At 37.6% G+C, this 72089-nt stretch overlaps 1 protein-coding gene and 1 pseudogene across 1 annotated transcript; both read right to left on the bottom strand.

The window, feature by feature from the left end:
* Nucleotides 1-29974: 29974 nt before the first annotated feature.
* Nucleotides 29975-30910, bottom strand: LOC129038758 (olfactory receptor 2J3-like; annotated as a pseudogene).
* Nucleotides 30911-38766: 7856 nt separating this feature from the next.
* On the bottom strand, nt 38767-39710 carry LOC129038757 (olfactory receptor 2J2). The gene is given in 2 exon segments (XM_063665948.1): nt 38767-39698; nt 39701-39710. Coding segments are annotated over 2 exon segments (942 nt in total).
* Nucleotides 39711-72089: the final 32379 nt, after the last annotated feature.

Here is a 72089-nt window from a genome sequence, read left to right as displayed (position 1 = left end):
TTTCACTGAACCATGTAGGAAGTTCTCAATATGAGATGACAATTCATTGATGTTCTGAGCTGAGGCCAAAGGCAAGCCTTAAATCTCCTTGTTGATCAGTGTTGAATGCAGACTACATGGAAAAGGGCCATATATTTAGATGAAGCAACTCTGTTTAGCTGAGGCAACCCAGAAAGAAGGATCTCAGCTGAGGTCTATCTAACTGTAGCACATCTAGCAGCTGAAGTAATAATGCCTTCATTCTGAAAGTGGTATCTGAGTAATGCACTATAACTTCCAACACTGTCTATTCCTTTAATTTCAGATCTACTCCTTTGTATAAGATCTGGTGTGGGGTCGGGGGAGGGGGAAGGGATAGCATTAGGAGATATATCTAATGCAAATGACGAGTTAATGGGTGCAGCACACCAACGTGGCACATGTATACATACGTAACAAACCCGCACGTTGTGCCCATGTACCCTAGAACTTAAAGTATAAAAATAATTAATTAATTAATTAATTAATAAAGATCTGGGAAAAGCTCTTACAGGGCTATAGTGGGCCTCTGTATCTGGAGGAAACTTAGAAGAGGACCATCACTGCAGCTGGTCTTAAGTCCTACAAATTATAGTCACCATCTCCTTCTTACTATTCATTCTATGTTGCTCTCACCCTTATCTGGCACCTCTCCTGCTCTCAGTGGTTGACCTGGTGTCATGATCCAGAAGTGTCTGAGCCGCTGATCACTATGGCTTTTTTAGTTAATCTCATTGCCTTTGGTCATTTACCATCATAATTAAACAAAGTATACACTTCCTAGTGTACCTTTTCTACCCCCTAGTGGGAACATTTCCCTTTAGAGAGCTAGAACCTCTAAACTCACAGAGCTTATATTTGTGGAGAAAAAAGTCACAAATTTCTCAAATGAGTTACTGGTAGGGATTCTAAGAAGGGCTGCGCCTGCTTTCACCTTTTGGTTTCTAAACCATGCATTCTTCCTAGTGAGGACACAGCACCATAGAAAGATAATTGATTTAAAGTACTGGGTCTTGAAGGATGACATTTCATCTGAGCTGGAATTTCAGGTGCAGCTTCAACAGATCCCTCCATGACTCTAATAGATCACTTATGATAGTGCAATATGTGATATGGCCAATGGATTCCATGGTCATGAGTCCACTCCTACACTTTCTTTGCCATTAAGTCGGCCCTTTTTTCTGATACAATGGTATGTGGGATCTCCTGCTGCTGCGTCAAACATCCTATAAACCTTTAGACAGTCATGCTGGCTGAAGACTTATGTTCAGGAATAGAAACCCATGCCTGGAGTATGTGTATCTATTCCTACCAAAAAAACATTGCTACATTCAAAGTAGAAAAAGTCCAGTGTCATCAACTTGACATTAAGTAACTGGTTGATCTTTTGACGGGAAACTATTTTATCCAGTCATTGCATGGGACACTTGTTGATGGAAGACTGGATGTTTGACAGTGGCTATAATGCATGCTGTTAAACCCATGCATTGCTTCTATCTCTACTATCATGGCGACTTCATTCATAAGCTCATTGCACTAGCATTGCAGGTAAGATAATGAGGGCAAATGTCAGAAGCTCCTGACAATAACTGCTCGCCAAGTCACATTTTCTACCTAGTTGCTTAATTCATTTTCTATGGTGGATTCCATCTAGTGGTTTTAGCATGTAATACAAATAATGTAACACTTCATACCTTCACTCTTATATGTTTATGCATGTGCCTCTGTTCCAGACTTCTTTTTTCCAAGTGTTTCTATCTTTTTCTTTCCAGCCACCTGAAAAGCCTCCTAAGCCATTTATCACTACCTATGAGTTATACATATTCTAACTTCAAACTACTTCTCTTTCCACACAAAGTGAATGACTGGGTACCATCTGAAACTCTGTCCATTGGGAGGCATTTTCCTCATTACTATTTTTCAAGATCACTATAAGCGAGGCTATAATTTATCTTCATCCTTTTTGACTTGGAATCACACACCAAGCTGACCCATTAATGAACCAAGCTTGACATTTTTCTCCTCCATTAGAGTTGGAAGTGTTCTCTCATGCAGGCGTAAGTGTGATCTGAAGAAGAGATATTGATGCAAAAGTGGTGAATAGCGTGAAGTCCTGGGCTACTTGCTCATACTGTTTGCCTCTGCCCTCTAGTCATGCTGTGGTCAATCCTGGATGTACTAATGCCGTGTTACAATGATTGCTCTGTATCCACTCAACCTAATAACTTGATGGTTCAGACAGTCCCCAGCTCATAGGGGTAGTTTTGCCTGCATGGTTATTTGTTGTTCCATGGTCAGATGTTATTTCTCTACCCAGAATTCAGTAAAACACCAGGGCTTTATTTTTGAAATGTATACAATCCTGTGCTGTAGATAGTAGAGTTTTATCAAAACCCTAAGAATTTTGTTATGATCTTCCCATAAACTTGCCATAAATTCCACCTCATTTATGGTGAAATTTAGACTTGCTATAGAGCCCATTCTTACCCTGAAGTCCATTCAAATATAGCAACTAGTAGATGAATTAGAACAGTACTCGATAGTGTCAAATATGCTTACTACAAAGTACAGAGAGGTCTGCCAGGCACTTTGCTTCTTTTTTTATGATAGGAAATGCATACTGCAAAAATGTATCCTTTACTTTAGTGTAAAGGATAGTGCCCCAGACCAATAAACGCTTAAAACTTTTACGCTTTAGGTCCCTGAATCTTTATGGAGTGCAACACTCACTCTCTGGATCACATGTGTCTTATCAAGGCTTTTAATGTATTGACCACTTCTTGCTCATATTGTCTGATTCGCATGATGTGTTAGGTATAGTTGGCCAGTGTGACAGCCTACAGAATATACAGCTAGTCCAGTTCTCTTCAGTATTTTATGATGGAAGATGAAAAACTTAGCATTGCTCTGGGACATGGTATAGTATTGTCAGCTCCAAGTGAGTGCAAACTCCCTGATCATGTTTCCTAATAAGGATGAAAAAGAAAACATTTACCAGATCAATCTATGCATACTGTGTACTCAGTAACATGCTAATATACTCTATCAAGGATAACATATCTCTTCCAGCAGATTCAACTGGGGCTACTACTTATTTCAATTTGTGGTAATTTGCTACTGTCATCCCAATATCTGTCTGATTTATTTCAGGGGTCTGACTGGTAATGCAAATGAAGATATGACAGGAAGTACCACTACTGTATACCTTAGGATTTAAAGGGGAATAGGGAAAATAAAGGCAACTTTACAACCCTGAGGATAATTTAGGATTCAACATTAAAATTGAAAAGATATAAGGAAAATCAAAAGAGGAGGCATACATATATATATATATATATATACACACACACACACACACGTATAGCTCTTCAATGATGTTTGTGAGATTTATGCTTTTATAAGTTGTCTAAAATTGCTTTTCTGTTATAATTCAAGTCCAAACAATTCAATTCCTTTTAAAAGCAATTCGAAATATGTATTTGTTATATACTAACACTTCTAAAAAATTTTTTTCTTGAGGCAGGGTCTTGCTTTGTTGCCCCAGCTGCAGTGCACTGGCACAGTCTTGGGTCACTGTGACCTCCACCTCCCAGGCTCTAGCAATCCTCCCACCTCAGTCTTCAGAGTAGCTGACACTATAGGCACGCACCACCATGCCTGGCTAATTTTTTTTTTTTGCATTTTTAGTAGAAACAGGAGCTCACCATGTCACCCAGGCTGGTCTCAAACTCCTGAATTCAAGTAATCCTCCCACTTCAGCCTCCCAAAGTGCTAGGATTACAGCGTAAGCCACCTCACCCAGCCTATACTAATACTTTTAATTCACTGACATCATTTCTGATAAACAGTCTAAAAGAGATCACATATGGAAAGCACTTTATTCTGAATGATCTATAGTATAAGGTGACAAATTCAGAAAATATAGATATTTAATTGTAGAAGAATGAGAAAGTATATATATGTACATATATAATGTATATATGAATTATTAATTTAAAAAAGAATGTTACATAGCTTCAAAAACTGCATATCAAGAAAATTTTATAAATTAGAAAATGATTGTTTTACATATGTCAGTTTACAATTTGTAAAAATACATGATATGGCCGGGTGGTGGCTCACACCTGTAATCCCAGCACTTTGGGAGGCCGAGGCAGGCAGATCATCTGAGGTCGGGAGTTCGAGACCAGCCTGACCAAGATAGAGAAACCCCGTCTCTACTAAAAATACAAAATTAGCCAGGCATGGTGGTGGGTGCCTGTAATCCCAGCTACTCAGGAGGCTGAGGCAGGAGAATTGCTTGAACCCAGGAGGCGGAGGTTGCAGTGAGCCGAGATCATGCCATTACACTCCAGCCTGTGCGAAAAGAGCAAGACTCCGTCTCAAAACAAAAAAATGATACACAAAAGAAAAGTAAGGGAAACAAATACATTAAAATACGAGCATGTGGCCAGGTGCCATGGCTCACACCTGTAATCCCAGCACTTTCAGAGGCCAAGGCAGGTGGATGGCCTGAACCCAGGAGTTGGAGACCAGCCTGGGCAATGTGGTAAAACCCCATCTCTACAAAAGATACAAAAATTAGCTGGGCTTGGTGGCGTGCACCTGTGGTACCAGCTACTCAGGCAGCTGAGGCGGGAGGATCACCTCAGCCTGGGAAGTCGAGGCTGCAGTGACCTGTGATCGCACCACTGCACTCCAGCCTGGGCCATGGGAGTGAGATCCTGTCTTAAAATAAAACAAAACAAAACAAACAAACAATATATATCCAGGCTATATCCAGGCTGATACTAGATATTTAATTTAATTATAATTTTCTTTATTTCACTGAAAATCTTTGGTGAGCACTTATTAAGTTATAAATTGCATAAATCTTCTTATTTTCAAAAACTATTCCAGTTGCAATCTTATATTATTTCTACTTGTTCTGCTCCAGTGAATTAATGCTAACCTTAAACTTCAGTGTGTTAATTTATGTTAAATGACATCATATGCTATAAATAATATTTTAACTGCAGATCTCTGGGAGATTTAGTCCAAGCATATTCATCACAAAAAAATCAGTAAACAATAGAAATACCATTTTCCTATATACACCATCAAAGGACTCCCTATTTGACCCTGAGACCAAGTCCTACAAAACAAAATCCAAACTCCTAAGCATGGTTTGCAAAATTCCACCCAACTCCACTGCCTAGTCCTTGCCTAACTATGAATATTCTCACAATATGCTGCTAAGTGAAAAAGCAGGCTATAAAGCAATATGTACATCTTATGCTAAATGAATAAGCCAGACCTAAAAGGGCAAAAATTGCATGTTTCCAATAATATGAAATATCTGGAACATGCAAATTCATACAGACATAAGGTAGGTTGAAAGTTACTAGGGGATGGGGGAGGGGAATGGAGAGTTATCACTAAGGGTTAGAGTTTCTGTTTGGGATGATGAAAAAGTTTACAAAATAGTGACAAGATTTACACAATAGTATGAATATAATTAACACCATTAAATTAATTGTACACTTAAAAATAGTTAAAATGGCAAATTTTATGTTATATATTACCACAATGTTATAAATTAGTAATGAAATATACCAAAAATCATTGACTTGTACACTTTAAATGGGTGAACTGTATTGTAAATAAATTATATCTCAATACAGCTATAAAATTTAAAAATGAAAAAGAAATTTGCAGCTGTATGTTTATTTAGCCTTGTGCTCTTCAAATTAATACATTCCAAACCTATTTTTCATAGTTCATGTTTTATAACTCTAATCTTCACCCTAGTTTTAGAATTTGTGAACTACCTATGTGTCAGTATTATGCCACCAGTGCAATTGGGAATAGGGTTCACTTATTGCCTCTGGGGACACAATGACCAATTAAACTTGAGGGACTCAGAATCCCTAAGGTTAAAATAAAGGACACAACATTGTGAGAACAGCAGGACTTTAATAAATACTGGCTGGTTTTATTAAAAGCCACAACCTTCTCTCTGTGACAGTGCAAATGTTACTAATGTCTATAAGATCAGCTTCTTATTGTGGAAATCCATTAGGAATCTGGCAAGGACAGCCCATGTCAGTCAAAAATATCCCGGTGACTGAAGACATTATCTGTAACACACTTTTACCTCATCTCAAGATTTTTACTTATATGTTCTTAATGAAGTGCAAGATACATGATAATTTTATTCTCAATCTGTGGGCAAAAGGTAGTTGAGTCAGAATGGCAAAAGAGTTGAAAGCTCAAAACATCATTGCATGTATCAGTATTTGCACCAGACTTCCTTGAAACACAACACAAAGAAAGGCATGGATATCTCTAGGACACTTAGAATAAAGGCGAGTGGTGTCTACCACAGAGAATTATGTTACCATGATTGGGAAGGGTCTCTCAAGATCATCTAACCTACATCATTACCTCTGGGTTGCATCATGTTAAATAATCAGAATGTCCAATTTGTTTCCAGGGAACCTTGAAATAAATATCAAGTATTTTTAGTGATTCCAAAAATCCTTCTTATCCTTTGAAACTTTTGAATGAAAATTTGCTTATTATATCTCCACACATAAAAAAGTCAGTGGGAATGTTTTAATTAGAAAAAGAATCAGTGGTATTTGAGGTTTCTTTTGATATATGCAGGATGCATAAATAAGAAAAGGTTTAAGATAACAGTGGAATCACCATTCTCTTGTCAAGGGATAAGTTTATTTACTGATAATGCCAAAAAAAAAAAAGATTGATAAATGAACTGGCACCAGTGCCATATAAAAGGTGAAGAGGAGTAGAGGCTGTGAATATAATAGAATAAGAAGGAACAGCTGCTGAGTCGATTACTGTTATCACCTATGCCCTTCAGATAACCAAATATCTCCTACTATAGACTTGACTTTCACTTATGAGGAAACTATGTTCTCTGCACTATGCTAGAAACAAAGAAGAAGTGACATACACATTTAATCATTTCATATCATAATATTATAAAATTACAATAAGCACTTGGATTACCAATAATAAATTATATCTCTGCTTTTTCATACACATGACAAGCTGAAATAATGACTCAATATTATGAGTAATGATTATTACTAATGATTAATGCTAATCCTACTATTAATGATAACTGGCTTACATTCATTAGATCATTCCTATGTTTCAGGCACTGTCCAAAATCTAGATGTGTACGCACTGGCTCATTGAAGTCTCACAGTAATTCCCTTTTTTATAAAACAGGTTTTAAAAACAGCATGGTACTGGTACCAAAACAAATATATAGACCAATGGAACAGAACAGAGGCCTCAGAAATAACACCACACATCTACAACCATCTGATCTTCAACGAACCCAAAAAAAACAAGCAATGTGGAAAGGATTCCCTATTTAATAAATGGTGTTGGGAAAACTGGCTAGCCATATGCAGAAAACAAAAACTGGACCACTTCCTTACACCTTATACAAAAATTAACTCAAGGTGGATTAAAGACTTAAACATAAAACCAAAAACCATAAAAGATTTAGAAGAAAACCTAGGCAATACCATTCAGGACATAGGCATGGACAAAGACTTCATGACTAAAACACCAAAAGCAATAGCAACAAAAGCCAAAATGGACAAATGGGATCTAATTCAACTAAAGAGCTTCTGCACAGCAAAAGAAACTATCATCAGAGTGAACAGGCAACCTACAGAATGGGAGAAAATTTTTGCAATCTATCCATCTGACAAAGGGCTAATATCCAGAGTCTACAAAGAACTTAAACAAATTTACAAGAAAAAAACAACCCCATCAAAAAGTGGGCGAAGGATATGAACAGACACTTCTCAAAAGAAGACATTTATGTAGCCAACAAACAAAGGAAAAAAGCTCATCATCACTCATCATTAGAGAAATGTAAATCAAAACCACAATGAGATTCCATCATACGCCAGTTAGAATGGTGACCATTAAAAAGTCAGGAAACAACAGATGCTGGAGAGGATGTGGAGAAATAGGAATGCTTTTACATTGTTGGTAGGAGTGTAATTAATTCAACCATTGTGGAAGACAGGGTGGCAATTCCACAAGGATCTAGAACCAGATCCAGAAATATCATTTGACCCAGCAATCCCATTACTGGGTTTATACCCAAAGGATTGTAAATCATTCTACTATAAACATGCATGTACACGTATGTTTACTGTGGCATTCCACAATGGTTGAATTAATTTACACCCCCACAAGGATCTAGAACCAGAAATATCAGCAAGCATGCCTGGCTGTGTGCAGTATCCAGGCTGGTAATGTGAGCTGAGCACAGGCTGCCAGGCTGAGTGGGCCAGTGGGCCTGAGCAAAACCCCAGCATAAGTGTCACTAGCCACAGAGGTTTTCAGCTGGTGAAGTGATAACCCAAGGATCCCATAACATAACCATTAGAAAACATTGGACAAACTGTGATTGAAGTGCATTCTATAAGATACCTGAGCAGTACTCAGAATTATCAACATCATGAAAAACAAGATAACGGAGATTCAGGAAACTGAAAGACATGACAACTAAATGCAATGGAGTGTCCTGGATAGGATTCTGCAACAAAAAAAGGATGTTAAAGAAAATCTTGCTGAAATCCAAAGATAGTCTAGAGTTTTGGTAGTAGTAACATACCAATGTTAGTTTCTTAATTTTGAAAAATGTACCAGAGAAATGTAACATTAAGTGAAAGTGAAACTGGTTGAGGTGTATATGGGAATTCTTTGCCATCTTTGCAACTTTTCTGTAAAGCTAAAATGAAGTCAAAATAAAGCATGTATAAAAAATGTGTTACACAGATGGGAAGGGACAAGATGTCCAATTAGATGCAGCCAGGAAGCACTGCTTTCGCCGAGAGAGACCAAATTATTGAGTAAATCAACATAAATTGGTTGATTTAATTGTCTCAGCCCAAAATCTCCTTAAGCTGATAAGCAAATTCAGCAAAGTCTCAGGATACAAAGTCAATGTGTGATCTTAGGAGAGAAAACACTGAGTGTATGGAGAGGCAAAGCTGAAGCTGAGGCTGTAGAGGCAGAAATCTGGGAACCCTGCAAGTGGTACCTGAATGCCAGGGCTAGTTCCCAGCCCCAGATGGCTCCTGGGAAATTGGTGAGCCAGGGAACTGAGGGACAGCTCACTCTTGTCATGTACCTCTGGGATCCTAGCTACAAGAGACCCCATATCCCCCATAAATGTGTTAGCTGGCAGGGGGATCTCCCTGGGGAACAGGCAGAGACAGTACTTCAGACAGTGCAGAGCCTGGGAGCTTTTGTGTGCTGGGCAGCTTCGGTGGAGGGTAGCCATAGATACCCATCCCTGAGAGCTTCCCATCTCCCTCTGCAAGGCTCTTGACTCAGCTGACTGCCAAGCCAAAGGAGAGCAGGGCTGGCTTCCCTATGTGACTGGGACACATCTGTTCCGCAAGCCCTCCTGCCTGCAGGCTCCTCTCAGGTCCTATGCCTAGCTGCCCTGGAGGAGCAGGTGCATTGTGCAACTTGCACAGCCCAGCTGAGTGCCTTGCTTCACCTGAGTACTTTCCCAGCAACCCAGAAGCACATCAGATCCCACAGTGCAGCCAGAGCCCAACCCTGAGCTGAAGGATGTCCTGGTGCTACCTGGGTTTCTAAGCACAGCTTGGGATTATCAAGCCAAGACATGTGACCCACACTAAGTTAGGTGAGTTAGCTTAATACAAAAAAAAAAAAAAAAAAAAAAGAAAGAAAGAAAAAAATTCCATCCAATATCCCTGATGAACATAGAAGGAAAAATCCTTGAGAAAATACTAGTCAAACAAATCCAGCAGCACATCAAAAAGTTAATACACCACAATCAAGAAGGCTCTATTTCTGGCATGCAAGATTGGTTGAACATCTGCAAATCAACAAATGTGATTCACCACATAAACAGAATTAAAAGGAAAAGCCATATGATCATCTCAATAGATGCTGAAAAAGCTTTTGGTAAAATCCAACATCTCCCAACATACTGCAGTATGTTTACTGTGGCAGGGGTGTATGAGGGAGCAAGTGTGGGGTCCAGCTACTGCACACAGCCAGGCATGCTTGCTGCAGCAGGGCAGGCAGTTCCAGGCACTGACGGGTGCCAGCTCCCTGCAAGTCTGCGGCTGGACCAGGTGTACTGCAAGCAGCTTCCACACCAGGAACCACAGAACCACCCAAAAGGGTGTCACAGCCCTGGCTCAGGGAGCTCCTAGGTCTGGGATCCCCAAAGAGTTGCATCTCTTATCTCCTTTATGTCAACTGCAATGAGGTGAAGAAAGGGCATGTTTCAGCCCTGTTTGTGTGACAGCTCTTTTAGCCATGCCATTCAGTGGGTCCCAAGTTCTTGTCCCACACTCATGAGGTATGTGGATAAGTGGAGGGTGAGTAAGGTGAAGAGGAGCTTTATTGAACAATAGAACAGCTGAGAGGAAACCTGCTCCTCTCCATAGCCAGGGTGTCCTGACGAGTGTTCAGCTCTCCACAGAGAGGAGACCTGGAGTGGGTAGCTCCTCTCCTCAGACAGGTCATCCCATAGAGTGTTCAGGTCTCAGCAGAAAAGAGACCCTAGTGTAGGTAATTCCTCTCTCCAGCTGGTTGTCCTGACATCTTTTTGTGTCTGGCTGAGTCTGGGAATTTTTATGGACTTCAGAGAAGAGGAAGTGCTTGCTGATTGGTCCTTAGGCAGCCATGGGCAGGCTTGGAAAAAGCACCGTAAGTTCCCACTCCAGTCTGCGAGGCTGGCAGCCCGTCTTCCAGGCTTTGACCCTTCCCTGAGTTGAAGGTGGGGCCTCACCGGGGACTCATCCCTTTCTGCCCAGGAGCCTGTGGGCCTCCTGCCACTGTTGACGGTGCCCAGGCTGTTCCTGCCAAGAGGCACCTGCAGGCCAGCGCCAAGCTGCCCTCAGCAGCACCCCCTCCAGCCTCCCTCCCTTGCTTACTGGTGCCCAAAGCCCAGAGGGGGCTGAGGTAGCAGAAGACTGGCATGTCAGTGCTGCCCCAAGTGTGGGCACACCAGGTCAGGTTGCAACAGCACCTGGGCCTGGCCTCAACCACGCTCCGAGATCAGAGCACGCGCCAGGAGCAGGGAGAGGCCAGACACCAGGAGCAGGCACCTCCAAGACTGCGGGGGCAAAAAGGGCTTTCCCAGGCCCCCAAGAGTGCAGAGATGCCCGGGTCTGCCGCTGCAGCTTGGGCATCTGCAAGCGCGCCCAGGAGGGCAGGGCTCTTACCTACTCCTGGCACCCAAGAGCACAGGGATGCCCAGGTTTGTAGACACAGCTTGAGCAGCTGCAGCTGCACCCGGGAGGGTGGGGCTTCTGCCTGCTCCTGAACCCCAAGCGCACAGGGATGTCCTGTCCGCAGCTGCTGCTGGGCAACTGCAGCTGAGCCTGGGGAGCACAAGACTCTTGCCCTGCCAACTCATAAGGGGTTGGGGCTTCCGCCTATTGCCGGCTCCAGGGGCTCCTTGGAGCACACAGCCCCACCTGCACGTCCCCTACTACAGCCGGTGTCACAGTCCAGATGGGTTTCAGCTGCCATCAATTACACTGGGCCTTTGAATTTTTGGAGAGGAGACCACAGAGGTAAAGCGCCCTTTTTATCCCATCAGAGCAGGGGTTACATAATATCTACATGGCATCACTGATGGTGCTGACTTTAATCACTTGGTTAAGGTAGTGTTTGCACTAAATAAAGCTTAAACTTACAATTGTTACATGTCCATACTCTATGACTTGGAAGACAGTCACTGAGTTCAGCCTACACTTAATGAAGGAGATCATGAGCTCCATATCTGAAAGTGGGGACTATTAATAGACTAGTAAGGAAGATTTCTCTCTTCTTCTCATTTATGTATTTATTCAATCATTTATAAGAGTATGGACTCATACATTTTATACTTCAGGTTATAATCCAGTGAGATGTTATTTATTTTGTTGTTGAAATTGCTCCAGCTTTACCCATTGAGAGCTCTTTCAAGTTAGCTGCTGGGTCCCTTGGACAGGAATTCATCCTTTTGTTATCCTTTTCTCTTTAGGGCCCTTCCTTGATTTCTGGTATTACTGGTTCTTCTCCAGGCTTCTCTTATGTATTTCTTCACCAGCCTTAGAAATATCTTAGAATCAGACATTTCTCCAACGATCTCTGTTTCTTTTCACTGGAAAATGGCATTAGAAAACACGATCTGAGTGTGACACGTGCACATTGCTATGAGGGTAACATTGTTTCTAGGCTATTTCAGCAGAAAGGGCTAAGTAATGTGTGTCTACACAGTAAGCCCTGAATACACACATATCTGTCATTGTTTCCATATTTGTCCATCTGTGTGTGTCCACATGCATTTGGACTTGTGTTTAAACATGAGGTCATAGTGATAACTCTGACTCTAACACAGTCCCTAATGGTCAGTCTGGCCTTCCTTTCTTGCTTCTCTGTAACTTCTCACACCAACAGGGAGAAACCTGGATGCCACTGTTCATGTTTTAATATTTTTGTTCAACTGGTATGCATGTGAAGCAATTACAGAATTAGCTGAACCCGCATGAGAAACAAATTTACTATTCAGAATACCATATTTATGCAAAGTTACTTTTGTCTATAGTCTGACATTTTTTAATCAAAACATTATTTCTCAAGGTAAGTTAGGTCATTTTTTACTTCTTCTCTACCCTTTTCAGTGTTGTTAGCTTACATATTTATATAAAGTGAGGTTGATTTGTCACTGTCATACCATTCTAGGATCTTCCCACATCTTGGTGATATTTTTGCTTGTTTATTTGCATGCATTTGAGTGCAATTTTGTGATACACTACTTAGGAATTAATAAATCACAGACTTGTGTATTACTAGTGCAGCACCATACAAAACAACTCCATCATCTAAAAATTTCCCTTGTGTGTCTTCTTTGTAATAAACTAATCTCCCCTACACTAAGCCCTGGATACCACTGATGTGTTTCCATCCCAATGGGTTTTTTTTTCCAGATGTCTTATGAATGAAACCATACAATATTCAGACTTTGAAGTCTGGCTTCATTCATTTAGTAAAACACACTTAACATATATTCATGTTGTTGCATGTATCAGTAGCTCATTCCATCCCATTGATCAACAGTATTCATTGATCAATCAACTTCCACACAATCATAGATCATTGTGTGGAAATACCAAAGATTATCTTTTCCCTGTTGAAGGGCATGGGTTGCTTACAGTTTTTAGTAATTATGAATGAAACTGATATAAACATTTGCACACAGATTTTTACACGGACATAAGTTTTAATTCACTAGGGTAAATACTTAGGAATGTGATTGTTAAGTCATATGGCAAGATTATATTAAACTCTATAAAAATTGCCAAAGAGTCAAAGCGGTTGCACCACTTTGCATTTCTACCAGCAATCAAAGAGAGTTTCCCTCACTTTTCATTCTTGCTAGTATTTATTATTTTCAGTGCTTTTGTTTCAGTGACAAAAAAAATTGTGAGAATTTATTTTTAATCTTGTTATATAAGTACTTTCATAATGCTCCAGTTTTGTATCTTGGTTTACAAAGCCTTAATATTGACTACGTAGCTTTTTATAAGAAAAAATACTGGTATCTGGACTTTCATATAGATTTTCTTAAATCAATGAGATTTCCATCCGTCAACTTAACTGTAAATCAATTATTACAAGGTTTTTCAAATGTGGGAAATCATGTCTTTGATAAGAACAGGTCAGTTTTTTCATTTTTTTCTCTAAGAATTTTTGTTTTTTGTGTGCATGTATCTATCACTTAATGTGTATTTGAAAACTTTCTAATTAACTTTTTCTAATACAAATAATCTATGAAACTTTATTCCATTTTCTCAATACAGTTTAGAAATTACTTGAACGTTTGGTTAAATGTTCTGAACCTTACTTTCAAATTACATTTTCTTACTAGAAAAATGCTTAGACAGTGTGGCGATTCCTCAAGGATCTAGAACTAGAAATACCATTTGACCCAGCAATCCCATTACTGGGTATATACCCAAAGGACTATAAATCATTCTACTATAAATACACATGAACACGTATGTTTATTGTGGCACTCACAATAGCAAAGACTTGGAACCAACCCAAATGTCCATCAATAATACACTGGATAAAGAAAATGTGGCACATATACACCGTGGAATACTATGCAGCCCTAAAAAAGGATGAGTTCATGTCCTTTGCAGGGACATGGATGAAACTGGAAACCATCATTCTCAGCAAACTATCACAAGGACAGAAAACCAAACACTGCGTGTTCTCATTTATAAGTGGGAGTTGAACAATGAGAACACTTGGACACAGGGTGGGGAACATCATACACCAGGGCCTATCGGGGGGTGGGGGGTGCTGGGGGAGGGATAGCATTAGGAGAAATACCTAATGTAAATGACGAGTTGATGGGTGCAGCAAATCAACATGGCACATGTATACCTATGTAACAAACCTGCACATTGTGCACATGTACCCCAAAACTTAAAGTATAATTTTAAAAAATGCTTAATTCATGCTGCATATGTTCAGTGTGATTTTTAAAGGCTTCAAGATTCAATGTTATTCATATAACCTAATTTCTATTTTATTTCTCTCTCCATTTAGAGTCTTTTAAGAGGCCAGGCATGGTGGCTCACACCTGTAATCCCAGCACTTTGGGAGGCCAAAGTGGGAGGGTCACTTGAGATCAGGAATTTGAGACCAGACTGGGCAACAGGGTGAAACACTGTCTCTACTAAAGATACAAGAATTAGCCAGAATTGGTGGTGCATGCTTGTAATCCCAGCTACTTGGGATGCTGAGGTAGGAGAATCACTTGAAACTGGGAGATGGAGATTGCAATAAGCCAAGATTGCACCACTGCACTCCAGCCTGGGCGACAGAGCAAGACTCCATCACAAAAAAGAAAAAAAAAGTATTTTAAGAAGCATAAACAAATCAGTCACCTTTGACTGAACATTGATTGGTACTTGTTCTGATTTGATCCAATTCTAAGTCCCAGCATCCATTTTATCTTCTCCAAGTATAGTAGGGAATATTCATCAACTGTTCACTCAGTTATTTGATTTGATTTCTTATCACTTAACACTTAATCCAAGGATATAAATATTCTTTTGCCCAGTGGTAAACTTGTCATCCAATCCTTGAGTTTCTTTTGCAAACAGGTTAGGTTTTTCTCACGATTGAAATGCTCATCCAAACCCTATTTTTTTTTTTTTTGCTGTCTTAAGTTGTTTTTTTCCTCTTCTGACATAGTTTTAAGGCTATTTTGGCATTAGCTTCTCACTATTTAAAAGACTTCAACACATCTTCCAGTAACTGAACTCATTTTCCAAACCTAGCCATGAATGTAATTCAATCTGAACTTTAAGGTGTTCTCTTTTTTTAAAGATGACATATAAATGGCCAATAATCATATGAACAAATGCTAATCATAAGAGAACTGCAAATTAAAACCACAGTGAGATATTATCTTATGCCAGTCAAAATGGCCATTATTAAAATTCGAGAAAAAAAATTTTTGCCGAGGGTATAGAGAAAAAGGATTACATACACTATTGGTGAGAATGTAAATTAGTACAACCTCTGTGGAAAACAGTATGGAGACTATTCAAAGAACTAAAAATAGAGCTACCGTTCGATCCAGCAATCCCATTACTGGGTACCAAGCTAAAGGTAAAGAAATCATTATATCAAAAAGAAACCTAACTGTCTATGTATATCGCAGCACTATCCACAATAGCAAAGTAATAGAATCAACCTGAGTGTCCATCAGTGGACTACTGGATTTCTAAAATGTGGTATATATATATATATATATATATATATATATATACACACTTTAGAATACTACTAGGCCATAAAAAGACTGAAATCATGTCTTTTACAGCAACGTCAATGTAACTGGAGGCCATTGGCTTAAGAGAACTCAGAAACAAAAAGCCAAATGCTACATATTATCAATTAAAAGTGAGAGCTAAACAATGGGTACACATGGATATAGAGTGAAATATAGGCATTGAAGACTCCAAAAGGTGGGAGATTGGGAAAGGGTTGAGGGATGAAAGACTACCTATTGAGGACAATGTATTTTATTTGGATGATGGATACACTGAAAGCTCAGACCTCACCACTATGCAATATATCCATGGAACACAACTGCACTTCTACATTGTAAATCTGTAAAAATTCACATTTTTCAAAAACATTCCTTTTTTTCAAAGCATCTATTTTGAACTCAAATTTCCTATACACTTAGAGGATTTAATGCCTTGTTCTAAGGGCAGGACTCCATGAAAAATAATTTATACTCTTCATACTCTTTTTCTTTTTGAAGAGACAAAGTTTCACTCCCATTGCCCAGGCTGTAGTACAACTGCGTGATCTCGGCTCACTGCAACCTCTGCTTCTCAGGTTGAAGGATCCTCCTGCCTCAGCCTCCCAAGTAGCTGGGATTACAGGAAACTGCCACCACGCCTGGCTAATTTTTTGTATTTTTAGTAGAGACGGAATTTCACTATGTTGGCCAGGCTGGTCTCAAACTCCTGACTGCACATGATCCACCCGCCTCAGCCTCCCAAAGTGCTGGGATTACAGGCATGAGCCACCACACCAAGCTCATATTCTTTTTTAATCAGCCTAATTTATTAAAACATTACATTTGTCCTCAACTACAGAAGAAACTTCTCTGGTAAACTCTTTTTACTCTCTTTACATAAAGTTGGCTTTTATAATTACAAAATACAAATATAGCTGCACTTACCACCATCCCCCATGTTAAGCCATAGAACTCTGATGTGAGTCTCATGTCTCCTTGCAACATTGACCTGGCCTCAATCAGCTTCTCCAGGACCTGTATAAAGTAATACCTCAGAGCAGCAAGCAGGTCCTCCATAGCACCAGATCTGCCTTTGGTTGCCAAGACACTGATTCTACAACAAACTGCAGAGAACACTAGGAGTGTTCTGCTTGGAACCTAAATCTGCACCTAGCAACCAGGACAGCGCATCATGGGATGCCAACGGGGGAGGATAGATGGTGCTTTCTAAACATTTTCACTATTAGCACATGAAAAATGAGAAAGTACAAGGCTCTTGTTGATCCAATGAGACTGGCCACGGAGACTGTATACCTTCTAGGCACTAACAAACAACCCTAAAGTATGAAAGAATTAATGTGATTTCATACATGTACAATTCAAGAATTACTAAGAACATGGCAGTAAAGATCTTACATGCCCATATCAATAGTCAACATCCTCTTAATGTAAACATGTCTTTCTGAGGCTCTGCTAGACCTAATATTTAAAAATTCAAAGGTTCCTCACCTCAGCATTCCATCTTAGGGGTTTTTTGTTGTTGTTGTTGTTAGATGAGGGCGATAAGCATGAGAGAGTCAAATTATTGTGATTAAGTTATCGATCTAATTTTCAAATGTAAAAACTCATAAAGAATCAATGTAATATAGGTTTTGGAATTTTTTAAATTTTTATTTTAGGTTCATGGGTATATGTGCAGGTTTGTTATACAGGTAAACTGTGCATCACAGGGGTTTGGAGCACAGATAATTTCATCACCCAGGTAATAAGCATGGTACATAATAGGTATTCTTTCTGATCTTCTTCCTCCTCCCACCCTCCACCGTCTAGTAGATCTCAGTGTGTGTGGTTCACCTCCTAGTATCCATGTGTTCTTATGTTTAGCTCCCACTTATAAGTGAGAACATGTGGTATTTGGCTCTTTTCCATTTAGTTTGCTTAGGATGATGGCCTACAGCTCCATCCATGGTGCTGCAAAGGAAATGACCTCATTCTTTTTATGACTGCATAGTATTCCATGGGGTCTATGTACCACATTTTCTTTACCCAATCTACTGTTGATGGGCATTTAGGTTGATTTCATGTCTTTGCTGTTGTGAATAGTGCTGCAATGATCATACTCGTGCATATGTCTTTATGGTAGAATGATTTATATTCCTTTGGGTATATACCCAGTAATGGGATTGCTGGGTCGAATAGTAGTTCTGTTTAAGTTCTCTGAGGAATCATCACACCGTTTTCCACAATAGCTAAACTAATTTACATTCCCACCAGCAGTGTATAAGCATTCCCTTTTCTCCATAACCTTGACGTATCTGCTATTAATAATCTGACTTTTTGATAATATCCATTTTGCCTGGTGTGAGATGGTATCTCATTGTGGTTTTGATTTGCATTTCTCTACTGATTAATGATATTGAGCATTTTTTCATATGCTTGACTGCATGTGTGTCTTCTTTTGGAAAGCGTCTGTTCATGTTTTGCCAACTTTTAAACGGCACTTTTTCTTTCTTGTAAATTTGTTTAAGTTCTTTATAAATGCCAGATATTAGACCTTTGTCAAATCCATTGTATTCAGATATTTTCTCTCATTTTGTAGGTTGTCTGTTTCCATTGTTGATAGTTTCTCTTACTGTGAGAAGTTCTTTAGTTTAATTAGGCTTCATTTGTCAATTTTTGTTTTTGTTGCAATTACTTTTGGCATCTTCATGATGAAATGTTTCCCAAGTCCTATGTCCAGAATAGTATTTCCTAGGTTATCTTCCAGAGTTTTTATATTAATAGTTTTCATTTTAACATTTAAGTGTTTAATCCATCTTGAGTTGATTTTTGTATGTGGTGCAAAGTTGGCATCCAGTTTCAATCTTCTGCATAGAGCTAGTCACTTATCTCAGCACCCTTTATAAAATGGGGAGTCCTTTCCCCATTGCTTGTTTTGGTCAGCTTTGTTGAAGATCATTTTTTTGTAGGTGTGTGGCACTATTTCTGGGTTCTCTATTCTATTCCATTGGTCTATATATCTGTTTTTTTTTTTTTTTTTTTTTTTCCAGTACCGTGCTGTTTTGGATACTGTAGCCCTCTAGTATAAGTTGGGTAAGGTGATGCCTCTAGCTTTGTCCTTTTTTCTTAAGATTGCCTTGGCTATTAGGGCTCTTTTTCGGGTCCATATAAATTTTAAAATAGTTTTTTTCTAATGCTGTGAACAATGTCATTGGTAGTTTGATAGGAATTGCATTGAATCTATAAATTGCTTTGGACCAGTGCGGCCATTTTAATGATACAGAATCTTAGTATCCATCAGCATGGGATGTTTTTCCATTTGTTTGTGGCACCTCTGATTTCTTTCAGCAGTTTTTTGTAATTCTCATTGTAGAGATGTTTTACCTTCTTGGTTAGCAGAATTTCTAGATATTTTATTCTTCTTGTGGCAGTTGTGAATGGGATTGCATTCCTGATTTAGCCCTCAGATTGAATGTTGTTGATGTATGGGAATGCTAAATTTTTGTACATTGCTTTTGTATCCTGAAACTTTTCTGAAGTTGTTTATCAGATCAAGGAGCTTTTGGACCAAGACTATGGGGTTTTCTCATACGGATTCATGTCTTTTGCAACCAGGAATAGTATAACTTCCTCTCTTCTTATCTGGATGCCTTTCATTTCCTTCTCTTGCCTGATTGCTCTGGCCAGGACTTCCAGTACTATGTTGAATAAGTGTGGTGAGAGAGGGCATCCATGTCTTGTGCCGGTTTTCAAGGGGAATGCTTCCAGCTTTTTCCATTCAGTATGATGTTGGCTGTGGTTTTTTTATAGATTGCTTTTATTATTTTGAAGTATATTCCTTCAATGCCTAGTTTATTGAGGGTTTTTAACATGAAGGGATGTTGAATTTTATTGAAAGCCTTCTCTGCATGTATTGAGATAATTATGTGGTTTTTGTTTTCATTTCTGTTTATGTGATGAATCACATGTATTGATTTGCATATGTTGAACCAACCTTTCCTCTCAGAGATGAAGCCTACTTGATCATGGTAGGCTTTATCCCTGGGACGCAAGGGGTCATGGTAGGCTTTTTCTCTGGGATGCAAATGATCACACCCTAATCTGTGGAGCCTGTGATTATACGTTACTTTACATGGCAAGAGGACTTTTATAGATGTGATTAAATTCAGAATCTTGAGATGGGGATATTATCCTGGATTAGGCAGGTGGGCTAACATAATCACCTGTGTCCATATAAGAGGGAGGCTGGAGGTCAGAGAAAAGATACTCTGCTGCTGACTTTAAAGATAGAAGAATGGGCCATGAGCCAAGGAATATAGGTCACCTCTAGAAGATAGAAAAGGTGAGGAAACAGCTATTTCATCAAAAAGCTAAGAAACTGGGTTTTTATATGCTGTTGGATTTGGTTTGCTAGTATTTTGTTGAGGAGAATCAAGGTAATTTGAAAGATCTTCAGATTTCAAGGATTTACACTCCTGACAAATGACTCCTCAAACCCATAGCCAGTCACTGTTCTTTACCATTGCCCCACTCTCGAGCACAATACAAAAACTTTCCATTTCCTGAGAGGGTAAAGAAACGTGATGTTATAACAAAATAAATATTTGCCAACAATATTACCATCTCTTGGTGTTATCTACTCCATGCATTTCTAGTGAATTGTTCATTAGGAAACCCCACTACTTTATTCAAAGTTTTTGTTATTTGACCTAAGATAAACAAAGTTATCTGTTCCTCCCAAAGAAAAGTGTCAGATATGTCAAGTTCATCTAAGTTTGCCAACAGTAAGAAAATATTTTAAGAAGTATGAAGACATATAAAAAAGATATATAAGGCACCCAGAAGGGATCCTCTCTAGCCAAAACACTGACCGTTTCAGCATCAAAATAATGATAGAATGAAATAAGAATGCATAAGACCATATTAAGATATATCGATAGACACATAGATAAATAATACCTGATACACACACGTACACTCACACACACACACACACACACAGGAACAAAGGAAAGCTATTCCTTCATGTAGAATGCCAACTCTATTAGTTTTTCATTGTTGCTAAAACAAATTACTACAAATTTGGTGTTTAAAATAACAAAAATATCTTATATATCTGGAGAAAGAAAGACTAAATTGGATCTACAGGGCTGCACATCTTCTGCAGGCTGTAGGAGAGAACATGTTTCCTCAACTACTCCAGCTTCTAGAAGCAACCTGTATTCCGTGGCTCATGGCCCATTCCTCTATCTTTAAAGTCAGCAGCAGAGTATCTTTTCTCCGACTAAGAATGTGGCAGGAAAGAACTTACATGCCCTCTCTCTTATATGGATACGTGTGATTATGTCAGCACTCCTGGCTAATACAGGATAATAATCCCAACTCAAGGTTGGGAATTTAATCACATCTATAAAAATCCTTTTGCAGGCTGAAAATTCCAAAATCCAGAACGCCTCTTCTCCTCCAAAGGATCACAACTCCTCACGAGCAAGGGAACAAAACTGGATGGAGAATGAGTTTGACGAATTGACATGAGTAGGCTTCAGAAGGTGGGTAATAACAAACTCCTCCAAGCTAAAGGAGCATATTTTAACCCAGTGCAAGGAAGCTAAGAACCTTGAAGAAAAGATAGAAGATTTCCTAACTAAATTAATCAGTTTAGAGAAGAACATAAATGACCTGATGGAGCTGAAAAACAGCATGAGAACTTTGTGAAGCATACAAAAGTATCAATAGCCGAATTGATTAAGCAGAAGAAAGGATATCAGAGATTGAAATTCAACTTAATGAAATAAAACGTGAAGACAAAATTAGAGAAAAAAGAATGAAAATGAACAAACAAAGCCTCCAAGAAATATGGGACTATGTGAAAAGACAAAACCTATGTTTGATTGGTGTACCTGAAAGTGATGGGGAGAATGGAACCAAGCTTGAAAACACTCTTCAGGATATAATCCAGGAGAATTTCCCCAACCTAGCAAGACAGGACAACATTCAAATTCAGGAAATGCAGAGAAAAATACTAAGATATTCCTCAAGAACAGCAACCCCAAGACATATAATCGTAATATTCACCAAGGTTGAAATGAAAGAAAAAAATGTTAAGGGCAGCCAGAGAGAAAGGTCGCGTTACCCACAAAGGGAAGCCCATCAGACTAACAGCAGGTCTCTCAGCAAAAACCCTACAAGTGAGGGGAGAGTGAGAACGAATATTCAAAATTCTTAAAGAAAAGAATTTTCAACCCAGAATTTCATATCCAGCCAAACTAAGCTTCATAAGTGAAGGAGAAACAAAATCCTTTACAGACAAGCAAATGCTGAGAGATTTTTGTCACCACCAGTCCTGCCTTACGGGAGTTCCTGGACGAAGTACTAAATATGGAAAAGAAAAATCAGTACCAGCCACTGCAAAAACATACCAAAGAATCAATATCATGAAAATGGCCATACTGCCCAAAGTAATTTATAGATTCAATGCTATCCCAATCAAGCTACCACTGACTTTCTTCACAGAATTAGAAAAAAACTACTTTAAATTTCACATGGAACCAAAACAGAGTCCATATAGCCAAGACAATCCTAAGCAAGAAGGAGAAAGTTGGAGGCATCATGCTACCTGACTTTAAACTATACTACAAGAATACAGTAACCAAAACAGCATGGTATGTGTACCAAAACGGATATATAGACCAATGGAACAGGACAGAGGCCTCTGAAATAACGCCACACATCTACAACCATCTGATCTTTGACAAACCTGACAAAAACAAGCAATGGGGAAAGGATTCCTTATTTAATAAATGGTGTTGGGAAAACTGGCTAGCCATATGCAGAAAACTGAAACTGGACCCCTTCCTTACACCTTACACAAAAATTAACTCAAGACAGATTAAAGACTTAAACGTAAGACCTAAAACCATAAAAACCCTAGAAGAAAACCTAGGCAATACTATTCAGGATATAGGCATGGGCAAAGACTTCATGACTAAAACACCAAAAGCAATGGCAAGAAAAGACAAAATTGACAAATGGGATCTAATTAAACTAAAGAGCTTCTGCACAGCAAAAGAAACCTTCTGGACAAGCAGCCTACAGAATGGGAGAAAATTTTTGCAATCTATCCATCTGGCAAAGTGCTAAAATCCAGAGTCTACAAAGAACTTAAACAAATTTACAAGAAAAAAACAAACAACCCCATCAAAAAGTGAGCAAAGGATATGAACAGACAGTTCTGTAAAAAAGACATTGATGCAGCCAACAAACATGAAAAAAAGCTCATCATCACTGGTCATTAGAGAAATGTAAATCAAAACCACAATGAGATATCATCTCACACCAGTTAGAATGGTGATCATTAAAAAGTCAGGAAACAGCAGATGCTGGAGAGGATGTGGAGAAATAGGAATGCTTTTACACTGTTGGTGAGAATGTAAATTAGTTCATCCATTGTGGAAGACAGTGGGGCAATTCCTCAAGGATCTAGAACTAGCAATACCATTTGACTCAGCAATCCCATTACTAGGTATACACCAAAAGGATTATAAATCATTCTACTATAAAGACACATGCACATGTATGTTTATTGCAGCACCATTCATAATAGCAAAGACTTGGAACCAACCCAAATGCCCATCAATGATAGACTGGAATAAGAAAATGTAGCACATATACACCATGGAATACTATGCAGCCATAAAAAAGAATGAGTTTATGTCCTTTGTAGGGACATGGATGAAACTGGAAACCATCATTCTCAGCAAACTAAAACAGGAACAGAAAACCAAACACTGCATGTTCTCACTCATAAGTGGGAGTTGAACAGTGAGAACACATGGACATAGGGATGGGAACATCACACAGTGGGGTCTGTTAGAAGGTGGGAGGGCTAGGGAGAGATAGCATTAGGAGAAATACCTAATGTAGATGATGAGTTGATGGGTGCAGCAAACCAGCATAGCACATGTATACCTATGTAACAAACCTGCACGTTCTGCACATGTCTTCCAGAACTTAAAATATAAAAAATAAAATTAATTTTGCCATGTAAGGTAATATATAATAACTTATCCCAGTGATTAGGGTGTGATCATTTGAGAGAAGGAGAGGAAGTATTTAGCCTGCCACACAAATTATTAAATTTGGAAGGAATGATGGAACTTTAAGAATCATTACTTGGAAACCACTATAGTAATAATTGTTTCTAGGAAGGAATATTAAGGGATGCTTACTAATAAAACTAGTGGATGAAAGCTAGTTAAAAAACAGGATGCTACCTAATCTCAACATACTTCCCCACGTGACACTTATATATTACTGAGAAAAACACTAATTTCTATAGTAAAGATGCCTGGCAGATACAACATTAACCGAGTAATCAAAGCCAATATTGCCCATAACAGAATAAAGACATATGTACATACTGATAGGATGCACTAAGGAGAACACAATCACACTTTTGTGGTATTCCTGACAGAAATTTACAGGGCAAAAGAAGCTGATGCTTCAGTGCAGTTAGTCATCATTCCTATCTGGGAAAAAGCTGGCTTTACTGTTAGTTCTACAGTAAAATTGCTTGCCACATAAATTCATTTGTGCTTTGGACATCCCAGTTCACAAACGTTGACATGAGGTTTAGGCCTGACAAGGGGAGCTTCTCAGGGCTTCTACTTTGCCTTCAGTGTTGCTGACATAGGAACGGGTCGTCAGAGCTAAAAATGTATTGTCCTTACCCTGATTTTTTCATATACAAGTTGCCAGAGCTTATGCAAGCACCTATCTCCTCCGTTCAGTTTGATAAAGTGAGAAAACTCATTCTTGTTGTTCTATTGCATAAAGTTTGTTTGACTGGTTTGAAAAGTACAAAACAATAAAAACAATAATATCTGTGGTACACTTTGGGGGAATTATTAGTAACTGATCACTTTCAGATTACAAATTAAATAGCACAGGTTAATATGACTAGGATTCAATATTAGATATCCTACAATTATAACCTTGCCGAGACCACCTCGATCATGGAGACGCTAACCCAGCGGCACTAGAGGAATTAAAGACACACACAGAAATATAGAGTATGGAGTGGGAAATCAGGGGACTGCCAGCCTTCAGAGCTGAGAGCCCTGAACAGAGTTTGACCCACATATTTATTGACACCAAGCCAGTGATAAGCATTATTTCTATAGATTATAGATTAACTAAAAGTATTCCTTAAGGGAAACAAAGGGATGGGCCGAAACAAAGGGATGGGCTCTGGCTAGTTATCTGCAGCAGAAACATGTCCTTAAGGCACAGATTGCTCATGCTGTTGTTTGTGTTTTAGGAGTGCCTTTAAGCGGTTCTCTGCCCTGGGTGGGCCAGGTGTTCCTTGCCCTCATTCTGGTAAACCCACAACTTTCAGCATGGGCATCATGGCCATCACAAACATGTCACAGGGCTGCAGAGATTTTGTTTATGGCCAGTTTTGGGGCCAGTTTATGGCCAGATTTGGGGGCCTGTTCCCAACATAACCTCCCAAAAGAAAACAAAAAGTCTACACATATAAAAGAAAATGCATATATTTTGCAAGAGAAGAAGGAGAAAAGAGCACAGAAAATTAAAAAGCCAAAAAATATTTAGAGAGTGAGAAGTGATAAAAATAAAATGGCAAAATAGGACTTTCCAGTGCCAGTTGGCTCCCTAGGTCAGACTCTATAGTCCCAAGACCCATGCCAGTACCCAAGGGCCTAGCCTCCAGACCAGCACATATAAGCTGGGCCCCATAAACCCAGGCTCCAGACAAGCCCCTAAGGCAGCAAGTTCCACTCTAGAACCAGGCCAGTTCCAGGCTTCAGGTTGATCCCCACTGCTCTAGGTTCCACTGGACCTAAAGTTCAGGCCCACACCAGTAGCTATCACCTCATACCTCACACCAGTTAGATCTATTATGAAAAACACAAAGGATAACAGGTGTTAGGAAGAATATGGAGAAAAGGGAATTCTTATACAGTGTTTTTGGAAATGTAAATTAGGACAGCCATGAGGGAAAACACTATGAAGTTTCCTAAATAAATTAAAAATAGGGCCAGGCGCAGTGGCTTACGCCTGTAATTCCAACACTTTGGGAGGCCGAGGTTGGCAGATCACCTGAGGTCAGGAGTTTGAGACCAGCCTGGCCAACATGGTGAAATCCCATCTCTATGAGAAACAAGCAACGGGGAAAGGATTCTCTGTTTAACAAATGGTGGTGGGAAAACTGGCTAGCCATATGCAGAAAACTGATACTGGACCCCTTCCTTATACCTTAGGCAAAAATTAACTCAAGATAGCTTAAAGACTTAAATGTAGAACCCAAAACCACATAAACCCTAGAAAAGGACCTAGGCAATACCATTCAGGATATAGGCATGGGCAAAGACTTCATGACTAAAACACCAAAAGCAATGGCAACAAAAGACAAAATTGACAAATGGGATCTAATTAAACTAAAGAGCTACTGCACAGCAAAAGAAACTATCATCAGAGTGAACAGGCAACCTACAGAATGGGACAAAATTTTTGCAATCTATGCATCTGACAAAAGTCTAATATCCAGAATATATGAGGAACTTAAACAAATTTACGAAAATAAAACAAACAACCCCATCAAAAAGTGAGCAAAGGATATAAATAGAAACTTCTCAAAAGAAGGCATTTATGGAGCCAACAAACATATGAAAAACAGCTCATCATCACTGGTCATTAGAGAAATGCAAATCAAAACCACGAGATACCATCTCACACCAGTTAGAATGGCAATTATTAAAATGTCAGGAGACAACAGATGCTGGTGAGTCTGTGGAGAAATAGGAATGCTTTTACACTGTTGGTGGGAGAGTAAGTTAGTTCATCCATTGTGGAAGACAGTGTGGCGATTCCTCAAGGATCTAGAACCAGCAATACCATTTGACCCAGCAATCCCATGACTGCGTATATATCCAAAGGATTATAAATCATTCTACTATAAAGACACATGCACATGTATGTTTATTGCAGCATCATTGACAATAGGAAAGACTTGGAACCAACCCAAATGCCCATCAATAATAGACTGGATGAAGAAAATGTGGCACATATACACCATGGAATACTATGCAGCCATAAAACAGAATGAGTTCATGTCCTTTGCAGGGACATGGATGAAGCTGGAAACCATTATTTTTAGCAAAATAACACAGAAACAGAAAACTAAACACCGCATGTTCTCACTCATAAGCGGTAGTTGAACAATGAGAACACATGGACACAGGGAGGGCAACATCACACACTGGGGCCTGTCACGGGATCAGGGGGAAGGAGAGGGAGAGTATTAGGACAAATACCTAATGCATGCGGGGCTTAAAACCTAAATGACAGGTTGATAGGTGCAGCAAACCACTATGGCCCATGTATACCTATGTAACAAATTTGCACATTCTGCACATGTATCTGAGAACTTAAAGTAAAATAAAAATAAAAATAATGAAAAATAAAAGATTTCATAAGAACTTATAGGAGAAACTACATCGGCCTTAGGGTAATTAAAGATTTGCCAGGACACACACACACACACACACACACACACACACACACACACATACACACACAAGAAATCCTGTCTCTACTAAAAATACAGAAATTATCTGGGTGTGGTGGTGCTCACCTGTAGTCCCAGCTACTCTGGAAGCTGAGGCAAGACAATCGCTAGAACCCAGGAGGTGGAGGTTGCAGTGAGCCGAGATCCCACCACTGCACTCCAGCCTGGGCAACAGAGTGAGACTCTGTCTCAAAAAAATTAATTAATTAATTAATTAATAATAAATAAAAATAGAACTGCCATATGATCCATCAATCACAATTCTGGGTTTATATCCAAAAGAATTAAATCACTATGTTGAAGAGCTATCTCCACTTCCATGTATATGGCAGCAAATTCATAATAGCCAAAGTATTGAATCAATCTAAGAGTCAATCAATGAATGAGTGAATTTAAAAAGTGTAGTTTATATACAATAGAATACTATTCTGCCTTAAAATAAGAAGGAAGTCCTAATATTTTCAAAAACATGGCAAACCTGAGGACACTTTGCTAAGTAAAATGAGCCGGGCACAGAAAAATAAATACTGCACGATCTAATATGTGAAATCTACATAAAATGAACTCACAGAAGCACAAAGTAGTAGAATGAGGCTTGTCAGGGGTTAGCAGCGGAGGGAGGGAAAATGGGGAGATGCCGGTCAAATGGTACAAAGTTTCAGTTAGAAGGAATAAATTCAAGAGATCTATTCTATAGTATGGTGACTATAGTTAATAATACTGTACTGCATACTTGAAAATTGCTAAGATAACAGATCCTAAATGTTCTCACCACAAAACAGGTAAGTATGGGAGTTAATGATCTGTTAATTAGCTTGAATAATAATTGCATAATTATACATATATCAAAACTTTATCCTGTATATCATAAATAAATACAACTTTTCACTTATCCTTAATAAAGATGGAGGGGACATTTGAGTAGATGAGAAACCAGGATGCTACAGGAAGTGTTACGAATCATAAGATTTCCATAGTACGAAATAGTTCAAAGAGCTAAGCTATGTTCTTTAAGTTTTAAAAAATTTGTTTTTATGTGATGTTTTACCCTATGTGGTCTCAATTGTTTACTAAAAGTTATTTTACATACATTATTCTTGGTTCTTCATTTCTTGGGTAAGCTTAAGGACAAGGGCAAATGACTCATATTTTTCATGCCTAGTTAGAAATAAAGGAAGAGTCACAGATGCAGAAAGAAGATAAAGTCAGCAGAATCAATGCAATTGCAAGTCACACTAGAAATTGGAGGGAAGTTCCGAGATGCGTTTTTATTTTTATAATTTAGGAAATAGTGTGTGAATCAATCATATCCAAATCTCACAGGCCTCAAAAGCTACAGCTGACATTCCAGTTATAGAGAAAACTCAGGCATTGCAAGTACGTTACATTATACTGAATTCTCCTTTAGTCATTTTTCCACATCATTTGACTATAACTGTCAGTTTAAATTGCTCTAGGTATAACGCAATTATTTCAGATGAAGATGGTTGACAATAATATATAGAACAAAATGATAACTTCTATAAAATATATTTCTTTATTTGAAACCATATATTGACATTCCTAATATACTTATTAACTATAAATATTCAAATTAGAACAAGCTTAAAAATAAAAATAAACTAACATTTTCCATATAACAGCTTTTATCATAAAATTTTTCCAGTATATTTAAACATAAGTATTTTATACACCCATTGACTTCAAGTCATTTTCAGAGCCTCTCTATTTGCCTCAAATGTTCTCCATAGCTCTTTAGGTAATGCAGTTGCTCCAAGCACTTACCTCACCTAAGTATACCTAGACGGTGATGACCATTTCTTTATAAGCTACATAGATCAGCTTTACCAGCTCCTTTCACCTCCAATATCCTTCTCACTGCCTTGTAAAAAAGAGGGATCTCAGATGCCGACTTCTGCTACACTGCTTCAACATCTCTCTTGCTACAATTCATAAAACTTATTGTCTTACTATTGATATTGGATATCAAAGAATATGGACCAAAATTCCTCTCAAAATTTACATCCAACAAAAAATAACTAGTGTTGGAGGAAAGGATTTGAAGTATTTTGTTGTGTATTCAACTAAACTAAAGATAGAAGACAAAAGTATTCTGCCTAAACAGCAAAAAATTAAAAGACATATTCTATTTTAAAATTGAGAGTATCATCTTTTCATAGGAATTATAACTTCACTTTTGTCAATATTTACAACAAATTTCATGCCTCATTTTTAATCAGGAAAAGTCTGTCTTGGATTCATTAGGTTTGTGCCATGGAAAAACATCACTATAGATGTTTTATCTTGACTTTACATAGCTGTTTTCTCCACAAGTGAATGGTATTTAAGCTGAATGTGTTTTATTCCTACCTGTTACCAGGAACTCCACGACTTTGTTAGAGTACATGCTCAGCAAGTGCTAACGGAGTGAGTGAATAAAAGAATGGTTGATAAATGAACAGATGGATGAATCATTGTGAGGAGAGGCTCCATTATATTGTTAATATCACACATACACAGGCTCACTCCCACCCCCTTAGTCTCTTCACTACCCCTCTTACATCTTTGTTTCTGAGGGTGTAGACTAGAGGGTTAAGACTAGGTGTAACAACAGTATAAAAGAGAGCAATGAACTTGCCTTGATCTTGAGAATTCCCTGATGGTGGCTGGAGATACAAGCACATGGCCGGAATGAAAAAGAGAGATACAGCCATAAGATGAGCTCCACATGTTCCAAACACTTTCTGAAGCCCAGTGGTTGACTGCATCCTCAGTACAGCCTGGACAGTGGCACCATAGGAAGTGAAAATGAGGGTGAGAAGTACCAGAACAAAAATGGAGCTTGTGATCATGAGGGTCAGTTTATTTTCACGGGTATTGACAAATGATAATCACAAAAGTGCTGGAACTTCACAGAAAAAGTGATCTACTTGGCGATGTCCACACAGAGGTACCCAGAAGGTGAAGGAGGAATGAAGTGCTGAGTTTGTAAAACCACTTACCCAAGAAGCCACAGCCAACAAGCGGCAGAAACGAGGGTGCATGAGGACAGTGTAATGCAAAGGTCTACACACAGCTGCATAACGATCATAGGACATCACCACCAGTAGGACACACTCTGTGGTTCCCAGTGTGAGAACAAAGTAAAGTTGAACCATGCAACCAGCATAAGAAATGGTCTTTTCCAGACCCCAGAGACTGACCAGCAACTGAGGGATAGAGCTGGTGGTGTAGCAGAGATCCAGAAATGAGAGATTTGAAAGGAAGAAATACAAGAGAGTATGGAGATGGGAGTCCAGGTATGTCAGGATGATGATGAACAGGTTTCCTATCAGTGTCATCAAGCAGAAGATCAAAATAACCACAAAGAGAACTACTTCCAGATAAGGCCAATTAGAAAATCCAACTAAAATAAAGTACCCCTCAGAGCTAGCATTGACTTCTCCATCATCATTCATTTCCTATTACCTGAGAGAAAAAAAAAGTCAGGTAAACTCAAAAAGTAGTAAACAAATGCTCCAAAAAACATCAGGACACATAAAAAAAATAAAATCCAGTTTGAAGGGCTTGCCATCATTTAATTGTAGGACAATTTAACTATTAGTAGTAATGAACTTAACAAAAGAAGAATTATAAAGCCCATACTGATATAAAAAGTAAGAGTAAATAAATGAATGGTGAAGAAAAAGCTATTCCTTACAGTAGATCCCTAATTAATAAACATAGAAGGGATGATGGTGTTAAGAAAAACATAAATGACTGCAAAACTAGTGGATAAAAATTTGATGGGGAACAGGACATGGACATAGTCTAAAATATCTCCTCACAACTTTCTTGTTAATTTCAAACTGAAAAACAGTGAAGTTTACAGTAGAAAAACCTGGCAGACACCACCATAACCAAGTGATTTTATTGATCTTAAGATCACCTGTATTTGCACGAACCAACATCATGAGACAGATGAGATATGCTGCTCTGAACAGGACATAATGTCACTTCAGTGATATTTATGTTAAAAATACACAGACTAATTCTAATAATGAAGACACATGAGAAAAACTCAAATTGAGAAAAATAGTTTGCCTGTACAATTCAAAAGTATCAAGTTTAAGTAGACAAACAAAGGCTGTGGCACTGGTCCAGATGGAAGGAGACAAGTGAGACGTGATTTCTCAGTGTATGATCTGGGATTTTTTTTAAAAGTGGCTATTAACAAAATTATTGGGACTATTTAAGAAATCTCACTGTGGACTATGGATTAGATAATAATATTGTGCCCATATTAAATTTGCTGATTTGGGTACTGTGCAGGACTTAGGTAAAATAACATCCTTCTTCTTAGACAAGAAACATTGAATAAAGTATTTGGTGTAAATGTCTTGAATGGGCTAAATGCTCCAATTAAAAGACACAGATTGGCAAATTGGATAAAGGGTCAAGACCCATCAGTGTGCTGTATTCAGGAAATCCATCTCATGTGCAGAGACACACATAGGCTCAAAATAAAGGGATGGAGGAAGATCTACCAAGCAAATGGAAAACAAAAAAAGGCAGGGGTTGCAATCCTAGTCTCTGATAAAACAGACTTTAAACCAACAAAGATCAAAAGAGACAAAGAAGGCCATTACATAATGGTAAAGGGATCAATTTAACAAGAAGAGCTAACTATCCTAAATATATATGCACCCAATACAAGAGCACCCAGATTCATACAACAAGTCCTTAGAGACCTACAAAGAGACTTAAACTCCAACACAATAATAATGGGAGACTTTAACACCCCACTGTCAACAACAGACAGACCAACAAGACAGAAAGTTAACAAGCATATCCAGGAATTGAACTCAGCTCTGCACCAAGTGGACCTAATAGACATCTACAGAACTCTCCACCCTAAATCAACAGAGTATACATTCTTCTCAGTACCACGTCACACTTATTCCAAAATTGACCACATAGTTGGAAGTAAAGCACTCCTCAGCAAATGTAAAAGAACAGAAATTATAACAAACTGTCTCTCAGACCACAGTGCCATCAAACTAGAACTCAGGATTAAGAAACTCACTCAAAACTGCTCAACTACATGGAAACTGAACAACCTGCTCCTGAATGACTACTGGGTACATAACGAAATGAAGGCAGAAATAAAGATGTTCTTTGAAACCAACGAGAACAAAGACACAACATACCAGAATCTCTGGGACACATTTAAAGCAGTGTGTAGAGGGAAATTTATAACACTAAATGCCCACAAGAGAAAGCAGGAAAGATCTAAAATTGACACCCTAACATCATAATTAAAAGAACTAGAGAAACAAGAGCAAACACATTCAAAAGCTAGCAGAAGGCAAGAAATAACTAAGATCAGAGCAGAACTGAAGGAAATAGAGACACAAAAAACCCTTCAAAAAATCAATGAATCCAGGAGCTGTTTTTCTGAAAAGATCAACAAAATTGATAGACTGCTAGCAAGACTAATAAAGAAGAAAAGAGAGAAGAATCAAATAGACACAACAAAAAATGATAAAGGGGATATCACCACCGATCCCACAGAAACACAAACTACCATCAGAGAATACTATAAACACCTCTATGCAAATAAACTAGAAAATCTAGAAGAAATGGATAAATTCCTCGACACATACACCCTCCCAAGACTAAATCAGGAAGAAGTTGAATCTCTGAATAGACCAAATAACAGGCTCTGAAATTGAGGCAATAATTAATAGCTTACCAACCAAAAAAAAGTCCAGGACCAGACGGATTCACAGCCGAATTCTACCAGAGGTACAAGGAGGAGCTGGTACCATTCCTTCTGAAACTATTCCAATCAATAGAAAAAGAGGGAATACTCTCTAACTCATTTTATGAGACCAGCATCATCCTGATACCAAAGCCTGGCAGAGACACAACCAAAAAAGAATTTTAGACCAATATCCCTGATGAACATCCATGCAAAAATCCTCAATAAAATACTGGCAAACCAAATCCAGCAGCACATCAAAAAGCTTATCCACCATGATGAAGTGGGCTTCACCCCTGGGATGCAAGGCTGGTTCAACATACGAAAATCAATAAACGTAATCCAGCATATAAACAGAACAAAAGACAAAAACCACATGATTATCTCAATAGATGCAGAAAAGGCCTTTGACAAAATTCAACAGCCCTTCATGCTAAAAACTCTCAATAAACTAGGTATTGATGGAACGTATCTCAAAATAATAAGAGCTATCTATGACAAACCCACAGCCAATATCATACTGAATGGGCAAAAACTGGAAGCATTCCCTTTGATAACTGGCACAAGACAGGGATGCCCTCTCTCACCACTCCTATTCAACATAGTGTTGGAAGTTCTGGCCAGGGCAATCAGGCAGGAGAAAGAAATAAAGGGTATTCAATTAGGAAAAGAGGAAGTCAAAGTGTCCCTGTTTGCAGATGACATGATTGTATATCTAGAAAACCCCATCGTCTCAGCCCAAAATCTCCTTAAGCTGATAAGCAACTTCAGCAGTCTCAGGATACAAAATCAATGTGCAAAAATCACAAGCATTCTTATACACCAATAGCAGACAAACAGAGAGCCAAATTATGAGTGAACTCCCATTCACAATTGCTTCAAAGAGAATAAAATACCTAGGAATCCAACTTACAAGGGACGTGAAGGACCTCTTCAAGGAGAAATACAAACCACTGTTCAATGAAATAAAAGAGGATACAAACAAATGGAAGAACATTCCATGCTCATGGGTAGGAAGAATCAATATTGCGAAAATGGCCATACTGCCCAAGGTAATTTATAGATTCAATGTCATCCCCATCAAGCTACCAATGACTTTCTTCACAGAATTGGAAAAAACTAAAGTTCATATGGAACCAAAAAAGAGCCCACATCACCAAGTCAATCCTAACCCAAAAGAACAAAGCTGGAGGCATTATGCTACCTGACTTCAAACTATACTACAAGGCTACAGTAACCAAAACAGCATGGTACTGGTACCAAAACAGAGAGATAGACCAATGGAACAGAATACAGCCCTCAGAAATAATACCACACATCTACAACTATCTGATCTTTGACAAACCTGAAAAAAACAAGAAATGGGGAAAGGATTCCCTATTTAACAAATGGTGCTGGGAAAACTGGCTAGCCATATGTAGAAAGCTGAAACTGGATCCCTTCCTTACACCTTATACAAAAATTAATTCAAGATGGATTAAAGACTTAAATGTTAGACCTAAAACCATAAAAACCCTAGAACAAAACCTAGGCAATACCATTCAGGACATAGGCATGGGCAAGGACTTCATGTCTAAAGCACCAAAAGCAATGGCGACAAAAGCCAAAATTGACAAATGGGATCTAATTAAACTAAAGAGCTTCTGCACAGCAAAAGAAACTACCATCAGAGTGAACAGGCAACCTACAGAATGGGAGAAAATTTTTGCAATCTATTCATCTGACAAAGAGCTAATATCCAGAATCTACAAATAACTTAAATAAATTTACAAGAAAAAAACAAACAACTCCATCAACAAGTGGGTGAAGGATATGAACAGACACTTCTCAAAAGAAGACATTTATGCAGCCAATAGACACATGAAAAAATGCTCATCATCACTGGCTATCAGAGAAATGCAAATCAAAACCACAATGAGATACCATCTCACACCAGTTAGAATGGTGGTCATTAAAAAGTCAGGAAACAACAGGTGCTGGAGAGGATGTGGAGAAATAGGAACACTTTTACACTGTTTATGGGATTGTAAACTGGTTCAAGCATTGTGGAAGACAGTGTGGCGATTCATCGGGGATCTAGAACTAGAAATACCATTTGACCCAGCCATCCCATTACTGGGTATATACCCAAAGGATTATAAATCATGCTGCTATAAAGACACATGCACACGTATGTTTATTATGGCACTATTCACAATAACAAAGACTTGGAACCAACCCAAATGTCCAACAATGATAGACTGGATTAAGAAAATGTGGCACATATACACCATGGAATAATATGCAGCCATAAAAAATGATGAGTTCATGTCCTTTGTAGGGACATGGATGAAATTGGAAATCATCATTCTCAGTAAACTATCGCAAGAACAAAAAACCAAACACCGCATATTCTCACTCATAGGTGGGAATTGAACAATGAGAACACATGGACACAGGAAGGGGAACATCACACTTTGGGGACTGTTGTGGGGTGGGGGGAGGGGGGAGGGATAGCATTGGGAGATATACCTAATGCTAGATGACGAGTTGGTGGGTGCAGCGCACCAGCATGGCACATGTATACATATGTAACTTACCTGCATGTTGTGCACATGTACCATAGAGCCTAAAGTATAATAATAATAATAATAATAATAATAATAATAATAAAAATAAAAAATAAAAAATAGAAAATAAAAAAATAAAAAATAAATAAAAAAAAAAAGAAAATGTGGCACATATACACCATGGAATACTATGCAGCCATAAAAAATGATGAGTTCATGTCCTTGTGTGGACATGATGAGTTTATGTCCATGTAGGGACATGGATGAAGCTGGAAATCATCATTCTCAGCAAACTATCACAAGGACAAAAAACCAAACACCGCATGTTCTCACTCATAGGTGGGAATTGAACAATGAGAACATTTGGACACAGGAAGGGTAACATCACACACTGGGGCCTGTTGTGTGGTGGGGGGAGGAATAGCATTAGGAGATATACCTAATGTAAATGACGAGTTAATGGGTGCAGCACACCAACATGGCACATGTATACATATGTAATAAACCTGCACGTTGTGACATGTACCCTAGAACTTAAAGTATAATAATAATAATTATAATAAAAGAACATTATAGCATTAAGGAAGAAACCACAATGTTAATGAACAATAGATAGTATTAACCCCACACACATTTTTAGACTTTTAACATCACAAATTGTAACAAACCAACATAAAAGGCAAACAATGAACTAAGAAAATACATATGAATTTGTATAACCTTGGAACACAAAAGTTTATACAACTTAATATGAAACTGAAACTCCAATACAGTTATGCATAGAATACAGACAAACAATTAACACAAAATAAAAAATTTAAAAGGAAAAAAAATGACCTAATAATTAAAAAAAAAAGTACTTGATGTAAAGGTACGTGGCATCTCCAACTTACTCTCAGCTAGTGTAGAAAAAGAGATAGATGATTGATTGATAGATAGATAGACAGATAGATAGATAGATATAATAGATAGATGATAGAGATATAGATAGATAGATAGATAGATAGATAGATAGATGATATAACAAAGCTTTGGGGGAAAATGTAAACTAATGCTCAATCTGGTTATAGGGTAAATGTCAGTCTTTGTACTACTTTTTTGCAACTCTTAGCTCTAAGTTTGAAATTTTACCATAATAAAAAGTCACAAAAAATAGAAAATAATTTTTTATCAGAAAATTTTTATTAAGAAAATGTGGCACATATACACCATGGAATACTATGCAGCCATAAAAAATGATGAGTTCATGTCCTTTGTAGGGACATGGATGAAATTGGAAATCATAATTCTCAGTAAAGTATCACAAGAACAAAAAACCAAACACCGTATATTCTCACTCATAGGTGGGAATTGAACAATGAGAACACATGGGCACAGGAAGGGGAACATCACACTCTGGGGACTGTTGTGGGGTGGGGGGAGGGGGGAGGGATAGCATTGGGAGATATACCTAATGCTAGATGACGAGTTAGTGGGTGCAGCGCACCAGCATGGCACATGTGTACATATGTAACTAACCTGCACATTGCACACATGTACCCTAAAATCTAAAGTATAATAATAATAATAATAAAAAGAAAATAATTTTTTAATTTTATATTTTATTCATATATTTGCCTTGTAGAAAAATAACTATCGAGTTCTTCCCATTCATTTTATGGTGACTTCTAGGTAAATGGTAATTGAAAGAAATTTCTAACCTAGCTAAGGAAGATAATTTCCATAAAACACAAAATCTTTCTTTGTTAATGAATAAGGAACTTTAGTTTTCTTTTCAGCATTTTCAGGTTATTTTCATAAATGTGATTATAGAAAACATAACAATTGCAATCCCAATAATTTTACATATGGATGAAATAATATGTTGAAAATATTGAATTTAGTAGTGATTTCAAAATGTTCATGTAAAGTGGAAAAAATGTTTAGCTTCAATGGGACTACAGGCATGTGCCACCATGCCTGGCTAATTTTTTTTGTATTTTTAGTAGAGATAGGGTTTCACCTTGTTAGCCAGGATAGTCTTGATCTCCTGACCTCATGATCCACCTGACTCAGCCTCCCAAAATGCTGGGATTACAGGTGTGAGCCACCGTGCTCGGCCTTTTGATTTTTAAAAAGTGAAAGACTTATACAATCTGAAGAGTAATCAGAGTTTATTGTTTCTGACTTTTAAAAGCTGTCTTAATATATTAGTATTACCCCCAGTGACAAATTAAGCCATGGATGGATACTTCATATTTTATGTTGCCATTTTTCCTGACAGAGAGTGTGTTCCGTTCAGACAGAGTATGTTATATTTATACATGTTACCAAGAATTTCACAAACTGGAAGAGAGTACACATTCAATAAGATTTAGCCAATAAAGAATAAGTTAATGAATAAATGGACAGATGAACGAATGAGCCATTTTAAAGAGATATTAGTTTACTGTTCAATGTGGCAAGTATGTAGACCTACAGGATAAATTAGATAATTTAGCGTCTTTAAAAAGTGTCTTTCAACCAAAAACTTATGATATATCCTTTACCATATAATAAACAATGTTATTCATTATGTTTGCCATTTTTCTTTGCTGTGACTATTTTTAGCTTCATTTAAGATTTATTCAATAACCAAAAACTTTTTTAGCCTAAGTCTTTGCAATATTGCCCTTCTCTTTCTGCATATATCAATAGTCAGTTCATAATTTAGCACATTGTTAGAAATATTTCCAACATTTTTGAAATAATCTCCTCATAACTATTCGCACACACATTTATTTACGTTGAAACCACAGTCCACAATTTTCACAGAAATAAAATATACAATTGTAAAAGACCAAAGTGGCACTAATCAGAAACTTTATCTCAACATAATATTTCAGAACTAAATAATAAAAAGAGCAACAAATGTGAGACTGAACTATTCTATGTTTTCTGAGCTGTTAGAAGAAAAATAAATCACAAAGAAGCAGGGAAACCACCTTTCAAGATGGATAAGACCCTAGGAAAAACAATGACAACAGCCAACATGATTTCCCTGTCACATCCCCCACTCCCACTCCAGTAGTCTCTTCGCTGCCCCTCTTACATCCTTGTTTCTGAGAGTGTAGATTAGAGGATTAAGACTAGGTGTGACAACAGTATAAAAGAGGGCAATGAACTTGCCCTGATCAGGAGAATTTTCTGATGGTGGCTGGAGATACATGCACATGACTGGAATGAAAAAGAGAGATACAACCGTAAGATGGGCTCCACATGTCCTAAACACTTTCTGAAGCCCAGTGGTTGATTGCGTGCTCAGTACAGCCCGGGCAATGGCACCATAGGAAGTGAGAATGAGAATGAGAGGTATAAGAACAAAGATGGAGCTCATGACCATGAGGGTCAGCTCATTTGCATGGGTGTCAACACATGATAAACGCAGAAGTGCTGGAACTTCACAGAAGAAGTGATCCACTAGGCGATGTCCACAAAGGGGTACCCAGAAAGTAAAGGAGGAATGAAGTGCTGAGATAGTAAAACCAATTACCCAAGAAGCCGCAGCCAACAAGTGGCAGAAACGAGGGTGCATGAGGACAGTGTAATGCAAAGGTCTACACACAGCTGCATAACGATCATAGGACATCACCACCAGTAGGACACACTCTGCGATTCCCAGTGCGAGAACAAAGTAAAGTTGAACCATGCAACCAGCATAAGAGATGGTCTTTTCCGGGCCCCAGAGATTCACCAGCAACTGAGGGATAGAGCTGGTGGTGTAGCAGAGATCCAGAAATGAGAGGTTTGAAAGGAAGAAGTACATTGGTGTGTGGAGATGGGAGTCCACGTATGACAGGATGATGATGAACAGGTTTCCTGTCAGTGTCATCAGGTAGAAGATCAAGATAACCACAAAGAGAACTACTTCCAGCTGAGGCCAATTAGAAAATCCAAGTAGAATAAAGAAGTCTTCAGAAGTTGCATTTTTTTTTTATCATCATTCATCTTTTTCTTATACCTAAAGAAAGAATCACATAAACTCAAAGTCTGTCCATGCATTGTCAACCGCTCACTTGCAAACAGACTGAAGACAAAAGTATCCCACTTCCAGAGAGTGTGCACCATAATGGCAGTAGAATTTTTATACAGTTCCCTTTATATGCTTCATTGAGATATTTATCCAGCTACGGATACAAGCAATAACTTCTCAAGTTACTGAGTTCTTTTATATACATCCCTGAGTTAACATTTGGATTAATGAAGACTAAGATATTCCATAATCAGGAACACAATATTTATGAAAAATAATTTTTTACTTTAAAAAGTAATTTTTATATTTTCAGGCTATTTCCAATTTTGCAATTACAGAGAAAGGAATAACAGCAGTCTTACTGATCTTACTTATAGATAGGAATTTCCCATATTAAAAAGCAATTAGGCAGTCACTTTAAAATATTAACTGAAATCATTGAATATGATTATAGAAAGAATTAAATGCTATTTATTTATGCTAGAAGTTTATTTCTAGACAAATAAAATAATGCACAAATAAAAGTTTAAAGAGAATATGCACACACACAACAACTTATAAAAATTCACAATATACACAAAGCTGATTAATAAAGCAAAATAGAGTAATCGGTGATAGAATGCTTCCAAAGGTAAATGAGACTATATTACTGGAAGACATAAAGATTACAGAGTCTAACAAAAACATAGGTTGGTAAGAAAGAAATGGAGAGTGTTTGGATGCACAACAGTGAAGAGAGGTCTGAATGCGGTATGTGAAGTTGAAAGAATGTATAACAAGTTTGTTAGACAAGGACAAGAAGACTGAAACATGGTTTCTACAAAATTGTATATGCTTTAGGCCAATAACTGAACTATACTTTAAATTCTGAGTCACAATTTATAATTTGTATTTTCTGGGTTTTCCACAACTTTTAATGGAGCTTCTGAACAGACATTAACTAATATTAGTAGAAAGATACATGAACATTGTATAAAATCCAGAAAATTCATCTTGTAGTTATTTTTTAAAAATAAAGAAGAAATTCAAATGTGCTTTGATAGCTTGATTTTCAGTTGCTTATTTTCTCTTGCACATTACCAATCTTGCATGAGAAAGATAAACACTCTTTTATGATACAGTTTTTGCAATAAAATACAGGAACCCAGCATTTCAATATTCCTAAATAGTTTTGCCATCCCCCTTCTGCTCCCCTCCTGCCACAGCCAACTCTTCCTCTTATACTCTCTGATAAATTTGGCAAAAGAGGCCGGGCGTAGTGGCTCGTGCCTGTAATCTCAGCACTTTGGGAGGCCGAGGCAGATGGAACACCTGAGGTCAGGAGTTCGAGACCAGCCTGACCAACGTGGTGAAACACCGTCTCTACTAAAAAATACAAAAATTGGCCAGGCATGGTGGTGGGCACCTGTAATACCAGCTACTCCGGAGGCTGAGGCAGGAGAATCGCTTGAACCCGGGAGGCGGAGGTTGCAGTGAGCTGAGATCACGCCATTGCCCTCCAGCCTGGGTGACAGAGCAAGACTCTGTCTCAAAAAAATATTATCTACACCCGACTCACCTTCAGTGTTTTGAAAAACTTTTAATAACTCAAATATTGCAATCTTGACTCTTGAAAAAGATGTAAGGAGTTGCCTAACTGGTTGAGTTACAACTGGAGAGCTAGGAACATTGAACTTGGGCCAAATCTGTGCAAATGCTCCAGACTGGTACAAAGATACTGTACATTTTTCCATATTGTTGATAATGGAATGAGCATTAACCTTTTGAGAAATCGTGGGAAAATTCCAAGAATTTTTTTAAATCTCCCTAAGATGAAAGGTAATATGCCATAAGATACTTGAACTCAAATGCTATGGATACTTTCGCTGATGCTGACCTAATTTTCTTTCCTAATGCAGCTGCCTGAGTTCCTTATTACAGTAATTAAAAGGTGGAATCTGATAACTATCTGTTGTATGACCCATCTTTCAGCGTTCCTCCAGAGTTGATAAAAGGGATAGGAAATAAGGGACAAAAAAAACACACCCAGAACTCATGTAGAGAAAAGTCTGCAGCTTCAGTTTTCTTCTTGGTGGAAAAGAGGGAAATGAAGACCCTATCAAATGTAGCTTTTAAGAGTTGTAGAATAAAATACCTTCTCTCTTTTTTAAAATCAAATACTGTAGGGAAAATGGATGGCTGAGTGTCTCTTCCTTCCCCAATTATTATTGAGAGACATTTGCCAATTTGTGTCACATCCATTCCTTTATACTATATCTGGTTTGTTTTCTTAATTTTTCATTGACTAGTAATAATTGTCTATATTTATGGAGTACACTGTGATGTTTTGATGTATATATACATTATAGAATGATTATATTAAGCTAGTTAACATATCCATCACCCCACAACCATCATATTTTTGTAGTAAGAACATTTAAAATCTACACTTTCTGCAATTTTGAAATATGGAAGCTGTCTACCCCTTAAGAAGTGCACCAACTTCTTTCAGTACTGACCTTCCTGTGTTTGTCCCTGTTCCCTGTCACTCTCTTCCTGATCTATGACCTCATCATGTATAAACTGATGAAGGGGCTCTCTGGTTGCCATACAACCTAAAAACATCAACCTAATTGCCTTCTTATAGCATTTTTGCCAATGTTTTAAATCTAACTATGAAGAACAGAGTCTGGAAATAACTGTGATTGTCATTGCTACAGAAAAGAGAGCCTGAGTTTGTCCAAAAGATCTGCTTTTTAGCAGAATGTGGGAATACTTTAGGGCATTCAAGGTATCACGGGACGGACCCTTTATCCCACAGCAAATGTAATCTTTATGGAAACAAAAAGAATAATGGGATACTCTTTCATTGACTGCAGCCTTTGGGAGTATAAATCCCAAAGCTGCAATTAATGCTCTTCAAGGACTTGTCCTGGTATGATGTTCTCAGTACAAAACTCTTCATAGAAATATCTTCAGCATGACGTTATAGTCTTACTGAGATGACAGTGAATTTATCACCAACAAACATGGGAAAAGATGCTGTGAGTTACATTTACAATGAAAGGAACAGGTTTTATTGAGCCGTCTGATTTTTTTTTTTTTCAGTTTCCCATGGGGCTAAGGCTTAAATGTACAAGACAACTGGAAAAAAAGGAGAGATTTGAGAGTCATTCAACAGAAAAACTAGAATACATAAAGACTAAACTGTATATCTGTTCCTTATTAATGAGGGGCTCTTAGAGACTGACCTATATTATTTATGCCTTCCCAGTTGTCTTTTAAATTCAATTCCAAGATTTTTCCTGCAAAAGGTTAAAAAAATCTTAAATATTACTCCAATCTTTTATTATTTTAATTGACAAATAATAATTTTATATATTGATTAGGTACAATGTGATCTTTTGATATATGTATATGTGCAATATGGAATAATTAAGTCCAGCTAACACAGTCTCACCTCACATACTTATTTTTCTTATAGTGAGAACATTTAAATCTACTTGTTTAAAATCCCCCCTTTCTCCATCCCCTGCCCCTCAGGTAGCTATCATTCTACTCTCCACTTGTATGAGTTTATCTTTTTTAGATTCCACATACGAGTGAGATCATGTGGTATTTGTCTTTCTGTGCCTGGCTTCTTTCACTTCGCATAATGTCCTGCAGGTTCATGAATGTTGTTGTAAAGACAGAATTTCCCTTTTTTCTTTAAGGCTGAATAGTATTCCATTTTATATAGATAATGTGGTTCATATATATCACATTATATCCCTTTTATATATTTATCTGTTTATCCATTGATGGACATTTAAGTTCCTTCCATACCTCAGCTATTGTGAAAAATGCTACAATGAACATGGTAGTGCAAATATCTGTAGTGAATTCTTATGATTTTATGTTACCTCAGCGTTCATTTTCAATATATAGTTGAACTTCCTCATACCAGAAGCAGGACTTAGTCACCCTTATCACAACTTTGAGTTCTCCTCTCCCAGTTTCTCAAGGTGGTCAATCCAGATATTTGGCCTCTTGGTTACCACCTCCCTATGGGACACCTAGATACAACCTACTTGACTTATCCCACTGATCCCCACACCCCGCATGGACTGCAGATTTGCGGCAGTGAACATCTCTCAATACAACTTAACTCCCAAGAACTCATGCCTGCTTGCTCTAAACCCAGCAATCAGTTACTCCCTGCTTGGATAATGCTGTGTACCCCAATAAGGGCTTTGGCTTTCCGGTCTGTCACTTACTCTCTCTTGCTACCCACCCACTGGGTGAGCATGCATGTCTCTAAGGGATGCCCTTTCTCCCATTAGGCCTGTGAGGCAAGTTGCCCTCTTCTCTCTGGAATCTTTAAGTAATAAAACTACTTATACTATTTTTTTTTGACGTGTCTTCTTGGCATCTCACCTAACTGACACACCTGAAATTAATTTTTTTTCTGGACAAGGCTCTCTTAGAGAGTGGCAATCTTGGTAGGAATGAACTGGACACACTAGTCAGACAAAAGCCACAATGGTGTCTGCCAGTGAAAACAAGTTTCCAGTGAGAGGGACACCTGGTCATAAATAGGATGGATAAGGAAGTATTCCATGAAAAGAACACCAAAAACATCCACAACCACAACCATCTCCACTGGAGCCCATCAGAGCCAGGCTAGAGTTTCTAGCCACTCTTCAAAGAGACATTAAAACCAAATTAGAGGAAAATCTACCCATTTTGGTTTTTTTTTTTTTTTTAGATGGAGTCTTGCTCTGTAGCCCAGGCTGGAGTGCAGTGGCATAATCTCAGCTCACTGCAACCTTCACCTCCCAGGTTCAAGCAATTCTCCTGTCTCAGCCACCTGAGTAGCTGGGACTACAGGTGCAAACCACACCCAGCTAATTTTTTTGTAATTTTAGTAGAGATGGGGTTTCACCATATTGGTCAGGCTGGTCTCTAACATATTTTTAACATACAAATTTCAATCTCTTTGGCTATGTACCCAGAAATATAATTGCTAGATCATATGGTAATTCTATCTTTAGTTTTTTGAGGAATCTCCATGCTGATTTCAATAATGTCTGTATTAATTTACATTCCTGCCATTAGTATATAAGGATTCCCCACATCCTTGTCAGTACTTATTACCTTTTAGTTTACTGATAATAGTCATTCTAACAGGTATGAGGTGATATCTCTTTGTGGTTTTAATTTGCACTTCCCTGATGATTAGCGATGCTGAAACTTTTTTTATGTATCTATTGGTCTTTTGAAAGATGTCCATTCAAGTCCATTGCTCAGTTTTAAATGGGGTTGTTTTCTTGCTAACAAATTTGTTTGTATTTCTTACATATTTTGGATATATTAGCCACGTATGGTTTGTAAATATTTTCTCCCAGTCCATGGGTTGTCTCTTCAATCTGTTATTTACTTTGTTGTAGAGAAGCTTTTGGTTTGAGGTAATCTCATTTGTCTACTTCTGCTTTGGTTTCCTGAGCTTTTGAGATCATCACCAAGAAAGTATTGCCAAGATTAATTTCAAGGACATTTTCCCTATGTTTTCTTCTAGTAGTTTTACATTTTCAGGTCTTGCATTTAAATCTTTGAACCATTTTTAGTGGGCTTTTTACATATGGTGTGAGATAAGGGTTCAATTTCATTCTTCTGTATGTGTGTATTCAATTTCCCCTGCATCATTTATTAAAGAAACTGTCCTTTCCCCATAGTGCATTTATTCTTGGCATCTTTGGCAAAAATCAATTAATCACAAATGCATGAGTTTATTTCTGGGCTCTCTATCACATTACACTGGTCCATGTGTCTGTTGTTATGCCAGTACCTTTCTGTTTTGAATAATATAACTTTGTAATATATTTTTAATCAGGTAGTGCGATGCCTCCAGCTCTGGTCTTTTTGCTCAAAAGTGCTTTAGCTACTTAAGATTTTTGTCATTCCATATGAAATTTTTAATTGCTTTTTCTATTTCTGTGAAACAAAAAGGTCATTAGAACTTTTATAGGAATTGCATTGAATCTGTATACCACTTTCAGCAGTACAGACATTTTAATAATATTAATTCCTCCAATCCATGAACAATCAGGTTCTGGGCTTTTCTTTGGTAGGAGACTTTTATCACTGATTCAACCTCCTTACTCATTAGTCTTTTCAGATTTTCTATTTTTTCATGATTCATTGTTGTTATGTTTCTAGAAATCTAACCATTTCTTCTAGGTCATCGTATTTGTTGGTGTAAAATTGTTAGTGGTATTCTTTTACGATCTTTTGTACTTCTGTAGTTTCAATTTTAATGTCTCCTCTTTCATTTATTATTTTATTAGAGTCTCTTTTTTTTCTTAGTTGGTCTACTAAAGTTTTGTCAATTGTTTTTATCTTTTCAAAAACTGAACTGTTAGTTTTGCAAATGTGTTCTTTTGTTTTCTAGTCTCTTACTTATTTCTGCTCTGATCTTTGTTATTTCCTTCCTTCTGCTAACTTTGGGATTAGTTTGCTCTTCTCTTTTTCTAGCTTCTTGAAATGTAACATTAGGTTGTTTGCTTGGGATCTTTCTTCTTTTTTAATATAGGCATTTATTACTATAAACTTTCCTCCTGCTAAGAACTTCTTTTGTTACATTCCATAAGTTGTAGTATGTTGCATTTTCATTTTCATCTGTCTTAAGATATTTTTAAATTTCCCTTTGATTTCTTCATTAACCCATTGTTTATTCAAGAGCATTTTGGTTAATTTCCACGTTTGTAATATTTTTAAATTGTCTCCTATTATTTATTTCTATTCATTTCTACTTTCATACTTTTGTGGTCAGAAAAGATACTTGATATGATTTCAATCTTCTTAAAATTGTTGAGTCTTATTTTGTTACCTAATATTTCATCCTAGATAATGTCCCATTTGCACTTGAGAAGAATGAATATTCTGTTGCTGTTGGATGAAATGTTCTATAATGTCTGTTAGGTCCATTTGGTCTAAAGTGTATGTCAAGTCCAGTGTTTCCTTATTGATTTTTGTCTAGATGAAAAAATTGTTCATCATTACTAATCATCAGAGAAAGGCAAATCAAAACCACAATGAGATACCATCTCACACCAGTCAGAATGGCTGCTATTTAAAAGTCAAAAAACAACAGATATTGCGGAGGCTGCAGAGAAACGCAAATGCTTATACACTGTTGGTGAGAAGGAACATTAGTTCAGCCATTGTGGAAAGCAGTTTGGAGATTTTCCAAAAGAACTAAAAACAGAGCTACCATTAGACCCAGCAATACCATTCCTGCGTATTTAGTCAGGGGAAAATATATCATTATACCAAAAGAACACACGCACTCATGTTCATGGCAGCACTATTCACAATAGCAGAGACATAGACCCAACCTAGGTGCCCATCAGTGGTGGATTGGATAGAGACAATGTGGAGTTCCGGCAGAGACCCGGGTGAGACGTTCTGACCCTGGGCCTGTGGAGGGGCTGGGGGTTCAGGACCTCCCGCAGCCTCTGCCCTGCAGGCTCCAGGCGCCCTCGCTGTGGCTCCCCTCGCGGGCCCAGGCCTGAAGGAGCCGCGAACCTCTCTTCCCTACCCCACCTCGGTGACTGATGGCAGCTCCTCTCCCAGCCCAGACCCCGCCGGCCTCCATGTCTCCCGGCCCAGCTCTGCGGGGCCTAAACTAAGCCCCTGCCGAGCCGCTAGGATGCAGCGCATTTGGGTGGCTGCGGGCGTGGGGGGCCGGGAAGCATGGCGACCTCACCAACTAGCAGCGGAGGCCATTAGGGTGTGGGGGGCGCGGGAAGGGTCGCCTGCCACCAGGGCACGGGCAGATCGGACCGCTGTGTCCCAACAGGGCTTGACCGACCTAGTCCTGACGACAGGAACAACGGCATTAACGGCCGGAAAGTGAGTGGTGTCCCAGACAACGACGGATAGCGGCCATCTGGCCACTGGTCTTCCTTCTCTACCAGACCTGGATGTGGGAAGAGAGAAGTGATGGAACAACAGGCACATTTGGCACATTGGAGATGCCCGCTACCCTTTGGGAAGATTGAATTACCACCGTTTATAGAAGGCCTGCGTGTGTAATGTGAGAAAGCGGGTCTCAACTGCCCCCGCCCCAACTTTTAGATAGAAAACATTTGCCACATTTAGCCCTTCTAGATGGAAAGAGGTTGTGATGTATGATAGAGTTAGAAAATCACACATCTTAAAAAATAAAAAAATAATAAATTCTCATTTGTTCAAAAAGAAATGATAGAAAATAGATGTCTTCTGGAAATGGCTTTTCGCAATGGAATTGTTGGACCACCTCTGGAAGCCACACCAGGAGCGACAGACACATCCACGTTTGTTTGTTCAGTGGGTTAGAGGGCATGAAGAAGAAGACCTGAGAAGGAAAAGAAGAAGGTTCTGTGCCAGACTAGTCATATTCAGAAGACATTCTCATATTCTTTCCATTGTTTTGTGTGCATTTTATTCCCTACTACTGTATAGATCATTGACAATGCTACACTTTTTTGAAATGTCTAGTGTTTCTAGATGTTCTGACGTGCCTGATATATGTTTAAACTAGAAGTAGTAAAATAACACATTTTTTTAAGTATCTTTTTGTTAAAATTCGAATGAAACGTTGTTTTAGGGGGAATGGCCAAACCACAAGTTGAGTAATATGCATTGTATTATGCACCAGTTTAGGAGAGGAGGAGGAGGAGGCTGTGCAGAGAGCTCTGTGCCACCAGTGTGCTTACAGTGAGGCAAGATTAACCATTATATCTTGTGTTTGTGCATTTTGTTTTACTTATCTGTCTATAAAGTGTATATAGAGGAAAACAAGTCCTAATTTATACCTAGTATTTCTAGATGTTATAGAGGTTGCCAGTGAATTACAAAAGTAGAGTTAGTAAACTAATATTTTTGTACATTTTGTTTTTAAATTCCCAGGGAAGATTGTCTTCTGAAAACTTGAGCATTCTTGCCCACTGGGTTGATGATGGAGATGGCCAGAATGTTCACATTTGGAAGACTCCTTCAAATTATAACTATTGTTACATGTATGCAGTTTATTCAAGGCTGCAGTGTACATAGTGGACAGATTAACTTCTTACCTGAAACCTCTAGTCTATTTAGATGTTTAGAAGGGACTGATGTATGTTAAATGTAGAGGTAGTAAAATTTCACTTTGTAAATGTCTTTTTGCTGAAATTCATAGGAAATACTGTATTTTGGAAATCGAATTGTTAAGCCATCTTTGTGAGCGGTATAGTACTGTCTATACTTGCTCAGTAGTTTAGAGGAGCTGTGACGGATGAAACTGCAAAAGGTAATATGCTAGTGTGCTCATACTTGCATATTTTCAGGCACCATTTTTCTGTATGTTTTGTGCATTGTGTTTTGCTCTGTATATAGCGCATATAATGAACAAATGAGTCCTAATTTTGCAACATCTAGTCTCTAGATGTTAAAGAGGTTGGCAGTGTATGACAAAGTACTTAGTAAAATTAGCACTTTTTGTAAGCTTTGTGTTGAAATTCATAGGAAACCTTGTCTTCTGTAAATAACTTTTGGATATAAATTTGTTCAACCATTTCTAAAGCATGACACATGCCTATACTTGTCTACTGAAATAAAGGCAGAGAGAAGAAAGGAAGGACTACTTCAAGGCCAAAATGGTCATGTTTAGAAGATACCTCAGATTATAACTGTTGTTATGTGTGTGCAATTTTATTTAACAGTGCCATGTACATGGTGGACAAGTTATATGAAATATTTAATCTTTCTAGATATTTGGAAGTGCTTGGTGTGTTTAAAAATAGAAGTAGTAGAATAACACTTTTTGTAAATATCTTTTAAAAGTAATGAGAAATACTTTTTGGAACTGGCATTGTTGAACCACCTCTGTGAACAGTGTACTCTCTGTATATGTTCATTGGGTTGAGGGAGATTGGAAGGAAGATATTGCAAAAAGTGTTTTGCTAATGTCTACTAGAAAATTTCAGCTTAATCCATTACCTATATGTTACACGCATTGCATTTAACTTTGCTATACTGTATATATTGTGTGTGTACTGGATGAAGTAGTCTTAATTTTATAATATCTAGTCTAGTCGCTACATATTAAAGAGGTTGCCAATTTATGACAATTTATGAGCGTTAGTTTACTAACTCTATTTTTGTACACTTTGTTGAAATTCATAGAGGCTGTCTTCTGAAAAGGACTTTTGGAAGTGAAACGATAACATCAGTTCTAAATAACACATATGCCTATATCCACTAGGTTGGTGGTAGAGAGGAGTTAGAAGGAATGAAAGATTTTAGACCAGAATGTTCCTATTTAGAAGACACTTTCAGATATAACCATTGTTACCTGTGTATATAGTGGACAAATTTAAGTCCTTATTTGAAACATCTAGTCTTTCTAGTTTTTAGAAGTGCACAAAGTATGTTAAAAGTAGAGGGAGTAAATAACACTTTGTAGATATCCTTTTGATTCATATGAAATATTTTCTTTGGGAAATGGATCAAACCACTTATCTGAGCAGTACATATTACTATATGTGTGTTGGCTCAGGGAGGAAGGAGGAGCAGAAAGTGCAAAGGGTAATTGAAATACCAGTGTGTTTATGGTGAGGCACACTTTACCATTGTCCCTTATGTCTGCATTTTCTTTTACTGTGCTGTGTATATAACGCATATAAGTGGACAAATTCGTCCTAATTTTCAACATCTAGTCTTTGTAGATATTAAGATGTTTCTAGTGTATGACAAAAGTAGAGTTAGTAAACTACTACACTGAGTACACCTTTTGGTAAAATTCATAGGGAAGACTGTTCTTAAAAACACAAAAGGATGAAGCTGAAGATGGCCAAATAGGAGCAGTTCTGGTCTGCAGCTGCCAGCAAGACCAATCCAGAAGGCAGGTGATTTCTGCATTTCCAACTGAGGTACCCCGCTCCTCTCATTAGGACTGGTTAGGCAGCAGGTCAAACCCATGGAGGGCAAGCAGAAGAAGGGTGGGGAGTTGCTTCACCCAGGAAGTTCAAGAGGCCAGGGGACCTCCTTCCCCGAGCCAGGGGAAGCCATGAGGGACAGTGCTGCCTAGCCTGTTACTACACTTTTCCCATGCTTTTTGCAATCTGCAGATCAGGAGATTCCCTTGTGTGCCTACACCACCAGGGCCCTAGGTTTCAAGCACAAAACTGGGTGGCTGTTTGGGCAGACACAGAGCTAGATGCAGGAGTATTTTTCCTACCCTAGTGATGCCTTGAACCCCAGAGAGACAGAACCATTTACTCCCCTGGAAAGGAGGCTGAAGCCAGGGAGCCAAGTGGTCTCGCTCAGCAGGTCCCACTCCCACGGAGCCTAGCAAGCTAAGAACCACTGGCTTGAAATTCTCACTGCCAGCACAGCAGTCTGAAGTCGACCTGGGACAATTGAGCTTGGTGGGATGAGGGACGTCTGCCATTACTAAGGCTTTAGTAGGCTGTTTTCTCCTGACAGTTCTAAGGAGTCTCGGAAGTGTGGACTGGCGAATTCATCACAGTGCAACAGAGCAGCTGTGGCCAGACTGCTTCTCTAGATTCCCCCTCATTGGGCAGGGCATCTCTGAAAGAAAGGTAACAGCCCCAGTCAGAGGCTTACAGACAAAACCCCCATCTCCCTGGGACAGAGCACCTGGGGAAGAGGTGGCTGTGGGCACAGCACAAGCAGATTTAATCGTTCCTGCCTGCCTGCTCTGAAGACAGCAGCTGATCCTGACAAGAGGGATTCTCCCAGCACAGCGCACCAGTTCTCCTAAGGGACACACTCCCTCCTCAAGTGGGTCCCTAACCCCCATGCCTCCTGACTGGGACACACCTCCCAACAGGGGTTGACAGACACCTCACACAGGAGAGCTCCAGCTGTCATCAGGCCAGTGCCCTTCTGGGACGAAGCTTCCAGAAGAAGGAGCAGGAAGCAATCTTTGCTGTTCTACAGCCTCTGCTGGTGATACCCAGGCAAACAGGGTCTGGAGTACACTTCCAGCAAACTGCAGCAGACCTGCAGAAGAGGGGCCTGACTGTTATAAGGAAAACTAACAAACAGAAACAACATCAACATCAACATAAAGGGCCCTCACACAAAAACCCCATCCAAAGTCATCAGCCTCAAAGATCAAAGGTAGATAAATCCACAAAGATGAGGAAAAACTAGCACAAAAATGCTGAAAATTCCAAAAACCAGAATGCCTCTTCTACTCAAAATGATCGCAACTCCTCTTCAGCAAGGGCACAAAACTGGATGGAGAATGAGATTGATGAATTGACATAAGTAGGCTTCACAAGGTGTGGAATAACAAACTCCTCTGAGCTAAAGGAGCATGTCCTAACCCAATGCAAGGAAGCTAAAAACGTTGATAAAAGGTTACAGAAACTGCTAACTAGACTAGCCAGTTTAGAGGAGAACATAAATGACCTGAGGAGCTGAAAAAAACAGTGTAAAATATACACAAGGATCAATAGCCAAATCGATCAAGCAGAAGAAAGGATATCAGAGATTGAAGACCAACTTACTGAAATAAGGTGTGAAGACAAGATTAGAGAAAAAAGAATGAAAAGGAACAAACAAAGCCTCCAGGAAATATGGGACTATGTGAAAAGACCAAACTTATGTTTGATTGATTTACCTGAAAGTGACAAGAAGAATGGAATCAAGCTGGAAAACAGCTTCAGGATATTATCCAGGAGAACTTCCCCAACCTAGCAATACAGGCCAACATGCAAATTCAGGAAATACAGAGAACACCACTAAGATACTGCTCGAGAAAAGCAACCCCAAGAAACAAAATTGTCAGATTCTCCAAGCTTGAAATGAAGGAAAAAAAGTTAAGGGCAGCCAGAGAGAAGGGTCATGTTACTTATAAAGGGAAGCCCATCAGACTAACAGCCTATCTCTCTGCAGAAACCCTACAAGCCAGAAGAGAGTGGGGGCCAATATTCAACATTCTTAAAGAAAAGAATTTTCAGCCAAGAATTTCATCTCCAATGCGCCAAATGTGGCCTGTTGTTCCACCACTTCTCTCTTCCCACATCCAGGTCTGGTAGAGAAGGAAGACCAGTGGCCAGATGGCCGCTATCCGTCGTTGTCTGGGACACCGCTCGCCTTCCGGCCATTAATGCCATTGTCCCTTGTCGTCAGGACTAGGTCGGTCAAGCCCTGTTGGGACACAGCGGTCCGATCGGCCCGTGCCCTGGTGGCAGGCGACCCGCCTTCCCACGCCCCCCACACCCTAACGGCCTCCACTGCGAGTTGGGGAGGTCGCCATGCTTCCCGGCCCCCCACGCCCGCAGCCACCCAAATGCGCTGCATCCTAGCGGCTCGGCAGGGGCTTAGTTTAGGTCCCACAGGGCTGGGCCGGGAGACATGGAAGCCGGCGGGGTCTGGGCTGAGAGAGGAACTGCCATCAGTCACCGAGGTGGGGTAGGGAAGAGAGGTTCGCAGCTCCTTCAGGCCTGGGCCCGCGAGGGGAGCCACAGCGAGGGCGCCTGGAGCCTGCAGGGCAGAGGCTGCGGGAGGTCCTGAACCCCCAGCCCCTCCACAGGCCCAGGGTCAGCGCATCTCACCCGGGTCTCTGCCGGAACTCCACATTGTCTCTATCCAATCTACCACTGACGGGCACCTAGGTTGGGTCTATGTCTCTGCTATTGTGAATAGTGCTGCCATGAACATGAGTGCGTGTGTCCTTTTGGTATAATGATATATTTTCCTTTGACTAAATATGCGGTAATGGAATTGCTGGGTCTAATGGTAGCTCTGTTTTTAGTTCTTTTGGAAAATTCTCCAAACTGCTTTCCACAGTGGCTGAACTAATGTTCATTCTCACGAACAGTGTATAAGCGTTCACGTTTCTCTGCAGCCTCCGCAATATCTGTTGTTTTTTGACTTTTAAATAGCAGCCATTCTGACTGGTGTGAGATGGTATCTCATTGTGGTTTTGATTTGCATTTCTCTGATGATTAGTAATGATGAACAATTTTTTTTATATGTTCATTGGTCACCTGTATGTCTTCTTTTGAGAAGTGTCTGTTCATCTTTTGTCATTTGTTAATTTTTTAATGGGGTTATGTTTGTTTGTTGATTTAAGTTCCTTATAGATTCTGGATATTAGACCTTTGTTGTATGCATAGTTTGTGAATCTTTTCTCCCCTTCCGTAAGTTGTCTGTTTATTCTATTGATAGTTTCTTTTGCTGTGCAGAAGCTCTTTAGTTTAATTTGTATTTATGGATAGTAAAGATAACTAGCATTTGAGTTTGTATAAAGATAAGATAATAAGTATTGAGTTGAGATGAAGCAGCTAATGTCACAGAAGTTAGAAATAATATTTTGCCGCATTGTAAGCTCTATTTGACTTTTGACTTTGTGTAGTAGATATAGATAGCATGAAAGCCTTAATTTTTCACTTTTCTTGCTAGTAAGGTTATGTTTACTTAGAATGACCATTTAAAGTAGTGTTTAACGTAACATTACTGTTGAAAAACATTCCATTACATGTCCACAAGCAAATTAACTGCACATTTTAAATTGTATTTTACAATATAGTACAAATATTTTAGACCTCAATCTTATCTTCAATTCACTGGTATTTTAAATTTTGCAATGAATATGAAGTTACTTTTTAGCTTACAGACTCCTTGTATTGTTATTTAAAATGCTTGTTAAGGCTACAGTAACCAAAACAGCATGGTACTGGTACCAAAACAGAGATATAGATCAATGGAACAGAACAGAGCCCTCAGAAATAACGCCACATATCTACAACTATCTGATCTTTGACAAACCTGAGAAAAAAAGCAATGGGGAAAGGATTCCCTATTTAATAAATGGTGCTGGGAAAACTGGCTAGCCATATGTAGAAAGCTGAAACTGGATCCCTTCCTTACACCTTATACAAAAGTCAATCCAAGATGGATTAAAACTTAAACATTAGACCTAAAACCATAAAAACCCTGAAGAAAACCTAGGCATTACCATTCAGGACATAGGCATGGGCAATGACTTCATGTCTAAAACACCAAAAGCAATGGCAACAAAAGCCAAAATTGACAAATGAGATCTAATTAAACTAAAGAGCTTCTGCACAGCAAAAGAAAATATCATCAGAGTGAACAGGCAACATACAGAATGGGAGAAAATTTTCACAACCTACTCATCTGACAAAGGGCTAATATGCAGAATCTACAATGAACTCCAACAAATTTACAAGAAAAAAACAAACAACCCCATCGAAAAGTGGGTGAAGGACATGAAAAGACACTTCTCAAAAGAAGACATTTATGTAGCCAAAAAACACATGAAAAAATGCTCATCATCACTGGCCATCACAGAAATGAAAATCAAAACCACAATGAGATACTATCCCACACCAGTTAGAATGGCAATCATTAAAAAGTCAGGAAACAACAGGTGCTGGAGAGGATGTGGAGAAATAGGAACACTTTTACGCTGTTGGTGGGACTGTAAACTAGTTCAACCATTGTGGAAGTCAGTGTGGTGATTCCTCAGGGATCTAGAACTAGAAATACCATTTGACCCAGCCATCCCATTACTGGGTATATACCCAAAGGACTATAAATCATGCTGCTATAAAGACACATGCACACATATGTTTATTGCAGCACTATTCACAATAGGAAAGACGTGGAACCAACCCAAATGTCCAACAATGATAGACCGGATTAAGAAAATGTGGCACATATACACTATGGAATACTATGCAGCCATAAAAAATGATGAGTTCATGTCCTTTGTAGGGACATGGATGAAATTGGAAATCATCATTCTCAGTAAACTATCGCAAGAACAAAAAACCAAACACCACATATTCTCACTCATAGGTGGGGAATGAACAATGAGAACACATGGACACAGGAAGGGGAACATCACACTCTGGGGACTGTTGTGGGGTGGGGGGAGGGGGGAGGGATAGCATTAGGAGATATACCTAATGCTAAATGACGAGTTAATGGGTGCAGCACACTAGCATGGCACGTGTATACATATGTAACTAACCTGCACATTGTGCACATGTACCCTAAAACTTAAAGTATAATAACAATAAAATAAAATAAATAAATAAAATAAAATAAAATAAATAAAATGCTTGTTACTATTGTAGGAAGGTTGAAGCCTTCATCTTGTTTTGAGTTAATATTTAAATTCTTATTACTTACTTTGATAGTCTCTAATTAAAAAAAGTAGTACGCAGGCAATTAAACAAATCAGTATATGCATTCAAGAATTTAAAACAATTTTACATTTTGTCATCACTGGGATTATATTTTGGCTGGGTGTTCACTTTCAATATATATGTATGAACAATTTAATTATGAAGTGAAATAGTCTTAAGTCTGATATATGATGCACCTGCATATAAATTAAAATGGCATACACAAAGACACTTTACTATGGGAACTGTATTGGAAGATTTATGAAATTTTAGGTAAAATTGAACTTAAAATTTTGTTATTAGTGACTGTAAGTAGCAATGCTTAATTTTTTGTACTTGATGAATGAATGTATTTAGGTTAGTCATAGTTACTTTGGTTTAAATGTCGAAATCATGTCTTTATTTTTAAAATGCATTTGTAATTTGTACTATCAATGGGGGGTATTATTGGACTGCAGAGGTTGTGGCAATGTGTGATTTGTGTTTCCTTATTTTATAGAATTATCTAATGTGATATACTAGTTTTGACAGGTAATATTTAGATATTGCTAATAATTGTATATTTGACAACCTACTAAAATGCTTTGCATTGGAAAGAAACTGAAATACAATAGGCAGACATAGGCTGCCTGTAAGAGGTTCACTTTAACTTGAAGAACACACATTGATTGAAAAAATTATTTCATGCAAGTGGAAAGCAAAAGACAAGGGTAGCAGTACTTATATGAGATGAACTTTAAGTCCAAAACTGTTAAAAGAGACAAAGAAGGTCATTACATAATGATAAAAGGGTCAATTAGTGAAAAGGACTTAACAATTGTAAATATATATGAACCTAATATAAGATCACCTAAACATATAAAGAAAGTATTAGTAGACCTGAAAAGAGATAGACTGCAATACAATAATAGCAGAGGATTTCAGTACTTTACTTTCAACAGTGGACATATCATCTAACAAAAATCAATAAGGAAACACTGGACTTGACATACACTTTAGACCAAATGGACCTAACAGACATTATAGAACATTTCATCCAACAGCAACAGAATATTCATTCTTCTCAAGTGCAAATGGGACATTATCCAGGATGAAATATTAGGTAACAAAATAAGACTCAACAATTTTAAGAAGACTGAAATCATATCAAGTATCTTTTCTGACCACAAAAGTATGAAAGTAGAAATGAATAGAAATAAATAATAGGAGAAAATTTGAAAATAGTACATACATGGAAATTAACCAACATGCTCTTGAATTAAACAAAGGGTTAATGAAGAAATTAAAAGGGAAATTTAAAAATATCTTAAGACAGATGAAAATGCAAATGCAATGTACCACAACTTATGGGATGTAACAAAAGAAGTTCTTAGCAGGAGGAAAGTTTATAGTAATAAATGCCTATATTAAAAAAGAAGAAAGATCCCAAACAAACAACCTAATGTTACATTTCAAGAAGCTAGAAAAAGAGAAGAGCAAACTAATCCCAAAGTTAGCAGAAGGAAGGAAATAACAAAGATCAGAGCAGAAATAAGTAAGAGACTAGAAAACAAAAGAACACATTTGCAAAACTAACAGTTCCGTTTTTGAAAAGATAAAAACAATTGACAAAACTTTAGTAGACCAACTAAGAAAAAAAAAGACTCTAATAAAATAATAAATGAAAGAGGAGACATTAAAATTGAAACTACAGAAGTACAAAAGATCATAAAAGAATACTACGAACAATTTTACACCAACAAATAGGATGACCTAGAAGAAATGGTTAGATTTCTAGAAACATAACAACAATGAATCACGAAAAAATAGAAAATCTGAATCAATTAATCCAGGAAGTGGATTTTGAAAAGATCAACAAAATTGATGGACTGCTAGCAAGACTAATAAAGAAGAAAAGAGAGAAAAATCAAATAGATCTATTAAAAAATAATAAAGGAAATATCACTACTGATCCCACAGAAATACAAATTCTCTTTTTTTTGTTGTGTCTCTGACAGGCTTTGGTATCAGGATGATGCTGGCATCCTTGAGTTAGGGAGGATTCCCTCTTTTTCTTTTGATTGGAATAGTTTCAGAAGGAATGGTACCAGCTCTTCCTTGTACCTCTGGTAGAATTGGGCTGTGAATCTGTCTGGTCCTGGACTTTTTTTGGTTGGTAGGCTATTAATCATTGCCACAATTTCACAACCTGTTAGTGGTCTATTCAGAGATTCAACTTCTCCCTGGTTTAGTTTTGGGAGGGTGTATGTGTCCAGGAATTTATCAGTTTCTTCTAGATTTTCTAGTTTATTTGAGTAGAGTTGTTTATAATATTCTCTGGGAAAACTGGCTAGCCACCATGTAGAAAGCTGAAACTGGATCCCTTCCTTATACCCTATACAAAAATTAATTCAAGATGGATTAAAGACTTAAATGTTAGACCTAAAACCATAAAAACCCTAGAAGAAAACCTAGGCAATACCATTCAGGACATAGGCATGGGCAAGGACTTCATGTCTAAAACACCAAAAGCAATGGCAACAAAAGCCAAAATGGATGAATGGGATCTAATTAAACTAAAGAGCTTCTGCACAGCAAAAGAAACTACCATCAGAGTGAACAAGCAACATACAGAATGGGACAAAATTTTTGCAATCTACCCAATTAACAAAGAGCTAATATCCAGAATCTACAAAGAACTTAAACAAATATATAAGAAAAAAATAAACAACCCCATCAAAATGTGGGCAAAGGATATGAACAAACACTTGTTGAAAGAAGACATTTATGCAGCCAACAGACACATAAAAAATGCTCATCATCACTGGTCATCAGAGAAATGCAAATCAAAACCACAATGAGATACCATCTCATACCAGTTAGAATGGCGATCATTAAAAAGTCAGGAAAGGACAGATGCTGGAGAGGATGTGGAGAAATAGGAACGCTTTTCACTGTTGATGGGAATGTAAATTAGTTCAACCATTGTGGAAGACAGTGTGGTGATTCCTCAAAGATCTAGAACTAGAAATACCATTTGACCCAGCCATCCCATTACTGGGTATATACCCAAAGGATTATAAATCATGCTATTATAAAGACACATGGACATGTATGTGTATTGTAACACTATTCACGATAGGAAAGACTTGGAATGTCCATCAATGATAGGCTAGATTAAGAAAATGTGGCACATATACACCATGGAATACTATGCAGCCATAAAAAAGGGTGAGTTCATGTCCTTTGCAGGAACATGAATGAAGCTGGAAACCATCATTCCCAGCAAACTATCATGAGGATAGAAAACAAAACACCACATGTTCTCACTCATAGGTGGGAATTGAACAATAAGAACACTTGGACACAGGTTGGGGAACATCACACACTGGGGCCTGTTAGAGGGTGAGGAGCAGGGGGAGGGATAACATTAGGAGAAATACCTAATGTAAATGACAGGTTGATGGGTGCAGCAAACCAACATGGCACATGTATACCTATGTAACAAACCTGCACATTGTGCACATGTACCCTAGAAGTTAAAGTATAATAAAAATATTTAAAAAAAAGATATTTGTTTTTGGCACCAGCTATACATCAGAACAGAATCTGGTGACTAAGAGACTAAGAAACAGGGCTTATTTGATCTTACATTTCTGGGGAGACAAATAATGGAAATTTTGGCCCATATAAATACCCAAGACTTTCAGCTAGAATGGGTGAATGGCTGCAACCTATGAATAACCATAGACTGAATATAGGCCAGCCTTAAAAATGACTGCAATCTAGAGTATATAATCAACTTTGCTGATGGATAGTATATGCAAAATAAACTACATAATTTAAAGTATGCAAGTCAGTATTTTTATAGTTGTATATACCCATGAAACCAATACCTCAAAGTAGAGAACATTTCCATCACTCTCCAAAATCTATTTTGTCTTTTGATTTCAGACTTAGTCAACTACTACTCTAATTTATGCCCTCATAGATAAGTTTGCATGTTCTTGAATTCTTAGTGATAGATCTACACAGTGTGTATTATTTTGAGTCTTGCTTTCTGCATTCAGCAAAAATATTTTGAAATTCATCTAAAATGGTCGCAGGCCAGCACATTGTTTTGTTTTCATTACTAGTAATGTTCAATAATAAGGATATAGTATAATTTATTCATTACATCCCTTGACAGATACTTACAGTGATTCTAGGTCTTGGCCACAGTATTTTGAAAAAAGTGGCTATAAATATTCAGCACAGGTCTTCATTTGAGCAAATGTTTTTACTTCTCTTGAACAGATATTTAAGAGTTGAATGAATGGGCCATAAGGTATGTGTAACTTTTAAAGAAACCACAAAACAGTGTTCCAAAGTGGCTGTGTCATTTTATGCTCCTACCAGCAATGTATGAGCCAATTCTATCCACCCCATTCAAAATTAGGGATGTTTTCCTACTTTAATTACTTCCCAAAAGCAAAAATAAATTCTACCTAGAGGAGGATAACAATATTCCAAACTTTTAAAAAGTATATATTGTATAAATTGTATATATATAGTATAAATATGTATATATTGTATAAATTGTGTAAAAAGTATGTATGTGTATATTGTATAAATAAAAAGTACATATTGTATCAATTGCCATTTTGAAATGGATGCTGGAGAAATGGAGGAAAGAAGAGGTTATTAACTAATTTCAATAATGCTCATTCTATCACTACCAAACCTGTCCTACGAGAACTACTAAAGGAAGTTCACCAAACTGAAAGAAGGTTAATGTGATTGTCATACTAAAAATGAAGTCATTATATTTAAACCACTTACATATTTAGTAAGAAAACTAAAAACAATTTAAAATAACTACAAAAATTTTTAAGAGATAGGCAATATAAAAAATGTAAATTGCAACATCAAAATTCAAAATATGGGTGAAGAATGGAGTTACTGTGTATAGGTTTTTAGTTGGAAGTTTGTTTTTATTTTTGAGAGCAAAGTTAAGTTGCTATCAGTTTTATACTACATGTTATATTATAGGATACTTTTTGTAAGCCTCATGGACACCATAGTGCAGAAACTTATAATGGATACACTAACAATAAAAAGCAACAAATTAAAACATACTACCAGAGGAAAATAACAAGGAAAAAAGGAAAAAAGGAAAGAAGGAAGGAAGGAAGGAAGGAAGGAAGGGAGGGAGGAAGGGAGGGGAAGGGGAAGGGGAAGGGGAGAGAGAGGGAGAAAGAGAGAAAGAGAGGAAGGCAGGAAGGCAGGAAGGCAGGAAGGCAGGAAGGAAGGAAAGGAAGGAAGGAAGGAAGAGAGGAATTACAAAATTAGAAAACAAGTAACAAAATGGCAGTACTAAGGCATTGCCTATCAAAAATAAAATTGAATGTAAACAGACTACATTCTATTTAAAAGACATACAATGGTTAAATGAATTAAAAACAAGACCAAATTATATGCTGCCTGCCAGAAACTCTTCAATAAATAGTGCTGGCATAGCAGGCTAACCATATGTAGAAGATTGGAATTGAACCTGTTCCTTTTACCATATACAAAAATAAACTCAAGATAGATTAAAGACTTAAATGTACCACCCAAATGTATAAAAACAACAGAAGAAATTCTAGGAAATACCATTCTGGACATCGACTTTCACAAAGACTTCAAGATGAGGACTCCAAAAGCAATCGCAAGAAAACCAAAAATTGACAAATAGAATATAATTAAACTAAAGAGCTTCTGCATAGCAAAATAAACTATCAACAGAATACACACACAACTTACAGAATGGGAGAAAATATTTGCAAACTATGCATCTGGCAAAGGTCTAATATCCAGAATCTATAAGGAACTTAAACAAATAAAAAAGTGAAAAACAAACAACTCCATTTTTAAAACGAGCAAATGGCATGAACAGACACTTCTCAAAAGAAGATATACACACATCTAACAAGTATATTAAAAAGTTCAATATCACTAATCACCAGAGAAATGCAAATCAAAACCACAGTGAGATACTGTCTCACACCAGTCAAAATGGCTACTATTAAAAAGTTAGGAAATAACAGATGCTGGTGAGGTGGTGGAGAAAAGGGAACATTTATATACCACTGGTGGAAATTAAAACTAGTTCAGCCACTGTGGAAAGAAGTCTGGAGATTTCTCAAATAACTTAAAATAGAACTACCACTTGATCCAGCAATCCCATTACTAGGTGTATACCCAAAGTAATATAAATCATTTTGCCATAAAGCAATATGCATGCAGATTTTCAATGCAGCACTATTTACAATATCAAAGTCACAGAATCTACCTAGTTGTCCATGAATGGTGGATTGGATACAGAAAACATATATACCACGGAATACTATGCAGCTATAAAAAAACGAGACTTTGGTCTTTGCAGTAATAGGGATGGAGCTGGAGGCTATCATCCTAAGAAAATTGGTGAAGGAATGGAAACCCCAGTATGGCATGTTCTCACTTATAATTGGGAGTTAAATATTGAGTACCTAAGGACACAAAGAAAAGAACAATAGAAACTGGGGCCTATGATGGGGGAGGTGAGGATCAAAACCAACCTATTGGTTACCACACTTATTACATGGGTGACAAAATAATCTGTACACCAAACCCATGTGACACACAATTTACCTACATAACAAACCTGCACATGTACCCTGAACCTAAAATTAAAGTTCAAAAAAAAAGAAAAGCTGCCTAATGGGTGTAATGCTAATTCCCTGGGTGACAAAATTATCTGTACACCAAACCCCCATAACAAAAAATTTACTGATGTAACAAACCTGCAGATGTACCACTTGAACCTGAAATACGTTGTGCACATGTACCCTAAAACTTAAAGTATAATAAAAAAAATTAAAAATAAAATTTAAAAAAGCAAGAAAAAAAATTGGAAAGAAAAAAAAAAGAACCTCACTTCATCTATAGAAACACACAAAGAATGCAACATCAGTGTCTAGCAAGAGAAGGATAGATAAAGAAAATGTAATATATATACATGATGGAATATCATTCAGCCATAAAAAAGAATGAAATCCTTTATATCATGTTCTCACTGGTATGCAGGAGCTAAAAAAAGTGGATCTTATGAAGGTCGAGGGTAGAATGGTGCTTATCACAGTCTGCAAATGGATGCAAGGAAAAAAAGATGAAAAAGAGTTTGTTAGTGGGTACAAAAATACAGTTAGATACAAGGAATAATTTCTAGTATTTGATAATACAGTAGAGAAAATACAACTAACATTTATTAATATTAGCATAACATATATTGTATATTTTGAAATAGCTAGAAAAAAATTGTAATTTTCACAACACAAAGTGTTTGTGGTGATAGATATCACAATAACTCTGATTTAATCATTACACATTGTATATGTGTAAGAAAACACATCTACCCCCAAAATATGTACAACTATAATATATCAAAAAATTAAATAAATAAATAAATAAATATAGTGCTCATTTTAGAAAACCAATCAATGATGCCCATAAAGAGGGACTAATGTGTAAATATAAGCATCAAAACAAAAACAATCAAATCTCCTGAAATACCGAAATACCAAAAGAGAATGAAAAGTGAAATATTTTATATACCTTTTATAAATATATATGTATAAATTTATAGAGATATGTCATTAATTTACCTGGCTGGGGCTTTTTGGAAGACTTCATTCATGAGGCTGTCTGTATTTGAACATGACTCAGAACTTGACCAATGCAAAAAGCATTTTCTCAGCAGGCATTTGTTGAAAATAATTTCAAGTGACTGCTTTAACTTCACTTCTGACTAAAGCAATTGACAAAAGTTGGGGCAGACCATAAAGCAATAAAAGAGCTTAAAAAATGTAAGAAATGGGATGTCTATAGGGATTTTGAAAATCTTTTCCATATGCCAGGAATTTCATATATATGCATATGGCTATGTTCAGATTCGGGACTCTATGAATACTCAAGCAAGAACTGAGAAGATTCTAAGCTCTTGTCTCTGGCTGACCTTCAGTGTTTCAGGAAGAAGTAAGTGGAGGCTAAGGTAGAGATGTGAACTGCCTGACTAGGTGTCAGAGTCATGCCTCAATATGAACATAGAGGTCTTTAACAGAAACTGGAAGATTTATTAGTCCCAGGCATTGAAAGAAATTTCTGTCCAATTATTTGCTGCCACTAGGCTACCTGAGTACAGACTTTAATGGCCCTACACCACAAAGAAGGCAGACTTTAGAGAATTATTTGGGAGTATTCACTAAACAAGCAAGCAACAACTACATTAATAAGCAGCAACAACAAATTCTAGTGAGACGGGGAGAATCTGGTTTCCACAGTTGCCCTTTCTAGTATTTAAAATATGTAGTTTTCCAAATTTACAAGAAAGAAAAACAATCCCATTAAAAAGTGAGCAAAGAACATGAGCCGACAGTTTTCAAAAGAAGACATACATGCAGCCAACAATCATATGAAAAAAGCTCAACATCACTGATCATTAGAGAAATGCAAATCAAAACCACAAGGAGATACAATATCACACCAGTCAGAATGGCTATTATTAAAAAGTCAGAGAAGAACAGATGCTGGGAAGGTTATGGAGAAAAACAAACATGTATACACTGTTGGTGGGAGTGTAAATTAGTTCAACCATTGTGGAAGGCATTGTGGCAATTTCTCAAAGTTCTAAAGACAGAAATACCATTTGACCCAGCAATCTCGTTACTGGGTAAGCACTCAAAGGAATATAAGTTGTTCTATTGTAAAAACACATGCATGCATATGTTCATTGGAGCACTACTCACAATAGCAAAGACATGGAATCAACCTAAATGCCCATCAATGATAGACTCAATAAAGAAAATGTGGTACATATACACCATGGAATACTATGCAGCCATAAAAAAGAATGAAATCATGTCCCTTTCAGGAACATAGATGGAGTTGGAGGCCATTATCCTTAGCAAACTAACACAGTAACAGAAAATCGAATACCACATGTTCTCACTTGTAACTGGGAGCTAAATGATGAAAACATATGGACACATAGAGGGAAACAATACATACTGTGGCCTGGTGGAGGGTGGAGGGTGGAGGGTGGAGGGTGGGAAGACAGAGAGGATCAGGAAAAATAATGGATGCTATGCTTAATACCTGGGTGATGAAATAATCCCTACAACAAACCCCCATGACCTGCATATGTACCTGTGAACTTAAGATAAAAGTTTTAAAAATAAAAATAAATGAAATGAAGTATCTAGTTTTCAACATAAAATAATAATACAAGTGAAGAAAGACACAGGAAGTATGGGTCATAAAAGGAGGGGGAAATGCAATCAATAGTGGCAAGTCTAGGTGTTGAACTTGTTGGACAAAGGCTTTAATCAGCTGCTTTAAAAATAGGGTCAAAGAGCTGAAAGAAACCATGTTTAAAGAACTGAAGGAAGATATGACAACTATTTCTCACTAAATAGAGAAAATTAATAAAGAGATAGATGTTATTTGCTGTTAAAGAACCAAGTCAAATTCTAGAGATGAAAAAGTACAGTGATGGAAATAAAAAATGCAGCAGAAGACCTGAACACCAGATTTTAACAAGCAGAAGGAAGAATCAACAAACTACAAGATAGGTCAATTGAGATTATCTAGTCAGAGTAATACAAAGAAAAAAGAATGAAGAAAAATAAAAGAGCCTAAAGAAATCTGAGACATTATCAACCATAGCAAACCACTGAAAACATCAGATGTTGGCAAAGAGATAAACAACAGGAACTCTCATTCACTGATTACAGAAATCCAAAAGTGTACAACCACTCTGGAGGACAACTGGACAGTTTCATACAACACTAAACATCTTAACCATATAATCCAGCACTCACGTGTCCTGGTATTAACCCAAATAATTTGAAAAGTATGTCCACACAGAACCTGTACACAAATGTTTGCAGTAGCTTTATTCCTAATTTCCGAAGCTTGGAAGCAAAAAAAAAAAAAAAAGTCCTTTAATAAATGAATGAATAAGCAGACTGTGGTACATTCATAGAATGGAATATTATTCAATTATAAAAAATGAGTTGTAAAGCCAAGACCTGGAAGAAATTTAAATGCATATTACTAAGTCAAAGAAGCCAGTCAGAAAAGTCTACATTATATATGATTTCAACTGTATGATATTCTGGAAAAAGCACAGTTAAGGAAACAATAAAAAATCAGTGGTTGTCAGGGGCTCCAGGGGAGGAGGGGAGGAAAGGATGAATGGAAGGAGAACAGGGAATTTTTAAGGCAGTTAAAGTATTCTTTATGATACTGAATGGGGGAATACATGTTATTAAACATTTGTCAAAACCCACAGAATGTACAACACACACCATCAACCCTAATGTAAACTATGGAATTTGGTTACCAATAATGTATTAATATTGGCTTATCAATTATAACAAATGTACCACACGAATGCAAGTTGTTAATAATAAAAGAAACTCTGGGGGAGGGAGTAAAAGGGGTTACAGGTGAGTTCTCTCACCTTCCATTCAATTTTTTGTAAACCTAAAGCTTCTGAAAAATAGTCTATTCATTTAAAAAATGGAAGAGATTGACAAGGTTTATTTAAAAAGACAATCCAATGATATACTGTCAATAATATATTCGCTTTAGATTCAGTTTAGGTTGAAACTGAAAAGATGAAAAAAGTATTCCATTCAAAGAGTAAGCAAGATAGAGTGCTAATGGCTATACTGATATTACACAATATCAACAAAAAGACAAGAATTATTACTGGAGACAAAGAAGGATAATTTACGATGATAAAATCGCTGGTCCATCAAGAAGTTACATCAATTGTAAGTATGTATGCACCTTGCGGCAGATCTCCAAACTACATGAAACAAAGACTAACAGAACTGTTTGGAGCAATAGATAATTCCATAATTATAGTTCAATGTCAGCATCCCACTTTCAATAACAATAGAACAATTAGATAAAGGTCCACAAGGAAATAGAAGATGTGAACAGCATTATAAACTAACTAGAGCTAATTGACCTCTACAGAAAACTCCACCCAATAGTAGTAGAATACATATGTTACTCAGGGCACACGGAACATTCTACAGATTAGTCTATAAGGTCATAAAGCAAATCACAATACATTTAAAAGATTAAAATAATGTAAAGTATGTCCTCTAACCACAATGGAATAAAATTAGAAATCAATATCAGGCAAAATATTGTGAAATACGCAAGTAAGTGGCAATTAAACAACACATTCCTAAATAATGAATGGCTCAGAGGAAATCATAAGGGAAATTAGCAAATAATTTGCAAAGAATGAAAATAGAAACACAACATACCAAAGTTTATGGAATTCAGCAAAAGTAGATAAGCTAGAGATGTGTTTAAAAGAAAAAAATTCCTTTATTAGTCATTGTCTCTGAAATGACAAAAAGTATGTGTGCGTGTGTGTGTATGTATGTATGTAAAAATCAAGTAACAATAATATGCTCAAGATGATTTAATTTACTTTTTAAGTTGCTATTGTCAAAAACTATGCATACTAGAGGGGGAGACTTCAGAAGCAAAATAACTAAGAAAGCTTTCATTCTTTTGCAGAAAATTGAAAGAGAATATGATACAGAGATACTGTGTAGTATATTCATATTAGATATTCCTTCTTAGGTGACATTTGAGATCAACCTGAAACACAGAAAGGAGCCAGTCATAATAAAATCAAAGAAATAGCATTTTAGACCCCAAAAAATCTAATTCAAAAGTCCTGAAGCAGGAAATGACCTTTGTTTGTAATGGAAAGTTACAGTCACCTATGGTCCCAGCAGAAAATAGATGGCATGCTCCTATGGGAACTGAAAGAGGTTTAACAAAAGAAGTAAATACAAAGTTGTGAGAAGGATTTAGGAACATCAACAAGGGATTTCTGTATATGTATTACATATGGACTACTCTGAATCTAGCAACAGTTGGGAGGCTTAGCAACCAACACAAGGCCTGAAGTAGCAAAGGGAGAAAGTACTATTAGAAAGCAGAAAGAGAGAGAACCTGTACATGGCTACATCCATGACCTGTGATCTTTGGTTGAGCAATACAAGTGGCCTCATTTGTCCCATCTGAAGGAGAGGGGAGGGGAAAATACTTCAGACTAGCTGCTGCCTCACTCTAATCCTCAGCTGGTGACTCAATGGCTGAACACAACCAGAAGTCAAATATCACGGAATTCTCTTGATTTCGCCTCTAGAGGCACAACACAGGGTAGAAACAAACATGGTTGGATAGAGAGTGAATCTGGGGCATGGGAAGGGGGAGTGGAAAATATCCAGCACATATGTAATGTGGAAAGATGCACACCCTTATGACACTAATGGTTACCTTTAAAGAAAGGAGAGGGACAACAGACCATGACAGTAGGTCATCAAAGGGAATGCCTGTAATCCCAGCTATTTGGGAGGCTGTGGCAGAAGAATCGCTTGAACCTGGGCAGCAGAGGTTGCAGTGAGCCGAGATCATACCACTGCACTCCAGCCTGGGCAACACAGCAAGACTCCATCTTAAAAAACAAACAAACAAAAAACCCTTTAAATTTGTATTTGCTATTCCATGTACTTGAATTTGTTTTTCAACAAAATGTATTCATGCATTTTGCATGTAATTTTTAAAATCTTAAAGTTATCTGTGTATCTGCCTAATGTTATGTGGTATGTGCTTGGTGAGAGTGAAGAAATTGTCATTTCACCATTTCAATATGAAAGCATTAAATATTATGAAGTGTTTTTAAACTATCACTTGATTCCTTCTCATTGGAAATATCTCTTTTTATTGTTTTTCTTCCTTTTCAACTCATTTTTGTGCCCCTTTATTCTTACAACTAGAAATGATTAAATTTTATGTGAGGTAGTCTAGAAGTTAATGAGGTAAGGTATTCAGGGAATTCTCATTTAAGTTCCCAGAATCATTTATTCAAACTAGCTCATCTCTAATTGCATCTCATTTAAAATTAGTGTCTACATTTTGGGAAATTGAGTAAGTGTATTTTAAAATACATCTGACAACAGAAGAGACTTCCTACCAACCTCAGTTCAGTAGGAAACTAATTGTACATAAGGAGCATTTCCATAGAGATCTCTGTCCCAAGGAATTTTCTCTGCTAATTCCTCAGCTGGGATAAGGATTAATGGCCTGTTGGAAAACAACGCCCAAGAGGTCTCAGGAAGAGCTTACAAATAACACACCTACAAAGCATTCTGATATTTTCTACTATTGTCTTCCTAACCCATGCTTTCTTCTCTTTGGAACCCTGTAGCAATTGAAAACCTAAGTTGTGAAGCTAATTCTTAAATACTTGTGTATATTACAGTTTCTCCATCCTCTAAACATTTGAAAAATTCAAGTGTATTCCTTCATAATTCCTTTTTATTGAAATATATTTATCAAAATAAGGTGAGTAAAAAGGCACATGTTTTTGAAGTCCATGCATTCTTAGGGAAATTGAAATATGTGTAGATCGTACTGCCACTGCCTAATATACATCTGAAAGGCAGAGAGCATTTCATTTCAGGGAGCGTTTTCTAACCTTTGGAAACATCTGCTCGGTGGTTCTAAGAAGCAACTAGATTTCTCTTTGTAATTAGTCTATCTCTCAGTCTCTCACTGAAACCAAATTTAAAAATTAAACCCATTTAAAATCATTATGATTTTAAATTTGGTTTCAGTGAAAGACTGAGAGGGAGATTTATACACTGTATCTGAGAAATATTAAATGCCCAAAACAAATATGAAGCCTTCTTTCAGTCAGGTGGATTTTTAGAATATATGTTCAAAATTGGATGGATTGACTTGTCTGTGTGTTTCATGCAGATTCCTAATGTCAGATAAAAATAATTTTTATTTCTTCTTATGATCTTTTACTATATAGAAAGTCTACAAGTGCAGTACATATAAAGAAAATATTGTGTGTGGTAAAAATGAAGTATAAGCTACACTAGAATGAAGATGGAAGTGGAGATAAAACAGGAGACGTCAACAGGAATAGGGTCTGGTACTTTATTTATTTTTTTTTTAAGTGAAAGCAAGCTTATTCAGAAAGTAAAGGAATAAAAGAATGGCTGGCAACTCCATAGACAGAGCAGCCCCAAGGGCTGCTGGTTGCCCAGTTTTATGGTTATTTATTGATGATATGTTAAACAAGTGGTGGATTATTCATGCCTCCCCTTTCTAGAACATACAAGGTAGCTTCCTGATGTTGCTATGGCATTTGTAAACAAATGTACTGTACCATATAGGGTAACTTCCTGACGTTGTCATGGCACTGATGGGAGTGTAGCAGCGAGGATGACCAGTGGTTACTCTCATCGCCATCTTGTTTTTGGTGGGTTTTGGCCATCCTCTTTAGAGTAATCTGTTTTATCAGCAAGGTCTTTATGACCTGTATCTTGTACTGACCTTCTATCTCATCCTATGACTTAGAATGCCTTAACCATCTGGGAATGCAGCCCAGTAGGTTTCAGCCTCATTTTACCCAGCTGCTATTCAAGATGGAGTTGCTCTGGCTCACATGCCTCTGACATTTCTTCCCTCCCCTTTATAGGAGAACCCTTAATCCTAAGGGTTGCAGAGGGACAAAGATCCATCTTCTTCTGTAGCTTCTTCAGGCTTAAGAGGAGCAATGATATTCCTGCCTAACAATTAGAGTCTCTTGTATTGGGGTAGAGAGGAGCTCGTCAAAAAGCGTTGGTATGATGAGAGCCATTCATAACTCTGAGTTTCAACAAGGGTGCTATCTGAAAGATTAATAAGTGTTCCATTTAAGAAAACATTCACTAAGCATATTCTGCATCCATATACAAAGAGTACAAATGCAATGTATTCCACAGCAGCAAAGCAAAATAAGTAAAATTATTCCAGGTAAACTAAATTTAAAGGCTTGCCATGGACTGAGCAACTGTTAAAACCAAGCTGATATAGGGTTACCAGATGATTCCAATATGTGCCCATGATTAGAATATTGGTCCAGACTTTTACATTACCCAACCCTCTTGTGTCTTCTGAGTAACAGTCTAAGATCACTGGTTGGTTCACAGGAATAAGCAGGTTTAGCCTAAATTGTACAAACAAACTTAAAAACAACTCATGAGACTAGAATTTAATAACAAGTGTACCATGCTTCTTGAAACATAATTTTTCTCACTTCAGTTTCTCATTTTTACTAAAGACAAATTATGATAAGCTGATTTACTTTATTGCACTTGGCCTGATTATTTGTATAAAGTGCAGCAAGAATAATTATTTTATACATTACCAAAATTTCTTTGTCAATCATGTTTTTGCCAGTGGCTGTCGTAAGGAGTTTTGTCATACACAGACAATTGTCTTGTTTTAATCCTCTTCAAAAGATGGTTGATAGTCAGCTATACAACTCTAATGGATGTTCTTAAATGCAGGTTTCTGATAACTTTGGAAATTGTGACATTAGAATAAAGGAAACAACTTTTGCAACTCTCATGAAGAACAGGAATGTTCATGAATATCAAACAGAACAGGAGTTAACTGCATAAACTAAACTAAAAGAATAAACTAATCTTTTTGACTTTGCTTAAAACATTGCTAATCCTTTGTTTTGTTTTCCAGAGTCAAGAAAACTTTTACTTTGAGCTATTTACAGCTATTAGCAATTGAGTAAAGTATACTTCTGTGGAAAAAAAAAAATTGGACCATATTTGTTTCTCTCTACCTGATTTCTCCAGAATTTGGAGACTATGTGTGAGTATTCTTAACTTATGGCAATATATTTATTTGCATAAGTGCAATAAGAATATGTTTTCTTTTGTAGCAGGACACAATTGGAGAAATTCGTTATTTTACCAAGGCTTTGACTGGAATGGTGTGTTTTCCTTTAAGGAATGAAACTTGACTTATAGAGCCAAAAAAAACCCCTTGGGGAACTGACCTTCTACCTTGCCTACACAGTCCCTATACAGGGTTTCTGGCCTGTGGTAAGTAAAGAATGTCATTTTCTAACATTCCAAGGATTCTTGCTTTATCTTGGGACCCCATGAGGAGAGAAATTTACTCAACTCCTGGGTCTGGCACTTTAATAAAGTGGCTTTAAACATTTGTGGTTAAGTAGATCCCCATGTAGTAAAACAGTGATGAAAAATTTCTTGAAGTATAAGATCTGAAAGACAGATAAAATCCCAA

Source organism: Pongo pygmaeus, chromosome 5 (genome assembly GCF_028885625.2).
Source record: "Pongo pygmaeus isolate AG05252 chromosome 5, NHGRI_mPonPyg2-v2.0_pri, whole genome shotgun sequence".
Classification (NCBI taxonomy): domain Eukaryota; kingdom Metazoa; phylum Chordata; class Mammalia; order Primates; family Hominidae; genus Pongo; species Pongo pygmaeus.
This window is presented reverse-complemented; position numbering and strand designations above follow the sequence as displayed.